The 51163-nt window shown below is 38.3% G+C and overlaps 1 protein-coding gene and 1 long non-coding RNA gene across 6 annotated transcripts; one reads left to right on the top strand and one right to left on the bottom strand.

Moving 5' to 3' along the window:
• Positions 1 to 19677: 19677 nt before the first annotated feature.
• Positions 19678 to 47194, bottom strand: UBE2D3 (ubiquitin conjugating enzyme E2 D3). 5 transcript variants are annotated; one of them, XM_052642288.1, is made up of 9 exons: positions 47088 to 47194; positions 45641 to 45795; positions 31837 to 31900; positions 31717 to 31748; positions 25947 to 26024; positions 24873 to 24978; positions 22533 to 22626; positions 22060 to 22109; positions 19678 to 20549 (listed from the first exon to the last, which is right to left on the bottom strand). In XM_052642288.1, the coding sequence occupies exons 2-8, from the start codon at positions 45662 to 45664 to the stop codon at positions 22061 to 22063; spliced, it is 447 nt and encodes a 148-aa protein (XP_052498248.1). In that variant the 5' UTR covers positions 45665 to 45795; positions 47088 to 47194; the 3' UTR covers positions 19678 to 20549; position 22060. The 5 variants fall into 5 exon arrangements, with proteins under 5 accessions (XP_052498248.1, XP_052498246.1, XP_052498249.1 ...); XM_052642286.1 differs by lacking the exon at positions 47088 to 47194 and adding an exon at positions 46877 to 47033; XM_052642289.1 differs by lacking the exon at positions 47088 to 47194 and adding an exon at positions 46655 to 46746.
• Positions 47195 to 47232: 38 nt separating this feature from the next.
• Positions 47233 to 49611, top strand: LOC128049976 (uncharacterized). Its single transcript, XR_008199606.1, has 3 exons — positions 47233 to 47329; positions 48753 to 48806; positions 49333 to 49611. It is a non-coding gene; the product is annotated as an uncharacterized LOC128049976 (long non-coding RNA).
• The last annotated feature ends 1552 nt before the right edge of the window (positions 49612 to 51163 follow it).

Genomic DNA, 51163 nt, shown 5'->3' with positions numbered 1-51163 from the left:
AATGGAGAGATGCTCCATGTTCATGAATAGGAAGACTCAATATTGTCAAGATGTCAGTTCTTCCCAGCATGATCTATAGTCAATGTGATCCCAATCAAAATCCCAGCCAGCTATCTTGAGGATTCTGACAGACTGATTCTAAAGCTTATAAGAGAGGTGAAAGACCCAGAATAACCCACACAGTATTGAAGAAGAACAAAGTTGGAGGATTACCGCTACCCTGAGGGACTCTGCTGAACTAGGAGAACTGAGCCGTTAGGTGTCAGAACAGCCGATTAAAGCAAGGGGCCTGGCTGAAAGTAACAGTGAAGCTGTTAATCACTTATATGCAAGGGGCTAAACCTGGAGAAGATGCCAACTCACTCCTGCCTCATTCCCCCATAAAATGGCATACCAGTCAAGGATCAGGTGGATCAGCACAGATGTGGTGGTTGTCTCACATAGAGGGAGGCCTGAACAAAAGGCACTGGATGTTTTATGGGCCCTGAATAGGGGAGGGGAGAGAGGGGGAAGGGCTAGGAGCAGAAAATTGCTGGGTACTGAGTTTGAGTAGGAATAAATCCCTGCAAGGTTTCCCACTTCTCCTCCGCAATAAGGAGATATTAGCACAGTCACCTGAACAAGACCTCTGGCTAAGGCCTCAGATAAAGAGAAGTTGGAAGGAAGTCACTGAAACTAGGACTGTAAATATGCGAGGAGCATAAACAGTCAGAGGGGCAATAATAGGTCCTCACTGTGACTGTATACCAAGGCTAGTTGGGGGGGACTCCTTTCCCTCATGAAACCCGTCAAGTAAAGTCTTTGTAATTGCCTGTGGGCACGCCTGAAAAACCATACTTATATCTTGTGGTCCATTAGGTGTGATAGTGGTAGAGATATCCATGGAGGATATATTCAGTTTGGGGCAAGCTCTAGTAGAAGAGTGACAGTGTAGACAACTTATATTCTGGACCAAGGCTGTATACTTCACCATAAAGAACTGATCTGGTTGGAAAAAATAGGTGCAGCTGTACTGCTGGATCTTAATAGAGACTAAACATCTGACCATAGTACACCAAATGACTCTGCAGCCTGACCTGAGGATTTTCAGATGAGTTCAGTTCAGTCACTCAGTCGTGTCCGACTCTTTGCGACCCCATGAACCGCAGCACGCCAGGCTTCCCTGTCCATCACCATCTCCTGGAAACACCCAAATCCATGTCCATTGAGTCAGTGATGCCATCCAACCATCTCATCCTCTGTCGTCCCCTTCTCCTCCTGCCCTCAATCTTTCCCAGCATCAGGGTCTTTTCAAATGAGTCAGCTCTTCGCATCAGGTGGCCAAAGTATTGGAGTTTCAGCTTCAGCATCAGTCCTTCCAATGACCACCCAGGAATGATCTCCTTTAGGATGGACTGGTTGGAGCTCCTTGCAGTCTAAGGGACTCCCAAGAGTCTTCTCCAACACCACATATCAAAAGCATCAATTCTTCAGTGCTCAGCTTTCTTTACAGTCCAACTCTCACATCCATACATGACTACTGGAAAAACCATAGCCTTGACTAGATGGACCTTTGTTGGCAAAGTAATGTCTGTGCTTTTTAATATGCTCTCTCAGTTCAGTTCAGTTCAGTCGCTCAGTAGTGTTCGACTCTTTGCGACCCAAAGAATCCCAGCACGCCAGGCCTCCCTGTCCATCACCAACTCCTGAAGTTCACTCAGGCTCACATCCATCGAGTCAGTGATGCCATCCAGCAATCTCATCCTCTGTCATCACGCCATCTCATCCTCTGTCATCCCCTTCTCCTCCTGCCCCCAATCCCTCCCAGCATCAGACGCTTTTCCAATCAGTCAACTCTTCGCATTTCACATGAGGTGGCCAAAGTACTGGAGCTTCAGCTTTAGCATCATTCCTTCCAAAGAAATCCTAGGGCTGATCTCCTTCAGAATGGACTGGTTGGATCTCCTTGCAGTCCAAGGGACTCTCAAGAGTCTTCTCCAACACAACAGCTCAAAAGCATCAATTCTTCGGTGCTCAGCCTTCTTCACAGTCCAACTCTCACATCCATACATGACCACAGGAAAAACCATAGCCTTGACTAGACGGACCTTAGTTGGCAAAGTAATGTCTCTGCTTTTGAATATGCTATCTAGGTTGGTCATAACTTTTCTTCCAAGGAGTAAGCGTCTTTTAATTTCATGGCTGCAGTCACCATCTGCAGTGATTTTGGAACCCCCAAAATAAAGTCTGACACTGTTTCCACTGTGTCCCCATCTATTTCCCATGAAGTGATGGGACCAGATGCTATGATCTTCGTTTTCTGAATGTTGAGCTTTAAGCCAACTTTTTCACTCTCCTCTTTCACTTTCATCAAGAGGCTTTTTAGTTCCTCTTCACTTTCTGCCATAAGGGTGGTGTCATCTGCATATCTGAAGTTAGTGATATTTCTCCTGGCAATCTTGATTCCAGCTTGTGCTTCTTCCAGCCCAGCGTTTCTCATGATGTACTCTGCATATAAGTTAAATAAGCAGACTGACAATATACAGCCTTGACGTACTCCTTTTCCTATTTGGAACCAGTCTGTTGTTCCACGTCCAGTTCTAACTGTTGCTTCCTGACCTGCATACAGATTTCTCAAGAGGCAGGTCAGGTGGTCTGGTATGTGCATCTCTTTCAGAATTTTCCAGAGTTTATTGTGATCCACACAGTCAAAGGCTTCGGCATAGTCAATAAAGCAGAAATAGATGTTTTTCTGGAACTCTCTTGCTTTTTCCATGATCCAGCAGATGTTGGAAATTTGATCTCTGGTTCCTCTGCCTTTTCTAAAACCAGCTTGAACATCAGGGAGTTCACAGTTCACGTATTGCTGAAGCCTGGCTTGGAGAATTTTGAGCATTACTTTACTAGTGTGTGAGATGAGTGCAACTGTGCAGTCGTTTGAGCATTCTTTGGCATTGCCTTTCTTTGGAATTGGAATGAAAACTGAACTTTTCCAGTCCTGTGGCCACTGCTGAGTTTTCCAAATTTGCTGGCATAGTGAGTGCAGCACTTTCACAGCATCATCTTTCAGGATTTGAAAGAGCTCAACTGGAATTCCATCACCTCCACTAGCTTTGTTCGTAGTGATGCTTCCTAAGGCCCACTTAACTTCCCATTCCAGGATATCTGGCTCTAGATGAGTGATCATACCATCGTGATTATCTGGGTCATGAAGATCTTTTTTGTAGAGTTCTTCTGTGTATTCTTGCTACCTCTTCTTAATATCTTCTGATTCTCTTAGATCCATTCCATTTCTGTCCTTTATTGTGCCCATCTTTGCATGAAATGTTCCCTTGGTATCTCTAATTTTCTTGAAGAGATCTCTAGTCTTTCCCATTCTATTCTTTTCCTCTATTTCTTTGCATTGATCGCGAAGAAGGCTTTCTATCTCTTCTTGGTATTCTTTGGAACTCTGCATTCAGATGCTTATATCTTTCCTTTTCTCCTTTGCTTTTTGCCTCTCTTCTTTTCACAGCTATTTGTAAAGCCTCCCCAGACAGCCATTTTGCTTTTTTGCATTTCTTTTCCATGGGGATGGTCTTGATCCCTGGCTCCTGTACCATGTCACAAACCTCATTCCGTAGTTCATCAGGCACTCTATCAGATCTAGGCCCTTAAATCTATTTCTCACTTCCACTGTATAATCATAAGGGATTTGATTTAAGTCATACCTGAATGGTCTAGCGGTTTTCCCTACTTTCTTCAATTTAAGTCTGGATTTGGTAATAAGGAGTTCATGATCTGAGCCACAGTCAGCTCCTGGTCTTGTTTTTGTTGACTGTATAGAGCTTCTCCATCTTTGGCTGCAAAGAATATAATCAATCTGATTTTGGTGTTGACCGTCTGGTGATGTCCATGTGTAGAGTCTTCTCTTGTGTTGTTCGAAGAGGGTGTTTACTATGACTGGTGCATTTACTTGGCAAAACTCTATTAGTCTTTGCCCTGCTTCATTCCACATTCCAAGGCCAAATTTTCCTGTTACTCCAGGTGTTTCTTGAGTTCCTACTTTCGCATTCCAGTCCCCTATAATGAAAAGGACATCTTTTTGGGGTGTTAGTTCTACAAGGTCTTGTAGGTCTTCATAGAACCATTCAACTTCAGCTTCTTCAGGGTTACTGGTTGGGGCATAGACTTGGATAACTGTGATATTGAATGGTTTGCCTTGGAGACGAACAGATATCATTCTGTTGTTTTTGAGATTGCATCCAAGTACTGCATTTCGGACTCTTGTTGACCATGATGGCTACTCCATTTCTTCTGAGGGATTCCTGCCCGCAGTAGTAGATATAATGGTCATCTGAGTTAAATTCACCCATTCTAGTCCATTTTAGTTCTCTGATTCCTAGAGTGTCGACGTTCACTCTTACCGTCTCTTGTTTGACCACTTCCAATTTGCCTTGATTCATGGACCTGACATTCCAGGTTCCTATGCAATATTGCTCTTTACAGCATCAGACGTTGCTTCTATCACCAGTCACATCCACAGCTGGGTATTGTTTTTGCTTTGGCTCCGTCTCTTCATTCTTTCTGGAGTTATTTCTCCACTCATCTCCAGTAGCGTGTTGGGCACTTACTGACCTGGGGAGTTCCTCTTTCAGTATCCTATCATTTTGCCTTTTCATACTGTTCATGGGGTTCTCAAGGCAAGAATACCAAAGTGGTTTGCCATTCCCTTCTCCAGTGGACCACATTCTGTCAGCCCTCTCCACCATGACGCGCCTGTCTTGGGTTGCCCCGCGGGCATGGCTTAGTTTCATTGAGTTAGAAAATGCTGGTTTTAGAAAAGGCAGAGGAACCAGAGATCAAATTTCCAACATCTGCTGGATCATGGAAAAAGCAAGAGAGTTCCAGAAAAACATCTATTTCTGCTTTATTGACTATGCCGAAGCCTTTGACTGTGTGGATCACAATAAACTCTGGAAAATTCTGAAAGAGATGCACATACCAGACCACCTGACCTGCCTCTTGAGAAATCTGTATGCAGGTCAGGAAGCAACAGTTAGAACTGGACGTGGAACAACAGACTGGTTCCAAATAGGAAAAGGAGTACGTCAAGGCTGTATATTGTCAGTCTGCTTATTTAACTTATATGCAGAGTACATCATGAGAAACGCTGGGCTGGAAGAAGCACAAGCTGGAATCAAGATTGCCAGGAGAAATATCACTAACTTCAGATATGCAGATGACACCACCCTTATGGCAGAAAGTGAAGAGGAACTAAAAAGCCTCTTGATGAAAGTGAAAGAGGAGAGTGAAAAAGTTGGCTTAAAGCTCAACATTCAGAAAACGAAGATCATAGCATCTGGTCCCATCACTTCATGGGAAATAGATGGGGACACAGTAGAAACAGTGTCAGACTTTATTTTTGTGGAGCTCGAAAATCACTGCAGATGGTGACTGCAGCCATGAAATTAAAAGACGCTTACTCCTTGGAAGAAAAGTTATGACCAACCTAGATAGCATATTCAAAAGCAGAGACATTACTTTGCCAACTAAGGTCCGTCTAGTCAAGGCTATGGTTTTTCCTGTGGTCATGTATGGATGTGAGAGTTGGACTGTGAAGAAGGCTGAGCGCCAAAGAATTGATGCTTTTGAGCTGTTGTGTTGGAGAAGACTCTTGAGAGTCCCTTGGACTGCAAGGAGATCCAACCAGTCCATTCTGAAGGAGATCAGCCCTAGGATTTCTTTGGAAGGAATGATGCTAAAGCTGAAGCTCCAGTACTTTGGCCACCTCATGTGAAGAGTTGACTGATTGGAAAAGCGTCTGATGCTGGGAGGGATTGGGGGCAGGAGGAGAAGGGGATGACAGAGGATGAGATTGCTGGATGGCATCACTGACTTGATGGACGTGAGTCTGGGTGAACTCCGGGGTTGGTGATGGACAGGGAGGCTTGGCGTGCTGCGATTCATGGGGTTTCAAAGAGTCGGACACGACTGAGCAACTGAACTGAACTGAACTGTGGTTCTAGTGTGATTAGATTGACTAGTTTTCTGTGAGTATGGTTTCAGTGTGTCTGCTCTCTGATGCCCTCTTGCAACACCTACCATCTTACTTGGGTTTCTCTTACCTTGGGCCTGCGGTATCTCTTCACAGCTGCTCCAGCGAAGCACAGCAGCTGCTCCTTACCTTGGACAACGGTTATCTCCTCACCGCTGCCCTTCCTGACCTTCAGCGTGGTATAGCTTCTCTAGGCCCTCCTGTGCCCGCGCAGCCACAGCTCCTTGGACGTGCGGTTGCTCCTCCCAGCCGCCCCCACTGACCTCGGACACAGGATGGCTTCTCCTAGCTGCCCTTGGCCTCGGATGCGGGGTAGCTCCTCTCGGCTGTTCCTGCGCCGTCGCAGCCTGGCACTCTCGGCCGCTGCCCCTGACCTTGGACGTGGGGTAGCTCCTCTCACCCGTGCTTAGTGCACCGGTCTAGGTTGGTCATAACTTTCTGTCTAGGTTGGTCATAACTTTCCTTCCAAGGAGTAAGCGTCTTATAATTTCATGGCCGCAGTCACCATCTGCAGTGATTTTGGAGCCCAGAAAAATAGAGTCTGACACTGTTTCCACTGTTTCCCCATCTATTTGCCATGAAGTGATGGGACCGGATGCCATGATCTTCGTTTTCTGAATGTTGAGCTTTAAGCCAACTTTTTCACTCTCCTCTTTCACTTTCATCAGGAAGCTCTTTAGTTCTTCACTTTCTGCCATAAGGGTGGTGTCATCTGCATATCTGAAGTTAGTGATATTTCTCCTGGCAATCTTGATTCCAGCTTCTGCTTCCTGCAGCCCAGCATTTCTCATGATGTACTCTGCATATAAGTTAAATAAGCAGACTGACAATATACAGCCTTGATGTACTCCTTTTCCTGTTTGGAACCAGTCTGTTGTTCCATGTCCATTCGAACCGTTGCTTCCTGACCTGCATACAGGTTTCTTAAGAGGCAGGTCTGGTGGTCTGGTATTCCCGTCTCTTTCAGAATTTTCCAGAGTTTATTGTGATCCACACAGTCAAAGGCTTTGGCATAGTCAATAAATCAACCAAGCCATAAAGCTGGGTAGGGCTGCAGTGTTCCACTGTGTGTAGAAGTGATACAGCCATACTCAAAACAGAAATTACATGACTTGCACTGATGATGACACTAATGACCTCATGGGTGGTTCCTTATGCTTGACTGATAGGCCTGATACTTACCTGGGCTGATGCAATATGTGTTAGAGCTGGCCATAAAAGGACTGCTGCCACTTACAGTCCTACTTAGGAGTGGCCCTGAATGACACTGGTGAAGGGAAATCTGCCCAGTGTACAGACTTGTGAACTCTATGTTTATTTTTCACTTTGTGTGAAAGGAGAGGTGGTTTGAGGCATAGTTATATACTGACATTTGGGCATAGCCAAAAGTCTTGTTTGTTTCATCATGGCCTTAAGAAAATAAAACTAGAATACAGAGGATGTGGAGGTCTGGGTAGATAATATATACATGGACACTGACATTCACAGGAGAACATGTGCAGAGCGGGCTCTTGACAACTAGGTACACAGAAAGACAGTCCTATGAATTTTAGCTGGCCTCTCTGTTCACTGTTTCAGTACTTGATATTGGGCTCATGAAGAGACTGGCCCTTGTAACAGAGATGAAGTCTATGCATGAACCCAACAATACGGGCTTTCTCTCACCAAGGATATCTTACTGTCTCTTCTGATTGCCCAACCACCGGGTAGCAGAGACTAATTCTGAGCCCTAGATAAGGGTACTATTCCTTAGGAAAACCAAGCAGCCACCTGTTGGCACATTAATTACATTGGACCTCCTTGATTGGGGCATCAAATTGATGTACTGGAATTAACACAGATTCCGTATATGTTCTGCCTTAACTGCAGTATTTCCACTAATACCATCTGAGACTTTACAGAATTCTTTACCTCTTAAAATGATATCCCCGCAGCATTGCCTTAGAAAACAGGCATACCTGAGTAAAAGGAGATGTGAAGATGGGCAGGTGAACTCACGTCCTTGAGAATCACTTATTTTACCAAGTACCCTATCACAGGAGCAGACAACTTCCTGTCAAAAACTAACAAAAAACAGTGGAATGGCCTGTGGCAGTTTCAGCCTGAGGACAGACAGCACCTCAGGAGGTTGTAGCACTTTACTTCAGGATGTGGGATATGCACTGAACTATGGTCAGTGTGCTTCCCTGCTGGCTCAGTGGTAAAGAACCCGCCCGCCAATGCAGGAGACATGATTCGACCCCTGCATTGGAAAGATCCCCTGGGGAAGGAGATGGCAACCCACCCCAGCATTCTTGCCTGGAGAATCCCACGGACAAAGGAGCCTGGTGGGCTACAGTCCATGGGGTCGCAAAAGAGTCGGACACGACTTAGTGACTGAACAACGACAAAATGGTCAATGTATGGTGCTATGTCTCCCCAGAACTAGAATCCACAGGTATAAAAACCAGGATGTAAAAGCAGAGGTAGGCTCTCTCATCATCACTGTCAGTGACTCACTAATGGAATTTATTTCTCCTGTTCCTGAAACTGTTGACTCTGTTAGGTCAGAAGTCTTGGAAGGGTTGGAGAAGGATGCAGGCTTCCACCCATTTGGAAGTTGTGACTAATACTGTGGAGTCACTTGGGGTTTCTTGTTCTAGTGAACAAGCAGGTAAAGAATGAGCTAATGTACTGACTGGGGTAATGAACTGATTATCAGATGAAGCTAGAGTTGCTACAACCCAGTGAGAACAGAACCTAGGAGAGGCACTGGAACATCTCTTACTATTTCCATGTCTGTTAAATATCAATGGGAAATTACAGGTACCATAACCCAACAGAGACAAGACAACCCACCATGACAAGATCCTCAGTCGCCCTAGGATCCAAGGCCTAAACCAATCAGTCCCTTGGAGATCCTGGCTTCTGTCATCGTTTGTAATCTCCAGTGAGGCACCAAGACACAGAACATGGGATCAGGCTTCCCCAGCAATTACCCAAAGGGGTTTTTCCTTCTTCCTCTGTCTTAATTCCTTTTGCCTACACTCTTAACTATTCTGGGACTGTACCTCACAAAAATAAATAAATACATTTTAAAAGATGAGTAATTAAGGTATGCCTCAGTCACCAATTGCTAGAATACTCAGGTAAAGACAGTATTCTCTCTCAATTTATATTCATTAGGTTACTCAATCATTTTAGGGCTGTCCAATCAAAATGAGACATCCAGAGCAGTCCGATATAAATATTGTGTAATAATCCAAAGTAATTAAAAGATATCTGGAATCCGACTCTTTGCGACCCTGTGGACTGTAGCCCACCAGGCACCTCCGCCCATGGGATTCTCCAGGCAAGAATACTGGAGTGGGTTGCCATTTCCTTCTCCAGGGAATCTTCCCGGTGCAGGGACTGAACCCAGGTCTCATCTCCCGCATTGCAGGCAGACGCTTTAACCTCCGAGCCACCAGGGAAGCCCAATTAAAAAATATCTAGTAGTCACATTTTAAAAAGTAAAAAGAGAGCTTCCCTCGTGGTTCAGTGGTTAAGAATCTGCCTTGCAACGCAGGGGACACTGGTTTGATCCCTGGTCCAGGAAGATCCTACATGGCACGAGGCAACTAAGCTCGTGTGCCACAACTACTGAGCCTGGAGTCTGGAGCGCAAGAGCCACAGCTACCAAAGCGCATGTCCCTAAAGCCTGTGCTCGGCAACAAAAGAAGCCACTGCAAGGAGAAGCCCGCGCACCGCACCAGAGAGTAGCCCCTGCTCGCTACAGCTAAAGCCCATGCACAGCCGCAAAGACCCAGCGCAGTCAAAAATAAATGTAAATATTTTTAAAAAGTAAAAAAGGAAACAGGTGACATTTTCATAATCTTATATAAACTAATACAGTAAAATATTATTTTAACATATTCAATATGCTGTGATTATTGAGTATTTTACATTCTTTTTTCACACTCAGACTTCAAAATCTATCATAAATTTTATACTTACAGCGTATCTCACTTTGTAAAAAATATTTACTTTATTTATTTGACTGTGCCAGGTCTTAGTAGCATGCACCGCACAAGATCTGGTTCCCCAACCAGGGACTGAATCTGAGCCCCCTGCATTGGGAGTCTGGAATCTTAGCCACTGGACCCCCAGGGAAGTTCCTCACCCATCTCAGCTTTGATCTATATTCAATTTCATAAATTTTGCAGTGAAAAGATTCACATACCAAATTTGTTTTGGAATATTGGATGATAATTCTCTGATATTTCTGAACATATTGTGAATAGTGGCACTTGATTTTTTTTCTCCTAGACAATCTTTTCATAAAGGATGTTTGTATATCAAACAGCTCTGGAAGAACACCCATGTTCTAACTTGTGTAGTCAGAGAGCAAATTATTTCTTTTTCTTTTTGTTTTGCTTAGGCCCTCAATGAATTGGATGATGTCAGTTCAGTTCAGGGAGGACAGTCTGATTTACTGAGTCTACAGATTCAAATGCTGATTGCTTTTGCAAAGACCCTCATCAAATCACCCAGATATAATGTTTAACCAGTTACCTGGGCATCCTATGCCGCATAAAATTAACCATTACAGTGCACAGTTCAGTGAGTTTTGGCAAACATACATACTTGTGTAATCACACCCGGATTAAGATACAGAACATTTCATTCTAGAAAGTTCTCCCGTGCTTCTCTCCAAATTCTTCCCATTCCAGGTGATGGCTACTCCATTTCTAGAGCCATCGTTTAATTTTGTGTCTTCTTGGATGTCATGCAGATAGAATCACACACTGTTTTTCTTTTTTTTTAATTTCTTTTGATCAACACTGTTTTTCAGACTTATCCGTGTTACTCACCCTTATTCTTGAAGGATATTTTCCTTGGTATACAATTCTAGGGTGATAAATATTTCTTCTCAGCATATTGAAGTTAATATTACACTATCTTCTGTTTCCATTGTTGACAAATCTTCCATTTTTACTCTTCAGTCAATCTACCTGTTGATGTGTGTGTGTGTGTGCGCTCACACACACACTTTTATTTGCAGAGGAAATGGCAGCTCTGTATGGACCCCTGGACTGTAGGTGGGCTGTACACAGCCCTCCAGGCTGTTCAGGTGTGTAACCCTCCAGGCCACAAAAAGCAAACCATATAGGATCTTTGATTTCCATGTCAAGGGGACTGCAAAAAGTTTATCACCTGGCCAAGGCTGCAAGGTCACAGATGAAATTTCAGTTACTTTATTTTTAAAAATTTCTGGAAGTACTGCTTTTGGTTATTTTTCAAATATGATTTGTCATTTTTTATAGTCTCTTGCTCTTTATTCATGTTTGAAACTTTTATTTCTGGCACAACGGTTAAGAGGAAAGACTGGAATTTCATTACCTGGATTTAAATCCTAACTTCTGCCATTAACCTTGGGTAAGTCATTTATCCTCTTTGTTCTTCAGTTTCCTCATCTGTAAAGCAGAGATAATCATGTAAGAATATGTTTGTTAATAAGTATATAAATTTGTTGATAATAAACATGTGTAAGTAATAAGTATATGCTTGTAATGAGAATTAGAAGTTAAGAATTCAGAACAGTTCTTGGCACCTAAAAAGTATTACATGAGTGCTGGCTTCTGCTTTTTGTGGCTGATTATTTTGACAGGAAATTCATACAACATGAGATTAACTATTTAAAAATGTATAATTCAGTGGCATTTAGTGTGTTCACAATGGTGTACAATCATCACCTCTAAGTTCCAAGGTACTGTACTTTTATCATTCACAAGGGAGACCTCATACCCATTAAGCAGTCAGTCCTCATTCTTTTCCATGACCCCCACCCCGATCCGTGGCACACATAAATCTGACTTTTGTCAGATTTATTAATAAATTTAACTATTCTAGATATTCATAGAAATATAATCATACAATATATTTCCTTTTATGTCTGGCTTCTTTCATTTAGTGACATGTTTTTAAGATTCACCTATGTTGTAACATGTATCAGCACAACACTCCTTTTTATGGCTGAATAATGTCACTGGATGGGTATATCACAATTTGTTTATTCACTCATCTGTTGTTTCCATCTTTGACTATTGTGAATAATGCTGTGAACATTCATGTATAAATATTTATTTGAATATCTGTTTTTAATTCTTTTGGGTATATATTTGGAGTGGAATTGCTAGGTCATATGGTTATTCTGTTTAATTTTTTTAGAAATTAGCTAACTGCTTTCCATAGAAGCTCTATCATCTTACAGTCCCACCAGCAATGTACAAATGGCTCCAGAGTCTCCAAATCCTCAAGAACACTAATTTTCCATATTTAAAAAGTTATAGCTATCCCAGTGTGAAGTGGTACCTGATTATGGTTTTGATTTGCATTTCTCTAATAACCAATGATGTTGAGCATCTTTTACACATTTGCTGGCCACTTTTGTTTGGAGAACTCTTCTATTCAAATCTTTTGCCCATTTTTAAATTGGATTACTTACCTTTTGGTTGAGTTTTAAGGATTCTTTATGTATTCTGGATATTAGACACTTACCAGATATGTCATTTGCAAATACTTTCTCCTATCCTTTGTCTTTTTATTTTGATAGTATACTTTGATACACAGATGTTTAAAATTTTGGGCAAGTCCAATTTATCTATTCTTTTTCATTGCTTGTGCTTTTGGTATCATTTCTAAGAATTTATTGCTCAATCCAAACTGAAAAAAGGGTATTCCTTTTTTGTTCCAAGAGTTTTATGTAATTTTAGGTCTTTCACTAAGGACTTTGATCCATTTTGTTAATTTTTGTATATAATGTAAGGTAGGAGCCCAAATTTGTTTTTTTACATGTTAATATTCAGTTGTCTCAGCACCATTTGTTGAAGAGACTCTTCACTCCTCATGAGACTATTCACCATGAGTGGTCTTGGCATCCTGTTGACCACAAGATGTATATGAGTTTATTTCTGAATTCTCAATTATATTCCATTGTCCTATAAGTTTATCTTCATGCTAGTATCATACTGCTTTGATTTCTGTAGCTTTGTAATAAATTTTGAAATTAGGAAGTATGAGTCCTCTTTTTTTTTCACATTTTTTGTACTCCTTTGTAATTCCATTTCTGTAAAAACAATCACTGGGATTTTAATAGGGATTGCATTGAATCTGTAGATTGCTTTGGGGATCATTGCCATCTTAACAATAACAAATCTTATAATCCATGAACACAGATGTTGTTGTTGTTTAGTTGCTAAATCATGTCTGACTCTTTGTAACCCCCTGGACTGCAGCATGCCAGGCTTCCCTGTCTTTCAGTCTCCCAGGGTTTGCTCACATTCATGTGCATTGAGTTGGTGATGCTGTCAAACCATTTCATCCTCTGCCTTCTCCTTTTGACTTTAATCTTTCCCAGCATCAGTGTCTTTTCCAATGTGTCTGCTCTTCCCATCAGGTGACCAAAGTTTTGGAGCTTCAGCATCAGTCCTTCCAGTGAATATTCAGGGTTGATTTCCTATAGGATTGACTGGTTTGATCTTGATGCACAAGACTCTCAAGAGTCCTCTCCAGCACCACAATTCAAAAGCATCAATTCTTCTGCACTCAGCCTTCTTTATGCTCCAACTCTCACATCCATACATGAGGACTGGAAAAACCATAGCTTTGACTAGACTGACCTTTGTCGGCAAAGTAATGTCTCTGCTTTTTAATATGCTGTCTAGGTTGGTCATAGCTTTTCTTCCGAGGAGCAAGTGTCTTTTAATTTCATGGCTGCAGTCAACTATCTGCAGTGGTTTTGGAGCCCAAGAAAATAAAATGTCACTGCTTCCACTTTCCCCCCTTCCATTTGCCATGAAGTGATGGGACCAGATACCATGATCTTCGTTTATTAAATGTTGAGTTTTAAACAGCTTTTCACTTTCTTCTTACACCCTCAAGAGGCTCTTTAGTTCATCTTCACTTTCTGTCATTAGAGTGTTATCATCTTCATACCTATCATACCTATCTATCAAGGTTGTTGGTATTTCTCTTGTTGATCTTGATTCCAGCTTGTGCTTTATCCAGCTCAGCATTTCGCATGATGTGCTCTGCATGTAAGTTAAATAAACAGGGTGACAATATACAGCCTTTTCCTACGTACTCCTTTCCCAAGTTTGAATCAGTAGGTTGTTCCGTGTCTGGTTCTAATTGTTGCTTCTTGACCTGTATACCTGAACACTGGATGTCTTTCCATTTATTTAGGACTTTAATTTTTTTAGAAATATTTTGTAGTTTGCAGTATACAAGTTTTGCTGCTTCCTTGGTTAAATTTATTCCTAAGTATTTTATTGTTATAAATGGAATTATTTTATTAATTTCATTTTGTAATTCTTCATTGCTACTTATAGTAGAAATACAACTGGGTTTCCTGGTGGCTTAATGGTTAGGATTTCAGGCTTTCGCTGCCAAGGCCTAGGTTCCACCCCTGGTTGGGGAACTGAGATCATGCAAGCTGCGCAACTCAGAAAAAAAAAATACAACTAATTTGTGTTGATTTTGTATCCTATAATTTTGCTGAATTATTGGCTCTAATAATTTATATTTTTTCTGTCATCTGGAAAGGAAGAAAATTTTACTTTAAATTTGTATGATCTGATGTTTTTAATGTCTGAAACTTTTGCACATCAGTTCCTACTCATGGTGCAGTACTAAGTTCTGTTGTACTTTCTTTTCTGGTTTTTAACTGTGAGCTATTATTGAGTCCCTAGAGTATTTGTTTACTTCCACCAGCACCAGGTTGCTGATTTGGAACAACTTTAAAAAATGTTCTGCTTGGGTTTTCAGACTATCCACGTAGTAAGATTTAGAGCTGCAAATTTTCACAAAGTCAAACTATTATTATATATTCTAAGAGAATATTCTTCTGCCACAAAGAATGAAGATTCAAGACATGCAGACTCACCTGTCTGTATTTGGGTTTATCCTAATTGACACCACTCTTTGGATGTATTTTGGGCTTTGCCAGGGTCATGAAAATGAAAATATACTTCATTTGATTCTTCAAGTGTTCTCAAGATGCTAGCTAGTTTCTGATTATAGCCTGCTTCTTTTGGGTTCCTGGTTTCAATTTGGTTTGGGCTTGAGATTAATAACTTTTTTTTTAAGTGCTTCCCCCTCAGCATGTTTAGTTGCTTTTTCACGTTAAGAGTTGGTCAGTGTAATCATCTATACTGACAGAAATGGAAATGTCCAACCACTCACTGAGATACTTAAGAGTCAAGAAGCATCCATCAATTATAGCCTGCCAGGCTCCTCTGTCCATAAACATTTTCAGGCAATATTAGTTGGGTTAGTTTCCTTCTCCAGGGGATCCTCCCAACCCAGGGATCAAACCCACATCTTCTGCATTGCAGGTGGATTCTTCACCTGCTAAGCCATTGGGGAAGCCTCCATGTTAGGGTGGTTATTACCTAACACTGCCATGGTGCGCTCTACTGTGGCAGTGCTGTTGGTATTTTATGTAGAATAGTTGAGAAAAATCACTGATAGGTTGACATTTGAAACCTAACGATTAAGGAAGAGCGAGCCATATTTTATCTTTGATAATCCCAGGTAAAAGGGAAGAATGATGGCAAACAAGATCTTGAGGTAAGAAAAAGCCCACTGTGTTCAAGCCTCAGCAGAGGCCTGTGTGACTGAGCTGAGGAAGCTGGTGGGGAAGTTATTAGGGATGAAGTGGTGAGAAAAGTCACTTCCAGCCTGTAAACTGCTTTTAGGATTTGGCCTTTATTCTGAATGAGATGAGAAAACATTAGGTTTGGAGCACAGTGATGATGTGATCCAATGTGCTTTAAAAGGAATATGCCTGGTGTTGCATGGATGATAAATTGCTACGAAATGAAAAGGGAGACCACTTAGGTTTTTGCAATAACTCAAGAAACAGTATAGATTTAGACCACATAGACCATCATGGCAGCAGTGAAATGTGGTAAACAGGTAGATTCTGAAAAAAAATTTAGGTAGAACTGACAGAGATGTTTAATTTGCAAGTTTAAGAAACGATGCCTAGGTTTGGGGCAAGTGCAACTGAAATGTTTACACTTACAGAGGCCAAGAGGTAGAAATGTGTGTCTGTGTACAAAAGTCCATCATTCTTTAGAAAGTGAGGTGGATGATGAATAGGAAGCTACACAAGTGTTAAGAACAATGGCTGGTAATCATATGGTAATGTTTAACTGTTCTTAAGCAACTAGGGATATCAAAGTATTTCATTGTTTGGCCTTACTTGATAATATTCAAATCTGACAGGGTAAACAAGGAACCAAGTATACACAGAGGCTCAGACACTAGTATGTAAAAATGAAAAGTAGTTATTTCACAAAACCATTTTCTACAATACAGAAAAAAATTAAAGAGGGCTCTTAAAAAACACATTATTTCATCCAGGACGTCCACAACCTGGCAAGAGAGAATTAACAATGGAATGTTAAATAACATATTCCATGTAATAAAGCAACTATCAGGAACACTGTGTATCAGAATCATTTAAAATTTTTTTCAAAATGAGGCCAAGAAAGGAAATGAGTAGTTAGCAGGGTTGTAGAAAAGGATGTGTAACAGTGATTTACTGGGAACCTGGAGGTGGGGGTGGGGACAGCCAACAGTAAGCTTCCTAGCCTTTTGTGAACTTTTTCATCTTTTAACAGAATACTTCGGGAGTGGGAGAGGCTGTCACCTTTCAAAATTCTGGTCCAAATACTTTAACATTTATTTTTCCTTTACAGCAGGGGAGTACAAAAAGTTTTGTTACCTTACGGTATGTTTAGTATCTGTTCAATTCAGTGAAGACACCAAATACCCTTAATGTAACATCTTACCTTTCAACCCTCTCATTCTCCCAAAAGTTGCTTCAGCCAGAGTATGACCAGGGCTCAAATCCATGTTCAGCTATCTATCTAGCCAAGACTTAGCAGAAAACTAGCACCTGGTTACTTTTTAAACACTTCTTGGCTTTTAGTTGAATCACATTTCTCAGAATAAAGTCCTATCTGTTAAGACTGCTACTTAAAATTAGTTCATTCCAGGATATAAATAATACATTAAGTAAACGTAAATCAACCTATGGCATAATTCAAATATGAAGTATGTTAGAAATTTAACACTTGGGCATATATATGTTCTTACAGCCATGAAAGAAGAGTAAAATAATCATAGGGTCAAAGTATTACTGCTGAAGTCTATTACAAGGGAGAGCAAAGAAGAGACTTCCAAGACCACTTTAATGGCTTCTTCAAACAGGCCACTGTGTCATTTGTTTCCGAATCAGTAGGCCTGGAGTGGAATTTGATCATTTCCATTTCAAAGAACTTCTCAAATGATAGTGATATTACTCATCTTTGAGAATCCTAAATTCTTTATAGACCACAGTTTTTGTTACAACTGTAAGTTCAAAACAGAACTCACACACAACATTAAGTGTGAATTTCATGTTAGCTGGAATTACCAATTAAGACCAGAGTGTCTTTAAACACAGACTTTAATGGTAACAATTCTTTAAGCTCAGTTAACCTTAGCTATTACAAGTGTTATGCTGATGTCACTATTAGACAATATTTAGTGACTTGCACTGGGTTCCTCATAAAATAGAGACAAATTCACTTAAAACTATAAGCAACAATCATTTAACAGTTTTGTTACGCCAACACAAAACATGGCTAATCTGATCACTTCCAAAATCACTAACACAGGATGGTCAATATCTGAATTATGTCAACTAAACCATTAAAAAAAAAAAGTGAGTGTTTCACTACCCCTGAGACCACCAGTTAACTGTGGTTCATACTTTTTAAAAAATTGTGAGTACACCCACACAAGAAAGCCAAGTAGTTTCTTTTAAATCTGATTATCACATTGCAAACTTGCCCAGGAATGAGTCACTTAGAATGTAATTTTATCATTACGTCAACTGGACTATAATCCTCACAGGTTAAGATAAACAACATAATTTAAAACTGAATTATGCATTAAAAGATGTAAGAAACAGGAAGAACCAAAATCAATTTTTAATGTTAATAATCACTTCAGTGCTATACATGGCACTATTAGTATATATGGGGGAAAGGACAAATTCTTGGATTCTTTTGAAGGTTTCACTGCAGATGATCTCAAGTCCAGTGTTCATACATTCAAAAATGTTGGTTTTCCAGGTACTTTTCCTGTTCTGTTAAACCTGGAGAAGCCTTTATGGCTTGTTCCCTTAGAAGTGACATAGGAAATATAGAAAGCATCAAGTCAAAGATACAGAGAACTGGACACATCTATTAATCATTATCACAGTAGCTTCAGGAAGTCATCTCTATAAAAACTTAAGGGTTATCTGTAGCTAAAAAGGTCAATTTGAAAGCCAAGTAGAATCCAGCTCTGACAAATGTTTTATTCGTGGCTGGTTTTCAAGAAATGATATGCCTACTATAAAAGCTATTATTTTGAGGGAATCTTGTTAATTATCCTAAAAATAGAGCCAAAAAGTTTCTTACCTTGAGGAGGTATCTTACTTATTTGTATTTTGAATCCAACACAGTTTTAACAGTATAATATGTACCCTTGAGTTATTTTTAAAGCAAAGATAGAATGAAATATTCACTCATTGCAAAATGGTATAACTGGATTGATATTTCTCAATGAAATGCTTATTACAGAATTAACAAAGCCAAAACATTTTCGGAAGGCATGCATTTCACTTTCAGTTTAAAGAACCTTAATTCAATAAATCATGTCCAAACTACATATTAAAATGTTTATAAAAATCAAGCTTTAACATTTATTTTATATCTAGCTTTCCACATCTGTGTGCAGACAAGGAGTAAGATTGCACATAAGTGTAAGCAGTGCAAATATGTGTAAGTGGAGAAAAGTCACAGATGTGCTAGAAGTTGAATACAGGACCATAAGAAAGCAATGGACAAATCAAAGAAACTAGGAAAAAATAATAAAACTATAGGGTCAGAATTAGATAGGGTGAAGAATGATAATGCCCTTGTTACTACAGAAATTACGTAAGTGGCACAGACTGCACTTGTCAAACAAAAAATAATCCAATAGCATTGACTTTTATTCATTCATGTTAAGTCACCTGAAATGATATCTGTTGCATTTAAATGCTCATTAATGTAAATGGCTGAACAAATCCATTTTAATGGATATTCAATCCATTAAAAAAACTCAATATCCCACAGTCAGTCACTTCAACAGAGCCTCATGACAACTCCCACACCAAAACAGTATTTTATTTTGTAAATTTTGACCCATTATTACTCCCATGTTATGGTCTTTTCAGCTGTCAAGCGTACAAGGTGAAGAAAAAATTTAGTTAGATGGGGGCTGCACCTGGAAAATAAATTTCTTAAACTCCATATACATGTTTCAAATCTGCTGGGTCCCAAGTCCATCTATGAACTCCCAGGCTGCCAGTATCATGTGCAGCATACTAAAGCTACACTATCTGAATAGCTTATTAATTCTGCATAAATCAGGTCAACCGATGCGTCAACCTGTAACAGACTGCGTACTTTTAACTGAACATGGCAAAATATTCACTCTCTTGAACTTTACATCATCTCTGATGTCAAACAATGAGGCAAATCCCAACAGTATATACAAAAAACAGCTTTGCGTTTACAAAAGATTGTTTCCCATACTGATTAATCCAGGCAGCTAACTCATTGGTTTATGCAACTTTATTGAAGAAAAATAAATCAATTACTAGCAGAGCTATTAGTTGATCACTCATCCATTGACAACTTGCATCATTTATTCAGTGCTATATTAAACAGTGTATTGGAAGATAGATTAACTAATAGCTCCAAGCCTCCTAACAATTTAAATGAAAATTACAAAATGTTTTGAGACCCTATTTTGAAATACAAAGGGTGTTTGACTTCCAATTTCCATTCTCTGTAGAACAAGAACAGGTCATTCCTTTATTGACATGCATAAAATACATCACATTTTCTGTTCTGCTGATGCTATAAATTCAATACCAATTCTCCAGCCATATCAGTTATGAGCATAAAGTATATCATGTAACCTCAAATCTCTAACGGTGGAAGGCTTAAACAAGAATGGATGCTGCTAGAATAATGCTGCTTCCTTTGATGTGACAACTCAGCATCCATTTCCCTCCCTCTCAGATGATTCTTCAGCATGTTAGAGCAGTGAGGAATGGTTTTAGTCTCATAACCAAGTTAGAGTGAAGACATTGGCCACATAATACACATGCTCCATTTTTTTTTAAAAAATTCTGAATCTTGGGCAACTGTTCTCTTGTAACTACTTTACAGTTTCTAAAAGCAGTTATTGTCCAAAGCTGGAAGAACTTAAGTCTTCTCAGATGAGCATGTGAATGAATGGAGGGAGGTAAACAAAAATAAAATTAAAAAAGATGAGGTCTGATAGGGGAGCAGCCGGATAAGAAAATCAAAAAAGGAACAGTAATTTAAAGTTTATTCCAGCTATAATGCAGGTTATTCTGACTTTAAGGTAGCATCACATGGCATACTTCTGAGTCCATTCCCGAGATATTCTGTTGTACCTGTAAATAAAAAAGATGTTATTTAAAAATTTAAAATAATTCTTAATACTTAAAAGGTAAGGAAAGAGTATTTTACTTCTAGACTTATCATGGAGTCATCTTCAATGGCTACAATTAGGATAAAGCCAACAAGGAAGAAAAAGCACTGGTACTCAAAGCACTGTAGGAAACAAGATCCTTACGCTTCAATACAGTGTCCTAATCAAAGTAATACTTTAATAAACATATGGATAGGCTAGCAAAAATCAAAGACCTTTTTTCTCTCCTACTACTGAGCTAATGGTCTATTAGAAATTTTACAATTAGTATACATTCCAACAAATGTTAACCATTTTTTTACAATTTGCCATGGACCTATTATCAGAATAGTGCACTTATCTGTAGATCTATAGAAACTCCCATGAAAGCCAGACTGAGCAAACATTTTTATCTGAATCCTGGACTTCATGATAATTTACTTCACCCTGGATATTACCTAAAAGAAAATGCCTTTGAGACTTCAGTACAGGTAAATTAAGACACTGGGGAAGATGATAAAAAAGCAGTAATTTTCAAGAGGAGGTGGGCTGTGAATTATATGTGCTAATCAAAATCACCTGTTACTTTTAAAGGGTAGTGATTGGCAATTAACAAACCCCACTTGAGACCTGATGGATGAAACTAGTAAGGAGTACAAGTGGGGGCATCTTTGTTTAAAATGATCAACAGGTAATTCATACACAAGCAAGGATATTTACTACTGAGGAAGATCACTAATATTGATAAAATGCTATCAATTTCTCCCTGTATTACTACCATGCCATAGACTACTTACCAGAACAAAAATTATAGTGATAACCTTAAGAAAGGAATATCTAAAAGGACATAGGAGAACTGATTTATAGTTACAGTCTGACCTCTATAAAAATATTAACTTCGTTTCAAACCAAGAACTAAACATAGTTCAACCGTTTTTCTAACTTTAAGTTCTTTCTCTACCAATTCGTGGTTACCTCACTTAAGGATACCTCTCAGAAAGCCAGCACTTTAAAACAAAGGTTTCATTTAGCATACAGGTAGCCACAAAGAATAGCTGACACTAATGCATGCTTGTCAGTAATGAACATTTAGTACAGATAGTGAGGCTTAAAAAAGTGTTTATCCCTTACATTATTATCTCTTGGCAAAATTTTAACTAAGTCACCACATTCCATATAGTATTGAAGTTTAAAATATACCAATTTTAAAAGTTAAAATTTAAATACTATAGTAATTTGAAAAAGATACTGAGATTTTCATTTCTTACTGGTGCTATATAAACTCTGTTTCGCCATGCAAAAATACTCTCAAGCAATAATGACTGCTGGGTGTACTTTCACGCTAAACAAGAGATCAAGCAGTTAAGTGTACCGTTTTCAGAAACTGCCACATCAGTTACCTTTGGTTAGTTGATACAGTGCCTTAACGCATGCAGCACTCATGTGCTGGCAGTACCATGAATAAGCGCACCATATTGTGCAGATCCTCTTACCCTACAACATAGCGTATTTCTCTGTCCACTCTCTTGCTAACCTATTGTACCTAATTGAACAAGTATACTGAGCGTTAATTATAACATAAGGAAATTATAATGGTAAAGTTGTACATAAAGAATTCAATATATAAAATATTTAGACCAAATTTTTACAACAGTACCAATATTTCTCTCTTGTTTTAAATGTGATTGGGGTGAAGAAAAAATACCTTTCTTCCTCAAACTTAAAAGTGACAAACTGCTGAACATGTTAGAAAAAGAAAACATAACCTAGTAAATTAAAGAACAACAACAACAAAAAGCCAATCACATTTAAGTAACTAGCTTCTGCACATTTCAACTACCATCTTACCGGAAATAAGCATCAAGTCTCCTTGGCATCATGCCACAACTTACAGCAAAGTATATAATACTAACTCATTAAGAAAAGCCACTTTTTATGTTGTTTTCTCAAATTACTACATACTTACTTATCTCTGTCTGTTTTATAGATCCGTGCAATCTCTGGCACTAGGGGGTCATCTGGGTTTGGATCACATAGCAGTGAACAAATGGATAAAAGAACTAGAAGAAAACAAATGTCTGTTACCCACAACTGGGAATTTGGTTGAATAAAAGTATTTAAAAACAAGTATTATAATATAAACCTCAATCCTCAAAAGAGGATTAGTTTCTATCTCAATTTCCATAAGACAAAGCTTTACAAAGATTTTGACTCATACAAGACAAGTTCCTGGTAGTTAAGAGATCCTAAAAATAGATATTTGTTAGCTAGTTTACTGACTAGATACAAAAATCTGCCAAATTCAGAAGTTCTGAGATAGTGAAATGATACCGTATTTACTTATATTACTTTTTCTTTTGCTATGCCACGTTGAATGCGGGAACTCCTGACCAGGGACCGAACCTGTATCCTCTACAGTGAAGTGTGGAGTCCCATCCACTGGACCACCAGGGACTTCTCTCTATGAACCTTCTGAAATAGTCAAGTGGAGTTTCTTGGTAATGGCTGGAGGGAAGTGGGGGTGGTGGTGGGGACTTTGAATAAGAGTACAGCTATGCAATATATGCTTAGCTGTTTAGCTTGATAAAATAATCCATTTTCTGTCCTACTCTCGGGGGAGTTTCACAAAAACACCCAACTGCCCCAATGACTACAGGTTTTATCTCCCAGAATTTATAAGGTAGAGACCATATCCAAGAATTCTGGTTAAATTAAAAAAAAAAACACACAAAAACACCAAGATCTACTACTGAGTAGTTCTCCAGCTACAGCTCTCACTCTGACCTATTCAAAACATTAACTTAAAAGATGTAAAGCATCATTAGGAATATGTATCTAATTCATTGTGAATACGAATTATGTGCCACTGTGCAAAGTTTTATAAAAAGTTTATGACATAAAAGCTTAATGTGGTTATGACAATCCTTGAAGATAATAACAATACCATGAAAAAAAAAATACATTATCATAGAAAATAGAACTTTAAACTCAAGTGCAGGATCAGAAATAAAACTAAATCTGCATTTACAGAAACAGTGTTCAGTATTACAGTGCATTCCCAATGATGGTAAAACCAAACAAACCTGGAAAATAGTATTAAAGTCTTCTTCATACCAGGTGCCTGGTGTTAAGAGAAAAGAAAAGACCTGAAAAGAAACTTGAATGTATCCTGGGGGGTAAAAAATGGGCCTAAAATAATGCTGCACCTAAAAGAACGACAGCAGCATTTACCCAAATTGTCCCCACTCCCCACACAAAAGTGCTTCTGATTAATCAAAAAAAATTCTGGGAATGCTAGACAGTCCCTTCAAAGAGATTCAAATGCACTGTACAAAGACACAAAAGGCTTGATGTCCTGACTTAACAAATGAATGAACAAACAAAACCTGTTTCACTTTGCATTTACCACACTTCTAAAAATAAAACTTTTTGTAAAACACTATTAACTATTTCAGGAAATAATCTGGGGAATGCTACATTAAGTATTCAGCCAAAAAATGAGAATGCTTCAAGTTAGCTGCTATCCTCAAATATCTGAAATTCAGTCATAATTAGCAACATTAAAAACTCATTTTGTGTACTAAGGAATGCTAATAAGCCAGCATCAAAAACTGAATATCACTAAAAGGCAGACTTCCTTCTCATTAAGTAGCTGTGTGGTAGGTGATTTTTATTTATGGGGTAAAAGTGACATAAAAGCCACCAGAGTTGTTTGAAAGAGATGGAGAGATATTCCATCTGGAACATCAATGTGGAAACTAGACAACCTATTAAAAATGCCACAAAACAGATCGCTTTTAAAGTAGAAGAGCAGAATTTATCTGGAGACCTTTCCCAAGACTATGCATTTTAGACTATTATTAGATAGGAAACAACCTACCATGATACATGAAAACTAAAGGTTTCTTAAAAAGATTTTTTATCTAAAAAATAAGAAACACAGGAAAATGAAATCAGAATTTTCCCATAAGAAACCTCAAGTTCAAAAGCTCTTTTAACTTTAGGTATACCATTTTTGCTAAATGGCAACAAATGAGTGAGATGTACAAGTGGCTTGGGATTGAAAAATATACTAAGAAAGCTATTAAATGCTGCTATTGTTATTTGCAAATACTGCCCCCCTCCATCTGAATGTTAACTTCTTCCCACAAAATCTTTAATCAATACTAAGAGCAAAAAGGATGTAACTTCTTGTTCCTTTTCCCATCTTTATCAAAAAGCTGGCACTATAAAAATACTTAGGTAAGTCAGCTCAAAAATGAAACTCCTTTAACTATTAGAAAAATCAAAGCCGCTAGTATTTTACCTTTAGAAATAGTTAAAGCAGGAGACCACTGTGATCTTAGAATATCGAGACAAATGCTGCCATTACTGTTAATATTTGGATGATAAATTCTTGTTGTAAATGCAACCTAAAATTAAAAAACAACTTTATTTTTCCCAAATAAAAACAAGCATTGTAAACTTTGGCAAAAAATTATAGCTACACTTAAAATAGTTAAAAATTTTAAAAATCTAATAGCTAAAGTTATACACATAAAAATATCTATATTCTGACCAAGATCCTTCAGGGGCTTCTTTTTAATTAAAATGGAAAATATAACTATGTGGCAAAAATTTTATTATCAGTGATATGGTGGGTTGTTCTGAAGGTAAACTTTGGCCCTACCATAGCATGAGTATCAAAGGGGCAACTTGAAGGGAATTTAGGATTCACTAACAAATTAGAAACTTTCTGAGGTAGACCAAAGCATACAGACTAGCTCATTTAAGGTATCAAGGTACAAAAGCATGTATTAGAACCTCGATTTCCAACTGTACATAAAACACGCATTTGAATATCATAAAAGTATTTTCATTTAAAGTAACTGTCATATTGTACCTGTAACATAATTCTGAAGATAGTCTGTGTGTGCAAACTCAAAGGCCAAAATATATTGTAGTCTTAAATCCCAACACAAATAATGGTATATTTTTTAGCAACATGTGAAAACGCACAATGAAGGTTAGTATTTGGAAGGCTAGTATTTAAGACACTAGAGTTACTGATCCAAATCTGTATACGCACAATAAAGTGAGAAAAATGCTTCCACATGGTATAGTTGAGCCTTGCAACGTAAAGGATAAGGCAATTCTTAACTCCAGTTACAAAGTTCAAATCCAGGTTTAGCTCTTCTTTTAACTAAGGCTAACAGTCAGCATTCAACATCAGTGATTTAATTCAGTATATACATTCAAGCCCCAATTATTCTTGTTCATTATACACTCACAGTAGTTTAGCCTTAACTTATGCAGAACCCTAATGTCTAGGAATGTTCTATTCTTCTGAATAAAATACAAATCTTTACTCACAGACTTGGGGGTGGCGGGGAATACTTGCCTTAGGTGGTTTGAAGGGGTAGTCTGTAGGAAAATGAATTGTCAAAAAGAATACACCGCCTTGATATGGGCTGTCATTCTGTGAAAAGAAAAATATGCTTAACTCTGCTATTTAAAATGACTGCTAAATAATTCATGTTAACATTTATTTACTAAGCATTTCTCTAATATGAAGCAAAATTACCTATTTACACAAAAATAGTCTAAATTATTCCATGATAAAGTTCTTATTAGTGAAAAACCATAATATTTACTACAGAATAAGGAATCGTAATTTAGATCCTATTTTACATGAAGTCAAAGAATTTTAGAAAAACTATTCAGAAACACAAGGTTCTAGATCCTAGTTCTCATAAAGTACAGTTAACAATGAAGTCTACATAATAATGCATCTAATTATCATCTGAAAATAAAGCTTACATCTATTTGTTGAGCATTTCTTCTAATGACAGTCATATATACACAAACAACTTTGTACCTTAACAGGCTATTCTGGTCACTGGCAAACCAGAAATTTATCCCTTGTAGGTAAACGTAACTCCCTTCAATAGGGGAAGTAAAATAGAAACAAAAAGTTTCTACGAAGTTTAGTTCCCAATTGGCCCCTCAAAATTCTCATTTAATAAAACCATGACAGCTTTTTCTTCAAAATTACACCACAAAATTCTTTATAGTAAGTCAATACATAAAATTACTAGATTTGGAAAACCTGGGATGTTTGCTTTGCACACTTGAAACAGAAGATACAAAATTTCAAGCTACAGCAGTACTTTTTCTCCTTAAATGTTTTGCTCATTGTAATTTGAGTATGAAAAACTCCTCAGTAAATAAATATCATATAACATTAGTATGAAGTAACATTTGGGAGAAACTTACTAGTATTCCACATTTAATTTAACCAATACCAAGAAAAAGATGTAACTGTTGCCATTTCATGAGTAAATAAAATAGGACTTAAGCATACCAAAGGATGAAAAGAAGGTGATGTAGTCAAGGATTTTAAGGTCAAAGAGTTTTTTTAAAAAAATGGAATTACATAATTGCCCCTGGATATGCAGTCAACCTGGAAATACGTTTGAAAACCTGCAGTAATTGAATTATTATCAATACCCATTCCTCTCCATTTGAGTGAGGATGTATACAGTGCTATCATGAACCTTGTATTGTACTATGCCCACTCCTTATGCGAGGCAAATAACCTTCACAGGGCTGACACTGTAGTACAGCTCATTTAATCCCACCCCTCTGTAAAATTATTAAACATTAATTACTAACTCCATTCTACTTACTAGGTAGTGAAAGGGACACAGAATAATTTCTCATCTTGCTAAATCTACAGTCTGGTAGAGACATATAGTGAAATTTTATAGCTATTATGAAGAAATGAAAAAGGGTATATACCTGGGGTTTAAAGGAGAATGGTCAGTTTACTGATGATCAAGTTAAAAGATACATACTATTTAATGGGAGAGCGACTATTTAAATTGTCTTTCCTACTTCCAAGTCCCTCTGCTTCATAATGCCTACAAAACTCTAATTCAAGAAAATTAAGACTGCAAAATAGCATCTGCTAAGTACAGACAAATCAAAGACACAAGAATGTGATCCAAATTTATTAAATTAACATATCATTGTTAAATAATGACTATTAATTGGAAATAGATGCTTCAAATAGTATACACTTTTATAAAACAGGCTCATGGAAGATACGTTTTTACCGAGTACAGTTAACAATTTAAGGGTAAACTGTTTTAATGAAAACATGTTTTCATTAAGCTTTAATTTCAAAAATTCTGCTTAAGCTTTCATTCCAAGTTTCATACAATCAAGCACTACATCTGACTGCTTCTTAAAGGCAGTCTAACAATAGATTTAGTCAAAATCAAATTTCATCTCACTTGTTCAAGAAAAAAAACTTACAGAATGAAAATATTTCAATGTTACAAATTAACACCAAAACTCCAGCGAAGAGGAAAAACTGGTAAAAACCATACATGATTTAAAGGTAACCAAAATATGTCACCTAAAAACTAAGGCTCTACATTTGAATTTACCATAAATCAAACAAATATACCAAGAAAAACAAAAAGGAATACTTTGATAAACAAACCGAGCCAATCTTAAAATGAAGAATTCATAACAGATCTCTTCTTTAGAAACGTTCTACCCTAATTTTGCTACAATTAGTCCAAACTCCAAACTGCTCCTCCCTCAGTGTCTGTCTGTACTCTTCCCCTAAGGCAACTATGATATTCTGCTTCTATCTCCTGTCCCACACTTATTTTGGTAATTCTAGGATCTATCTTTAGTGTAGTTATTCCTTCTAAGACATATATTCAAATGCCTATTGAATATGTTCTACTCGGATGTCTCAAAAACTGAAACCACAATAGTCAAGCCACAAACTAGGATCTCATCATTGATTCTTTCCCATCTTCTCATAGTAGATACCAAATCTCAAAAATCCTTAATCAGTCTTCCGAACTGGATTCCTCTCCTTTGTATCCACTGCTTTAGCTCAAAATCTTACTAACTTTTGTCTATATTATGGAAATGGTTTACTACTGGTATTCCTTCCCTCCAATTTATGCCTCACCCTAATGCTGAAGTGGTCTTTTCAAGATAAAAGTTAACTCCGGCTTGAAATCAACCACAGCTTGCCAAGACTGAAGCTCAAATTCCTATGCTTTAATGATCTGGTTTCCAACAATCTAGTCTCATCCTTCACCTCCTCTCCAGAATACATTTCTTACTGCTCAGTAAATAATGCTTCACATTTCCTTTTTCTCATATTTCTTTCCCCTACCCTTGGAATATTCTCCCTTACCCACAGGATCCTACCTATACTGTAGGGTCCATCTTAGGCTTAAATGTTTTTTAAAAGGTAAATAATACAGTCCTCCCTTGAGTCCAAACTGCTGGCTGCCCTTTTAAAATACCTTGCTCTGTATAGTTATTATTATTCAAAAAAAATTTAACATTTAATTTTCCTCTTACACTATACAGCTCCTTAAAGAGTAAGGTACTAAAGGTGAGTTTTCATGTATTATTAGCCTTTGCCAAGAAAACGTAATAATAGTCGACATAAACTGAAAAATTCACCCCTGTATAACAATAAAACATTTCATAGGGACCAAATATTTTACTTCAGATAGTTTTTGTAGCCGATTCTGCTCAGGCTGCCAACAATTACATTATTCACATACACAGTATGTGAATAGCTATTTATCTTAGATTAGGTGGAATGGAAGTTAGTGTGGTTCTCAAAATAATTTCAAAATTCCTTGTAACAGCTCCATTTCCAATTTTAAAAAGCAAGCACAGAAATATCAGAAATAGGTAAGGAAATTAAGCTTCTTCTCACTGCACCAATTTGTTACAGAAATTTCCCTTAGTACAAAATAACCAACAAAATTTAAACACCACGTAACTAGCAATGGTCTGCCAATTCTTTCAAAGCTTTATTTTTTATCAGCATATCTGATCTAAAGTATCTTGTCTTCAGAAAGAATAAGGTAGCACACAGGTTTTAAGAATCATGCATTTTTGATCATCAAGAGCACTTCCTTACTATAATCCACCAAAATCCAATAGTAACTCTACTAACAAAATAAAATTATCTAATCAAACTGTGATGTTTTGTCACAAAGATGCAGTCAAAAGTCAAAGTAACATGGTTTGTTTCATTGATATACTTAATAGTAAGGGTAATTGTTAACCATGTACAAGCTGACATTGAAACTTAGGTGCTTACTTATGAAGCACAATTAAGATCTGCATTTTGGGTGAGTTTTTACAACTTTTGACTCATTCCTAAAATTGTCCAACAATAAGAATTAACTTCTGTAGAAAACCAGTAAATCTCAGAGGCTAATGTTACTAAAGCAGAACTATGCTATTATGGTATAAATATAATTTTTGCTCTTGTTAATCAGGGGTAGAGTTCTGAAAATAAAATATTTGTTTTTGAAAGAAGAAAATTGCTATCCTTTATATTAACAGGTTGCTGGAAAAAAAAATTAGCAAAGAATAGCCATAATCTGAAATATATATATGAAATAAATAAAAAATGTTTCCTGAAAATAAAAGCAAATTAAAACAGCCAAAAATTTTTTCAGGATAAGCAATCTCCTATTCTATGGAAGACTACTAATGAGCTCAATTATGCTTCACTTTGATTTATTAAAAGTGAACTTTTGGAAGGGAATAATAAAAAAGCAGTTTCAAAAAAACGTAACACTGGTTTAAAAGAACTGGTTTATTACACACACCATCCAATCACAAGTCTTGACTACCAATTCTTTCATGCTTTATTAGTACTGACAACTCATTTTCATGAGAGTATCTTAAAGCACCTCTGAATCAAAGATGAGTTTTATTTGGTTCAGATATGGCAAGGCATTGTATTGAATTCTGTGCTTTGAAAACTGGTGATCTATAACGGAAAAATTCTACAAGTTGCAAATTTAAGTGCTGAAGTGGACTTGGTAGAAACTGTTGGCAGATACACACATCTCATCTGAAAAAAAGGAAGCAGTTGCTAGTCCATCCTAAGCCTAGTCAGGAGGTTTTTATGCAAAGACTGTCAACTTTTAAAACATTGTGTGGGTCAGGAATTATCTGGTTGTTCAGTGGTAAGACACAGTACTTCCACTGCAGTGAGGCACGGGTTCAATCCCTAGCTGAGGAAATCATAAAATCCCACAAGTCATGCGGTGTGGATAAAAAATAAAACACTGTCAAACTGGGTCAGCCATGAGTCACATAAATATGTATATTTAAAGGGGGTGGGAAGCACAGAGCAGTGGCAGATCAGTTTTGTTACCCATTAGACAAAAGCAAGCACTTAAAACAGTAAAAATATACCTGGAGGTAACTGGAAACAATCCTGACTCTGTAGTTTTCATTAGGATAATCCAGACATACTTTAAACTATTAAAAATATCCCCTTCCATCTTATTTATAATCAGAACTGTTAAATAAACATGTGCTAATCCAACCCGCCCTCTGGCTAACTTTTCAAGGGTATTTCCTCTTTTATAATTATGAACTACTATTATCACACCTAGTACATTATTGCCATTTCTATTGAAATTAAAATACCAAAAGGGGTAAGAAAGCAGAAAATTCAGTAACAAACACACAACTCAGAACAAATCCTCATGTGCCTTCCAAGTTAAAAAAACGTTAAGTATTGTGCAAGATACAGTCTTACCCCAAGATGTTTTACTGCGCTCTAATTCTGTGAAATTCTTAGATGGTATCCATAATTCTGAATATTCAATTATCCAGCAATACAGTTTCTTATCTACCCAGGATAGAAAGGAATTTTGCTGTATTCAAAATATCACTTTCTACCTAAAAATATTCAAATTTTATATGAAACTAAAGTTCTAGAAAAACTCAAAATATCAAAATAATACAATTAAGCTAGATTTTAGGCAGTTACACATTCAGAGTCTGAGTAACACCATGATATGGTCAAAAAACTAATTGGCTCTGTAAATCAGGAAGCTCTGTGACAATACTTTACATTGCTATGAGGGAAAATTAGAAGAGGTATTTGACAGGTCACAGAAATGCTAAACATAGAACCCAGGGAATACTGTACTTAACAAATGACTAGTTTCTTTCAAAAGCAATACAATTATGGCATATCCCAAATAGAATTACAATGTAATGAAATAAAGCTATAAAGAGTTAGTTAAAAACTACAAACTAGATTAATGCTGTTTTTAATTAAATCTTTGCTTTTAATTATCAGTACTTACAGGTCCCATAATTGTGGCTTGCCAATGAAACACTAGAAAAAGAAAATACTCTTGTTATTGTCTAAAAATACACAAGCTTTTTTGAAACTAATGATAAAAATCAACTTGAAAATTACTTACTATCATCCCCAACTGGACCTGCAGAACATTGTGCTGGAGGGTCACGGGCCAAATCACTAAGTTCCTAAACCAAGACAGAAAATGCTGGGTCATAAGACCATAACAGAAAGAGTCATCTGCTTTGTTATTTTCACACCATTCTTTAAGGGACATATAATCACAATTTACATCAACAATACATTCCGTAAGAAAAGAAAACATAACCCACCCTAGCCCAGTTCCTGGGACACACTAGGCATAGTTATTTTATGGACGCATACCAGAACAATCATATTGGCTAAGGGTTCATGAAAGCACACACACACAGATATGAATTTTCATCACAGGCATACCTTGTTTTGTTGCATGTCATGGATACTGTGTGGGGGTTGGGAGGGTGCTTTGTTTTTTTAACAAACTGAAGGTTTGTGGCTATCTGGGCCCTTTTTTCTAACAGCACTTGCTCATTTTCTGTTTTTGAACCATGTTTTGATAATTTCTTGCACTATTTCAAACCCTCTGTCAGTTAAAAAAAAAAAAGATTACAACTTGCTCAAGGTTCAGATGATTAGTGTTTTTCAGTAATACAGTACATTTTTAAAGACATAATCCTTACTATACACTTAACAGACTACAGTAAACATAACTATGTGCAATGGGAAACCAAAAATAAAAAATGTGTGACTTGCTTTATTGTGATATTCGCTTTATTTTAGTCATCTGGAACCAAACTCTCATTATCTTCAAGGTGTGCCTGTATATGAACAAAAGCTGTTCTACAAAATGAAAATGTTGTAATCCGATACTTCCCTAGGTTAAGAACTTAGGGCCGTTTTCAACATTCACATTATTGCTGAACTTTCAGACCATCTCACAGGTTCTATCTTAATCACTATCTACTTTCTTAAATACTGTTCTTTCTGAACCACACTACCCAATGATCTCATTTTCTCCTTAAAATCTCTCATAGGGCTAGGTAAGTATCCTTTTTGGTTTGATCTCCTTATCCCTATACCCAACACCTTGTCTTTCACTCAACATTGAGTGTAACTCTGGAACAATCCATCTTTCTAGGTAGAAAAGTGGTTTGCACATAGCAAAATAGAGTTCCCACAATTCCATTTGACCTTAATTTCCAAAGTGTATCTGGCCCTTCCGTGACTTGTGTATAACCCATACGGATAATCTTGTAAGAAAACAAAGCTGCTTCTTTACAAGTTTTTAAAAAATTTATGATACAGCCTTATCTCTATATACCAGTACGTAAATTTCTACAGCATAGGGATTTATAGACCCTGTAAGATCCCCTGGAGGAGGAAATGGCAACTCACTCCAGTATTCCTGCCTGAGAAATTCCATGGACAGAGAAACCTGGCAAGCTACAGTCCATGGGGTCACAAGGAGTCGGACACGACTTAGTGACTGAACACATGAAACAATAATGGACTTCAAAGAAAAAGGCGGGGAGTACATTTTAGGAAGATAACGAGACATATTTGCCTTTACTACATGGTCAAAATAATGCATTTCAGAAAACAGTCAACTGTTTAGAAATGTGAGTTTAGATTCACTCCAGTTAAACAAAAAAGTATCAACACAGAATTGTCCTTAGGAGTGATCATTTTGCACTGTACATGTCAAATTATTGTGCTGTACATCTATTAAGTTATACAAAAAAGTGCCTTGACACACACTTTGCCAATTTGCTTCTGAAACTTAAACTACAACTACTTTTAAGTTTATCAAGATAGCCAAGGAATGCCAGGAGTCAATTTTAAGATGATGGACGAGAAGTTCAGATCAGACCTCTACGGTTGCCTATGTAAATTTACTTCATATGTTCAACCAATTTGAGAAAATTAACTCTAAACACTTTGATTCTGAAGGGTAGGAACCACAGAAGCTCTTGTCCCAGAGTTAAGCAAATAGCTAAAACAAGACAAAACAAAACACCCCACAAGTGAAGCTAATCACGGGAAGAGGAGCCTAGCGGGCTATACAGTCAGCTGCTCGAAGGGCCAGACACAACTGAGTACACGCGCACACGCCCCCCTTTAGCTTAGAACTGAGTCGCAGTTTTTTTGAGGAAAGTAAATAATGCTGGCAACTTGAACTAATCAACTATCCAGATGACTCTGTCATAGGCCAGATTAACTCCCATAAAGCATTTGCTGTAACTCCCATTAAGCACTGTAGTTAAGAACCGAGTATAGTCTGTCTGATATGAAGAGAATTTTTTTCCATGTCTCAAACTTCTGTAACAAGTTCTTTTAACTGGTTCAACGAAAAAAAGATAAATCAGAAACTTATGCAGTCTGATTTCCTCTTAAAGAACATAAGTGTCCAAAAAAGTCTATTTTAAGGTTAAAAATGTACCTATTCTGAACCACCCTCACTGCTTTCCTATATGACAATAAATTAACACAAATATGCTACTAAAACCAAATACAAACTTGTGCATACAACTCAAATGCTCAAATATAGCGACATGAAATAAGGACAAGGATTATGTTCCTCTCTCAACATGATCATAGTGGAGTCTCACTTTTAATCCAATTTAGACCCACTATGTCCTAGCGTTATTTCCTCACTCTAAAATAGAAATGCCTATTTTACAGAAGTTTTGAAGGGATGAATGAGATAAAAGTACTCTAGCACACTATCTGGTATTTAACGTATTAGGTACTTAGCAAGCAGACTACCCATCTGGAAGGCAAGATTTCTTGGATAGGTGCTCATTTATTAAACAAAATAAGTCTGCTTTATAAATAGTCTACATTATTACAGCCTTAGCTCATTTAAATCTTTTGCCTGTGTGATTATGCTTAGTTGTCTATAACATAATCATCTAGCAACTGTCTGGCTCACGCTACAATATACATTAGTAAAAACAGGTCAACAATTAAGGGACTATTTGTGGATGGGGTTTTAAAGAAACCATTTTACCAGACTGTGTGCGTGTGTGCTAAGTCACTTCAGTCGTGTCTGATTCTTTGTGACCCATGAACTGTAGCCTGCCAGGCTCCACTGTCCACGGGGATTCTCCAGGAAAGATACTGGAGTGAGCTGCCATTTCCTTCTCCAGGAGATCTTCTCGACCCAGAGGATCGAACCCACGGTTTCTTATGCCTCTTGCACTGGCAGTCAGATTCTTTACTGCTAGTGCCACCTGGGAAGCCCAGGTAGAATCGCACGAAATTGTTAATACTTGACCTTTTCTCAACTACAGAAACTGCAATTTCATGCAGTTCTATCTAAAAATGTCTAGTATGCATTTGAACTCAAATATTACTAACATTAGTTTCTTACAGAGATCTACCCCAAATCATGTACTTTTATGTACTTAAACACATTACTGAAGTGATGCTAAAAACCACTGCATAATAAAGGTCAGGAATCTACAGCTGACCTGGGATATATCTATATCTGGTTAAAAGTTGCACATTTTATGAAAAAAGCCTAAGAAGATATTTTGAAACAGTTTTCCTGCACAGGGACATCTTTGAATCACCAAGCCTTTATATGTTAGTATTCACTCCTTTAGAGTGAATAAACAATTTTAGGAAAAGTTCGCACTGAATTTCAGCTCTTCACTCCCATAATTTCAGGATAGTCTTCCCCTCAGATAATTTGTAAATGCCTTATTTTCCAAGTTCTCCATAACTAAGACACCTCTTAATACTCAAAGATCTATTATTTGGCCAATTAACTTATGTACCAAAATCTACTTTAAAGTAACATCCTAACTTTAAGGATCAAAATACCTTTTACATAAATACAAGGACTTACTTCAAAGATACCAAATAATTCTCATGATATTAAAACATAAAAATATCCGAGCAGTGAAAAAACATGAGAAAAGCTTAAGAAGTCAGATGCTCTTCTATGCAGCATTTTGTCAGATGCTCAAACCACCTTCCCTTTCTGGAAATGTTTTTCTCTTACTCTAAACGTATGATTGTAGTGTTGGGTGATTGTTAGTTACCATTAACCAACTATTCAGAAAGGATAATCATAGAATTTCATACCTTCAGCTTCAGTGGTTAGCTGAGAGTTGGAAATAACGCAAGCTAGAACCTGATCGTATCAGTCTGTCCCTCTATTCCTACCGTAGATTTTTCAAATTGAAGCTAAAAACTGGAAAGGTCATTTCCTTCCTTCTCTAATCAGGAGCTGTAGGGATGTGACCCAGAGCTATTGGCAAGCACAAGCCCTGAAATTACATGATGAATCCAAAGAAAAAGAGGCCACATTGGGCAGCAGAGATTAAAAAAAAACTAACTTGGCATACAAATACGCAATTTCAGTTCCTAAGGCTGTAGCTTGCTCTAATTCCTACAGTTACTGCTTTGATTGTTAACTACTCCAGTTTTCTCCTAACAAATCCAATAAGTAGGGTGACAAAAAAATAGAGATAACCATCTTAAGCAGAGTGCTACCTGGGCTCTACTACTATTATACACGTTTATCCCACGAAAAGACAATGTACTGCTTTAATCTGCCTGTAACATATGTAAGAAACATAAATGAAGCAAAGTTGAAAAACCAAACTAGAGAACCAGGAAGAAATCATGTGTCTTATCTAGTAAACAGCTAAACTTTCAGTGACAGAAGCTTAAGTGAAATCTATTTCTAAAATGAAAAGCATAATATTAGCACACTTCACCAAAGCATTTATTTATTTATATGGAGATTGCCTTTTTGGTGTCAAGCATATTACATCTGAAAATAACAAGATAGACCATGAATGCCTTCCCCCAATAGATTAATAGAAAGCAGACATAATATAAAAAAATTAAAAATTACATTTCAAACAATCTGAATACTTAAAAGGCATTCAACTGCTTTGTGAATTTTGAAACGGTTATCACTAACCTTGCCTGAGTTTAAACCAGTGACATTGAGCTCGGTCTTGATAGAGGGATAAGCATTCAAGATAGAGAAATTAAAATCCAGGGGAGTGAAAGAAAACAGGATGTTAAAAAACTCTCTTGCAGTTTGGTATACCAGACATACAATGGGGTACAGATAGCAGGTATGGCTAGAAAGGTTAACCAGGGCTGGATCTTTGGAGTCTTGAATACTATGGCAAAGACTATTCCACAGGCAATGGGAAGCCATTGACCACTTTCTGAGCAAGACAAATGGTTGAATTTTTTGATGTACTAGCGATAGTATACTAGAAATGACTTGACTTTCTAGATCCTTTTACCATACTCTTTCAGATTTTAAGTGTTGCAGATCTTTCATGTACTCCCCACATACCCTTCCCTTTCCCTGACAAGTGAGCAAGGCTATTGTACATTTTTTTGACCATCCTAAATTTGGTTTCTGTCGTTTCTTCACATTTTCATACACTCCTAGCCATGTACATGACATTATTTGTGACAAAGACAAGGAATTCTAATAATCTGATGAACTGCTGACCCTCTATCCCTAATACAGATGCCCACACAATAACCTTTACTTAACTTACGGGATTATCAAAGACCATCCTCACCCACCATACTGTAGGAATTCCTGCTACACAGGATAGATGAATAGATAACTACCTTAGGAACATAAACTTAAGTCACCAGGGGCGAAAATTATCTTAACACACTGATCACTTTACCTTTACTATCTTATGGAAATAGGTCTTCTATCCATTCTACATTAGTGCCCCTTTAAGAGGGGGAAGGAAAGACTGAATCAAATCAAATGTAAGGCATGTTGAGCTTCAGGACTGGTTGGAGAGCAAAGTAGTGTTATCTACTAGACAACCTAAAAAATAGGTCCAGAGATACATTTAAGGCTACTTTCTCAAGTGTCCCTGCACCAAAAGATGTATTTAAGTTAACGACTTTGACACGGTATTTTGCAAACTGGAGACAAAAATTTCAATCTCACCAACCCAACTGTTCATTTTACTCAAGGAATAAATGCCACAAATTAAACAAGACACAGAAAATTGGTGTTTTCTTGTTTCTCCTTATTCATCGTTGGTTTGTATCTCACTATACTCAGACTGAGCCTAGGTAACCCATTTTTCAAGTTATGTGGACTTTAAAATCAAGTAAGAAAACTATTTGTGGCACTGCAAAAACTATATTTATTAGATTTGAGAACAGTTTCCAATGTAGCATCTATTCAAAGAATTTTCAAAAGCTATTTTGTCTTTGTTCACCTTATAAAATGACTTTAGAAACTAAAGGTTTCACAGGCTTTAGAGACAAGCTCTTCGCTTCTTAGTAGTTTAAGAGGAACAGTGGCAAGAATCAGAAAGAACAGCTCATATATAGAACCAACAAAGTCTTCGTACTCTGACCATACCTCCCAATCATAGAGAAAAGCATTACTTAGGTGGGTTCTTTACCAACTATCAAGACCACTGAAATAGAAAATAAGGGGCAGGGGAGCACACTAGCTAAAGGCTCCATTCACCTTGAAAGGACACTAAGATGGATGAACAACATATTAACTACATGTGCTTACGTGTGTGTACTCAGTTGCCTTCAACTCTTTGCGACCCCATAGACCGCAGCCTGTCAGGCTCCTGTCTGTGGAATTTTCCAGGCAAGAAAACTGGAGTGGGTTGCCGTCTCCTACTCCAGGGGATCTTCCCGACCCAGCAATCGAACTGGCATCTCATGCATCTCCTGCATTGGCAGGCAGATTCTTTACCACTATGCCACCTGGGAAGCCCCTAATATAACTAGGGCACGATGCTGAAAACTGTATTGTCCATTAAAAAAAAAAAAAAGTTAGACACTTCTTTGCCATGATGTGCTCTTGTGGGGCAATCTTTTTTGAATATCATTTCTCTGAATTGCTTCTCCTGAGACCTCCTGAACACCTGGCAGTGTGAGAATCCAGGCCTTCTCCCACTGGGAGAATATGCTTCTCCTTCCCCTTAAAAGCCTAAATAGACCCATTAAAAAAAAAAAAAAAATCAATGAATTTTCTCTAAAAGCCAACCAACAGGTATAGTTTAAGCCAGTGAGTGTTTTCATCCGGAGGTACATGGTTAAACAGTAATGAGCCTGACCATTCTTTATGTGGGACTCAAAAGCCTACAGTTTATTTTGAGGAAGATCTTTGCTTCTATCATCACGGGACACAGTATTTTTGACAACTGACTATTAGAGGTAAAACATGAGAAGGATGAGAGATACTGGCTAAGAGCAGAAGTCTAAACATAATGCTAAATATTTGCTTTTTGTGTCTCTAGCTTATAAATTGAAAAAATAAGATTATGAATAATAAAATTATAGAGCAGACATATGGGTGGATGAGTTACTAGTAAGATCCAAAACCTCCAGTAACTATTATTTATGCATTCTGCTAAACACTCTTTTAATGACCACTACTACTTACTCATTAAAGCAACATAACCAAAGCCAACATTTACAAAAACAAAGTTCCTATTTAATGAATTCTGCTGTTGAGGTGTAACTTCCTAAATAACCTCTTCTAGTTTGTCTAGTTCCATCATTCTCTCAAGGACTTGGCAAAATTTAACTCAGATGACTACTGTGGTTAAGGTCAAGTACAATAATTATGATATTAAGTATAATAATTACCACCAAATTCCACAATCATGTTATTCCAATCTCTGCCATCCATTTTGCATCAAAGTCATAATGACTAAAGTAGCACAGACACATTTTGTATCATCAATTTGAGGAAAACTTAAAGTTCATTCCCTTAGTATAAGCTATTTCTTGTATTTTATTTAAGAGCCAATTTCTTTCAAAACTTTCACTTGAAGATTTGTATGACCATGGGAATCCACACAATAAAGACAGACCTTGCCTCTTAAACCTATACTGGCCAACATAAAATATTACCCTAGGAGATGGATAAGATAAGGGCATGATGTAGGAAGAAAAAAAATAAGTGCCTTAAGAAATTTTGAGATAAGAATCACCCTCAAAGAGGCTTTACAATCTAGCAAATATAAAGGTATATCCTCAGACCAATGATAAAGGTCAACATGCAGTATTAATTGCCCAACTAGTAAGACAAGAATTGCTCTAATTCTTATAAACATCAAGTCTGCTATGAAGTAAACAAAAAAATTTTAAACTTCAATGTTGTGAAATTTAAATACTATACGTAGAAACAAACAGTAAGGAAGAAAAACAAATACCTCAGAAATGCATGGCTACTGGAAGTGATTTCAAAATAAGGAAGTTTGGCAAAAAGATTTTGAGGTCTGAACAATTTCATATATGGAAGGAATAGCCCTTTTAAAAGTCAGTGTAGTTTGGGATTTGTAACTTCTGAGAAATTCTGAAAAGTTTCTTTTACTTTAAGGATTAAGAGATAAGTGCTGCATACATGTCTCATTACATCACTGACAAGAAATTAACTTCCTGTTTAGTTATGAGACAAGTATGCTTATTCATTCAGACAAAGTACAAAGTATGGCTTGAGTGAATAATACTTTAATTTTCTTTCTTTCAATCGCCATTAAAGTAACTCACTTAAGATTACTCAAAGCTATTCTTTTCTAAGCATTATCTCTAAATGGGGGTAAAGACACAGAACCAAATCTAGTTTCTAAGCTTTGAACTAAGAAAGCAAATAAGGCATTTTAAACATAGGGAAGACAAAATTAACAGCAGTCCACTAGTTGAAAACCTTCAGTTATATATTAGCCATGAAATTACAACAAGACTAGAATTAATGTGAAGTATTGCATGAACAAGTAACCAAGGAGTGGTAAAAAACAAGGAGATCCAAAGGTTAAAAACAACAAATTTAAACAAAGCTGGTTGGAGGGGTCTCTAAATGACACATTATGTTCAAAGTATAGTTGGAGATAAAAATCAGATGTTTGAGCAAGTATAAAACACTTCTTTGAACTTTTACCCTCCCCACATAACAGGGCCAAGGGTACCATTTTGAGACCAAACCTCATGTAACATAGACTGGCAAATAATAAACTCCCTAAACACATCCATTCTTAGTTACACTATACAACTGGATAGCAAAACTAGATTAAGAGCACAAAATTTCCAGTGAAATAAAATTAATTTAGTCAATACTAGCTTGTCTCTGGAAGGGGGGACTAAAGTAGTTATAAATGAAAAAACACACTCTTAAAACAATAACAAAATATAGTGGAGAAAGATATTTAGACAATCTAGCTTTAATAATGGATAAATCAGACATTTAAATAACAATTCCCCTTATCTTAAATAAATGTTTGTTGATTTATAGTAACTGAAAAGTTATACAGGGTGACAAATATCAATATATGTATTTATATGCTTGCTTCCTTCCCTCAGAACAGACAGTCCCACAGGTAATAACAGGTTTACCTGTATTTTGTCCGCTGGGACTAGACTACTGTGCCAAACATTAAGAGCTCAGTAAGATTAAATGATTATTTCTTATGTCTTAGGGCTTCCCAGGTGGTGCAGTGGTTAAGAATCTGCCTGCCAATGCAGGGACACCAGAGCCATGGGTTTGAACCTTGGGTCGGGAAGATCCTCTGGAAAAGGAAATGGCCATCCACTCCAGTATTCTTGCCTGGAAAATCCAGACAGAGCCGCCTGGTGGGCTATCATCCATGGGGTCACAAAGACACATGACCAAAAACACACACATTTCCCTGTTTATATCTGAGGCTTTTAACCAGAGGAGCCTTTAGAGTCACCTAGGGGACATTTCAAAATTATGCCTGATCCCAGAGAAATGATTCATGATTCAGTAAGTCTGCTAAGACCTCGTGTACTTATACTCTCTAAAAACTGTTTTTAACATTCTAATACATAAATGTAACCCATGTCAAAATCCACATACATAGTATGTAATAGAATGCAAAACCTAATTTAGGATTTGACTAACAACCTCAGTTCTAGGAACTTGGTGTCTGTTTTCTTTAATAAATAGATTATAGTGAAATGCTTTGGAAAATCCTCAAGAATTGAGGTATCAAAGGACACCTGAACCCGTGAGTTAACATACAATATGATAGAGATAAGCCAGTGATGCTTTTCCCCAGAGCTAAAGCAAGAGTATTCAACTTCCCTTTTAACTATCAGAATTAACACTGCAGAGGATCATGATGAAACCAAATCAAGTATCAGCTAACCTTATTCAAACAAGTAAAATAAAAACAGGTAATTTTATGATCAGCATTTCTCTCAACGAATGCCCTGCAAACTTAGATGGTTATAGACAAGCCTTGACACATGGCGTATACAGCCTGTACGTTCACTGGAAACCAGTTTATGATTCCCCTAGTGATTAGTCAGCAACCTGCATAGTAGTTCCCTTAGTCCTTGAAGATACTAACCAAAAAAGAAATTCACTTCTACTTCCACAACTTGTATTAGTTCAGATCTAAACTCAAGAATTAGCTATAACCTAAAGATAAATTCCAATTATCTACACGTTCAGTGAGGATAGGAGCAGTTATTTTAGGAAGCAAAATTAAATTTAGTAATTGAAATTGTTCAAAGTAGGAGTTCACAATGAGTTTAGGAGTCTGAATTCTTGAAGCAGACTAGTTTGAATTTCAGTCCCTTCCTAGCCATCTGAGCATAAGACAAGTAACTTACTCCATGCCCATTTCCTGATATGTAAAATGGAATGGTAAGAGCATCCATCTCATATGTTGTTGTGAGGACTCATAAAGGGCTTAGAAACTGTTTAATAGACAGTAGATGCTAAAACCTAGCTATTAGCAAAAAGATACATGCAAAAGAAACCTTTTTGAATACCAACCCCCTAAAAAGATAACATGAAAATGTAGTGGTTAAGAGCACACACTTTGGAGTCCAACAGCCTAGGTTCTAATCTTAACTTTGCCGTGCTATGACCCTACATGGATTTTTTAAATCTCTCTATGCCTCAGGTTTACTAATCTCAAAAATGGAGGTAACAATTATACCTACTTCCTTGGACTGTCTTAAAATTAAATGAGTTAATACAAGTGCTTCAAACAGTCCTGACACACTGCAAACACTCAAAGCATGAGCTTTTCAGGTTTGATTCATACTATATTTTATGTAAAGTTCTCTTTATACTTCCTCAAAATACATGGACAGTGGTTATTTTGTTTAATGAGAGCAGTAAAATTGCCTATGGCCCCCTAAAACACCAACAACCAACGTGGGAGTTTCCATTTTTTGCTTCTTGTTTAACAGCCTTGTAAGATCACATTGTGTCCAAACAAAGAATACAAGAGGAAAAATAAGAGTTGACTGATAAGGTTGCTTGGTCCAAGAAATAAAATTGTAACATAAGCTTCAAGAAAGAAATTTAAAAACTTAATCAAATGAACTACTATTGATTAAAAATATATCCAAAATAAGCATTTCAATAAAATATCAACAAAGGATACAGATCGATCAACATTTAGAATCTGGGCAGCTGTAGGAAAAAAAAAATTTAAAAATAAAAAAGGTGCCTAAAATAAAGAGCATCTCCCATTAGAGCTGTCCATTTGCTAAAATTGTTTGAATCTGAGTTTTTGGTTTTTTAAGTTTGATCATGTGATTCTGACACTAAATAGCTGAAAACCAAACCACAACACAACTTTTCTATAGACTGAATCAATAATGTCCCACAAAAAACATTTCTCCAATTTTGGAAAGGATTACGTCTAGTTTCTGTATTATACAGACCTTCTAAGTATTTATAAAAGGAGACAGTCTGGTATTGATGAAGAGTACTAGACTAGAAAAGTTCTTTAATAAAAGCTCTTGAAAATTAAAAAAAGTAATATTAAAGTTGCAGTAATAGTATGAGTACCAGGTGCTAGGGATCTGTTCAAAGCCACACATGAACTGATTTAATCCTAAAAAAAACAAACAAACCTTGGGGACTCTATTCATTTTGCTCCCTCATGCATCCTTAGTGTGATCTAGAATAGTGCCTGGTACATACTAAACACTCAATTATTCACAGCTCATACACAACACAGAGGCACACAGATAACAACTTGCTCAGTCTTAAAATTCTAACTGGAGCATTTTTTTGCTCCAAACTTCACACCCTTAACCATTATATTGCCTCTCTAGAGCTTTTAAATGATTAAAGTGGTGTCACAGCAGCTGGGTATCACCTGTAAAAGAAAAAAAACCAATGAGACCTTCCTTTAAAGTATTCTGTTCCACATGCATAAAAATCTATGGATCTGAAATCATTCCATATCTTAGTGGGCTGGATGAATTCCCATAGAAAAAAGGTGTTGACTTGCAATGAATGCTATGTTTTGTAATAACTATACTGCAAAACATAACTATGCTTCTCCAATGTGTTGCTGGCCTTCAAAGTGGTCACAGAAAGAGGTCTGATAATCCTTTTTACTTTAAGCCTTAACTCCTAAACTCCTTTCCCATTGTCTCAAAAATAAAAAATTTATATTTCACATATACCCACAATGACAATGATGGCCTGAAATAAAATTCACCATTTCAACATCAATACATTGAAGCTCTAAACTTTTATCTTTCATAAAACAGCAGTTTGCCAAATATATTCCAAAGTCACACATTAAATGTAAAATTAAGCAGAATCAGGTCTATTTTTAGTAAAGCCAAGTCCTAGCCATTCCTTCCATGTAAACTCTTTTAAAAGAAGTAACCTAGCAAAACCAAAGTTTGCAACCCACAACCTTCTGTCTCCTAGTTTTAGTAAGACTGAATTTACTCCACAGCATTTTTTTCAAATAAGCTGGAAATACTCCACCCTCCTTGATTGTGCAAGAACCAAACACATCACACACACACACGTTACAAAAAAGGGAAATAAAGTCTGAGAGTTTGAATATAGCTAAGTCTTAAGTAGGAGGTCTCAGAGCAGTGTAGAGTCTGATATAAAAGATAACATTAAACAGAGATATTATTTCACATTACAAGAAGAGATGCCGGAAAGAGCCTGAACCAGTTAAAGCAGCCGCCATCTTAAAATGCGGGATAGAAGTTAGAGCAAGAAAATGAGACTAAACTACCGGAGGTAGAGGTTCCGTTCACCCCCCCGAACCTCAAAAACACTATTTTTTTCAACTTGGAGCCACAGCTGAGCATCAAACCTCGTTGGCATATGGCGAAGCAATTTCCCCAAAGAATGTTATTAAATGGACAGAGGCAAAAACAGGCACTAGCCTCCTCGCGCTGCCATCTCACTCTTTACCCTCCCCCCTTCCCATGCCAAAGAAAAACGGAGCTTCCAGAAGGCTTTCACATCAGTTCCCGGTGTGCCTCTGATAAATAGCTTCGGGTGAAAAGCCCCGACTACAAAACATAGGAAGTGGCAACACTGTTGTCAGCCCATCTCCTCCCAACCCAACTTACGCTTGTGTAACCTGCCCAGAATCGACGATCACTTTCTGATTAGACTCACTACTCTTAGCTGCCGAGACTTCTACCCTGACCCCTTTATCAAGTTTGGGCCCTGCCGATTTCTTAGATTTTCTCTCCTCTGAGTTTCCCACGTTTCTTCCTCCAGAAGGCTCAGAGCCTTCACATAACAACAAAGTTTTCAAGCAATGAGAATAGGAATGCCATGACATCTGCGGGAGCGTCTCTGGCCAAGTCTGACTCCCAGAGGAGACTAACACTTCTTACAGAAGAACCGAGGCGCCTGAAATCACTCTCCATCCCGAATTTGCACCGATTCCATTGAAACATACTCAAGACACTTGGCCAGAAGCGTTCTGTTCTTTGCAAACTGCATTCTTCAAAAAGTATATCCGCATTCCCCATCCCCCAATGGAAGTAACCCAAGGAGGGATATTTCCATATTATACTGCCCCCCGTCAAGGCTTTCCACCAGGCTGAGCCTCCCTTTCATCCCACGACCCCATTCCCCTCAGCCCCAGGGATACCTTATTAATCCGTTTCAGCGCCATAGTCTGTGCTTTTCGTCTGGCTCCTCACTATCTCGGTGTGTGCTCGAAGGTCCGGCCAAAACTCTTGATTATCCCGGCGGCTGGGAACGATTGTCTCTTCGTCTCACACCGGCTCTGCCAGACACAGGCGCCTTTTGCAAAAACGGAGCAAATCAGCACTCGCACAGGCCCCGCAGAGACCCTGACGAATCCAAGTCCCTCAGAAACGGTCGCGATCCGAGGTGGGTGGGGTGGCAGAGCCACTGCCAGCCTCTATGCCGTGCTCCGGCCCGAAGAGGGGGCCAGGGTGACGGGAAGAGAGGAGGGGTGGCTACAAGTTTGACTTCCCGGCCTCTAGAAAGGAAGAGACCCGGGTGGGAAAGGAAGAGGAGGAGGAGAAAGGGGTGGGTGCGGGGCAGGGTCCGGGGCGCAGCAGAGGAGGAGCCGAGGCCTAGTCGGCGCTCTGCCGGCGTCAGTAGGGCAAAGAAAGGCAAGGGGGGAGGGGGGAACGGGAGACTCCGGACTGACGCCCGGCTCCTTTCGGTTTCTGCTCAAAGGTGCGCCCGGGAAGGGGAAGCAAACAGAGAGGCTTGAAGTGTGCCGCTGTCCCCGCAGCTAGAGCTGTTCTGTGTCGCCCCTGACGCCACCGTACACTCCGCCTTCCAGCGCGCTCCCGCGCGCGCCCGCCCAGCCACCGCCAGCCCCCACGCGCCCGAGCTGCCCCTGAGGCTCCGGCTTAGGCGTGAGGACGCGCCCATTCCCCCTCCCTCTTAAGCAGAAGAGGCCCCGGCTTCTCTAGCCTTCCCACCCTACCCCACCCAACAGGCTGGTCACTGAAGCCACCGAAGGCCTGCATTTCCCCTTACCCGGCCGGCCAGTGGGCCAGCCTCCCTTCCCTTCCCCTAGCCGCCCACACCCACGCGTACAGAGGGGCCGGGGCCTCCCTCACGCTGCGGCCTCGGCCTCCTCCCCGCGCGGCAGCTGGTGCCTCCCCGGCCCTACGGGGCTCACGCGCACGACACAGCCACAAGATGTCCGCTCTGACGGAACTACTGCCAGCTGCCACGCTCCGCCCCTCCCCCCTCCTCCTGCCTCTTCACCGCCGCGTATCAGTCCGCCAACGCCGCCGTCGCGAGCACAGGACGAATGTAAGGCTGAAGGCGGACGGTTTCCTCCCCACGACACGGGCCGAGCGTATCTGTGCCAACCCCTTTCTCCTTTTCGGAACAGCACCTTCTTATTAAACAGATCGGAGGTTGGACTTGGAGGGCGGGGGCCGGAGGCGGGTCATGGGCTGGGGGGGAAGGGTAGACGACCGGCGGAAACCCTCAGACTCAGAGAAGCATCGAGAACCGGAAGGAGACCATGGCAGGAAGGTAATGGAAACGGCAGCTGCGCGGTCGCGCCCCACGCCCCTCCCGAAAGTGTCCCCCGATTTCCTCACTTGGTATTGAGGAGGCGGATCTCGCGAGAACCTCGACGCTGGTTAACAGGAGCTGTAGCGCTGCAATGACTTAAGGGCAGTTTTGTGCACTCTTCCTGGTAGGGGCCCGCCCCCAAATCCACAAATTCTCGCGAGATGCCGATGGGCCACAGGCTCGAGCTGGGGCGGGCCGTCGACCGGGAAGCACCGCCCCTGAATGCTTATGCTGGTGGGAGGGAGAGGAAATGGAATTCCCCGGACTGGTAAGAGCGCGAGCCGACACATCCCTCTCTCACGCGCCCAATCAGGAATGTGCGGTGGGAGGAACTATGCGTTAATTACTGGGTACCTTTAGACTAGATTGAGTCTGCGTTTGAAGTTTCCTGTGGAGCAGGTGAGCGACATTGGCTCCCCTGCCGGCCAGGACTGATTAACCTCTGGGAGGAGTCGCCCCTCAAAATGGGAACAGTTATTTTAAATAGAAACTGGCAGGTCACTGATCAGCGCTCCCACGTGCGGAAAGTTAGTGCTGTTCTGACCCAGGGCCTAGAGGATCAACGCTGAGAAGAGAGTGCCGATTGACCAGTCCCCGAATTAGAGCAGCCTAGAAATTAAGCTCAATTGTGAATTATTAGGATGGAGAATAGGGATTGGGGCAGACTGTTTACTTGCCTTTGTAATCAATGGTCACCATCGCCAAGGTTTATGCATGGAAGTAGGCCTAATACCTTTTTCTTCTTGTTGCTCTGTTCCAATCCCTAGAGCCAGAAAGTTACAAAACTCATTCAAGAAATCAGAGTTTGGAGTCCGAGAAACTGAATACTTATTGAAAGTATCTGAAATATCCAGGGGGAGAAATGTAAGGTTTTATTCTGCCGGTGAAAACAAAGGACGGGTGGTTTTGCTTTCCAGTATATCATATCTCAGGCAAAGGGTAACAAGACTCTAATTTTTAAAAGGAATTGAAAGATAAACACGGACCTGCTTAAAGTTTTCTAACGCTCCTTAATGGTCTCACTTAGAGTATGAAGGTCTTTAAGAATTAAATGGATATAAAAATTTGTTTTCAATTTTTAAGTTTTAAAAAAGGAAAGCAGTAAGCTAGAGTATTAATAAAAACTTTTTCAGTTCAGTTCAGTCGCTCAGTGGTGTCCGACTCTTTGCGACCCCATGAATCGCAGCACGCCAGGCCTCCCTGTCCATCACCAACTCCGGGAGTTCACTCAGACTCACATCCATCGAGTCGGTGATGCCATCCAGCCATCTCATCCTCGGTCGTCCCCTTCTCCTCCTGCCCCCAATCCCTCCCAGCATCAGTCTTTTCCAATGAGTCACCTCTTCGCATGAGGTGGCCAAAGTACTGGAGTTTCAGCTTTAGCATTATTCCTTCAAATGTATATTATTCAAGTGATCATAATAGCATCACTAGAGCAATTAGTGAAACTGCTTTTCAAACTAGTATCTTCAATCACTAGGGAATTGTTCAAAAATGCTGATTTTGATTCAGTAGGCCAGGGTGGAGCCTGAGATTCTGTAATTCTAACACTGTCCTAGGTGATACAGATTACTCAGAGGACCACCCTGTGAGTTCCAGAGCACCGAAGTGCTTACCTCATGGCCTGCTGACACCTCTGCCCCCTCCCTCTTCCCTGAATAAAGCTTTCTTTTGTTCTCTCTTGTAACCAGTCTAATGTGGTAGATACAGAGGATTTGGCCATTGGAGTGAGAGAAGAAATCCAGGTTTGAGTTCTTGTTCCTTTGCTTCCTATTTGTGTGATATTGGTGAGGTTACTTGTCTCAGTTCCTTCAGCACTAAAGTAGGTGTAATAATAGCTGTCCTTTCTCACAGGGTTATTATGTGCTTCAGATGTCATAATGCATGTGAAAGGGCACTGTAGAGTACAGTGCTGTATAAATGTTATTAATTGCTCAAACATTAACTGGCCATAGGGTGAAACAAATCTATAACAATAAGTATACTTATGGAACATTTATAATGTACCAGGTACAGTGCTTATTAACCTCCTTTTACAAATAGACTGATGCACAGGGAGATTAAGTTACTGTCCCAAGGTCACAGAGCTGATAAATAGAAGTAGAATTTGAACCCATGCAGTTAATGCCAGAGTAAATTATTGAATGGAGTATTTATTGTCTCTTAATTTAGAAAGTGGAAGAGTAGAATGTTTTATATTTCTACTTTCAGTGTATCTGAAGCTACTTTTATTTAACTTATTTCTCCCTCTTATTTGTTTTGCTCTTTCAGAAGCCAAGGTACAAGGCAGGAAATATTCCTACCTACTCAGTGGGAACGCATGATATCCGAGAGGTCCATGAAGAAAAGTCCGAGAGAAGCTAATTTGTACTACCCTAATCTAAACAAACTTGGGTATGAAAATATAATGGACCATGTTAATGTTCTAAATTAACAGAGCACAGCAGACTGGGACGAATTTGTGGTCAGCTTTCTTATCTTTTCTGAGCCACAAACTACTTTAGTGGTCTGGTGAAACCATGGACTCTTACATTTATGCTTTTAAATGTATAAAACAGAATTCATAGCATTACAAAATAAAACAATTTGAAACAAAATCTCAAAATATTAAAGTAAAACAAACTTTTATTTATTTGTGTGTGCCAGGTCTTAATTGTGGCATGCAGAATTTTTACTTGGATCACACAAACTCCTAAATACAGTATGTGGGATCCAGCTACCTGATTAGGGATCAAACTGGGGCCCCTGTATTGGGAGCAGAGCCTGGACCTTCAGGGAAGTCCCAAGAAAAACAAACTTTTGATATGGGAATATATGTCCTTTATTATTAACACAGTAAGATCTAGTGACGGCTCTAATAAAGATCAAATTTTTGAGATAATAAACATAAAATTTCCAGAGTTTGCAACAGTTGTAATGTGATACAAAGCATCTGTGATTCCTGTTGGAGATACATATGTAGGTACAGCTGTTTGCTGCTTTCATTCATAATTGAAGGAAATGCTAATTTTCCCTTGAGAGATTTAGTGAATATAAAGATGTAATTTTTTTAATTCAATTTCACACACTCCCTGAATTCTATTCATTGACTTAATGTTAACAAATCCTTGGGTGGAATCAAACAGGCATATTCCTGTTGGTAAGCTTTTAAGAGATTGTGAAGTTTTAATATAGAAATATAATTGATATTCATAATAATAGTGATTTATTAAGAAAAAGTTTACCACTGGTATACTCCTGTTTAGAAGACATGGAAGCATGTTATAGGGTAGGAAATAAATTTATTCCATTTGTTTTATTTTTTGATGCCTACAGATGTATTCTTTGGGTTTCACAAGCATTCCAGATAATTTAGGTTTTACTGTATCACTCTTAATTATTACACGCCTTTACACATAAGTCATGGTGGACGAATTGCAAAATGAAAATAATAACCAAAGATGAAAGATATTAAAAGTAATATATATTTAAAATTCTTAATAATACTTAACAATTATTTGAAGTACTATGTGCTGGGTCCTTGAATTCTTTATCTCATCAAATCCCCATTGCACAGATGAAACATTCAAGGTCTTACAGTTACTAAGTAATAAAGCCAGGATTTAAACCTAGGCAGTCTGATCTCCAAGCTCTTTTTTTTTTTTAACTTAAAATATAGTTGAAAAGCTCTCACTCTCAGCTACTAAGGTGTTTATTTTTTTACCCTTCGACTGTTAGCCAACTTTAATTTGCCCACTAGTGTAACAAATACACATTCACTGCCTCAAAATGCTTTCACTGGTATATAGCTGATTTACAATGTTGTGTTATAAAAGGAATTTTCTAAATTCTCCCTTTGCTGTGATACTGCTTATATCCAACACTACCTTTAAAATAAGTGGGCTATCGGTTGAGGCTAGAATATAGTTTGTTTTATAGAATTTTTTATAATGGGATTTTGCTTAGAAGATGAAGAAATCCACTCATGTCTTTCCATGCCCTACAAACATACTTTCCTATCTGAAATTAAACCTCTGTATTATAATGGTGCTACTGTATTTTTTATATTGACTACTATCAGGGTTGTAGCCAGGAAATTACTGCATGTAAATAAATCCTAATA

The sequence above is a fragment of the Budorcas taxicolor genome, chromosome 6 (genome assembly GCF_023091745.1).
Source record: "Budorcas taxicolor isolate Tak-1 chromosome 6, Takin1.1, whole genome shotgun sequence".
Taxonomy (NCBI): domain Eukaryota; kingdom Metazoa; phylum Chordata; class Mammalia; order Artiodactyla; family Bovidae; genus Budorcas; species Budorcas taxicolor.
This window is presented reverse-complemented; position numbering and strand designations above follow the sequence as displayed.

Bases quoted from the DNA above. Each gene is read 5' to 3' on its own strand.
- UBE2D3 (XM_052642288.1), bottom strand. From the start codon at position 45,664: ATGGCGCTGAAACGGATTAATAAG. The intron at 31,749-31,836 runs GTAAGTAATTTT...TTCTTTTTCTAG, and splicing joins AGGTCCAGTTGGGGATGATA to TGTTTCATTGGCAAGCCACA. The intron at 22,627-24,872 runs GTAAAATACTAG...GTTTTCTTCTAG, and splicing joins TGCTTTAACTATTTCTAAAG to TTCTTTTATCCATTTGTTCA.